General features: G+C 32.5%; 4 protein-coding genes across 10 annotated transcripts; 2 read left to right on the plus strand and 2 right to left on the minus strand.

Moving 5' to 3' along the window:
* Window positions 1–15,321: 15,321 nt before the first annotated feature.
* LOC133692723 (14 kDa proline-rich protein DC2.15-like) lies at window positions 15,322–16,127 on the minus strand. Its single transcript, XM_062113856.1, has one exon. It carries the CDS (start codon window positions 16,021–16,023, stop codon window positions 15,589–15,591), a length of 435 nt encoding a protein of 144 aa, XP_061969840.1. The 5' UTR covers window positions 16,024–16,127; the 3' UTR covers window positions 15,322–15,588.
* A 3,478-nt stretch (window positions 16,128–19,605) lies between these two features.
* On the plus strand, window positions 19,606–20,302 carry LOC133679951 (14 kDa proline-rich protein DC2.15). The gene has a single exon (XM_062102698.1). The coding sequence runs from the start codon at window positions 19,704–19,706 to the stop codon at window positions 20,097–20,099; it is 396 nt and encodes a 131-aa protein (XP_061958682.1). The 5' UTR covers window positions 19,606–19,703; the 3' UTR covers window positions 20,100–20,302.
* A 3,814-nt stretch (window positions 20,303–24,116) lies between these two features.
* On the minus strand, window positions 24,117–32,758 carry LOC133676369 (oxysterol-binding protein-related protein 2A). Of its 7 annotated transcripts, none has more exons than XM_062098040.1 (12): window positions 32,533–32,744; window positions 31,941–32,427; window positions 29,948–30,310; window positions 28,801–28,897; window positions 27,996–28,426; window positions 27,070–27,225; window positions 26,384–26,551; window positions 26,125–26,265; window positions 25,784–26,014; window positions 25,556–25,675; window positions 24,875–25,064; window positions 24,117–24,465 (listed from the first exon to the last, which is right to left on the minus strand). In XM_062098040.1, exons 2-11 carry the CDS (start codon window positions 32,343–32,345, stop codon window positions 24,885–24,887), a joined length of 2,292 nt encoding a protein of 763 aa, XP_061954024.1. In that variant the 5' UTR covers window positions 32,346–32,427; window positions 32,533–32,744; the 3' UTR covers window positions 24,117–24,465; window positions 24,875–24,884. The 7 variants fall into 7 exon arrangements, 6 of the variants coding, with proteins under 6 accessions (XP_061954024.1, XP_061954027.1, XP_061954032.1 ...); XM_062098043.1 differs by having other exon boundaries at window positions 29,948–30,307; window positions 32,533–32,741; XM_062098048.1 differs by having other exon boundaries at window positions 25,556–25,669; window positions 32,533–32,738.
* Window positions 32,759–67,052: 34,294 nt separating this feature from the next.
* On the plus strand, window positions 67,053–68,255 carry LOC133700102 (uncharacterized). Its single transcript, XM_062123666.1, has one exon. The coding sequence runs from the start codon at window positions 67,327–67,329 to the stop codon at window positions 68,158–68,160; it is 834 nt and encodes a 277-aa protein (XP_061979650.1). The 5' UTR covers window positions 67,053–67,326; the 3' UTR covers window positions 68,161–68,255.
* The last annotated feature ends 3,834 nt before the right edge of the window (window positions 68,256–72,089 follow it).

Consider the following 72,089-nt stretch of genomic DNA (forward strand, 5'->3'; position numbering starts at 1 on the left):
TTTACTCCATTTTTAACAGAGTTTGCTGGCAAAAAAACAAGAAAAAGAAGAAGAAAGAGAAGTACACGGTAACTGTAGGTTGCATTGACTTGCAAATTCAAATTTGGTTCAACTTATCAATAAATGCTTTCGAAGTTGTTTGTTGTTGTGTTTATCTTATTATTTTAGTACATTTTAAAAGTATATTTGATAAGAAAGAACATTAAATTAATTATTTTTTAGTATTTTTCAAATCAAAAATGTTTTTTTTTAATTAATAAATCGTGGTCATCTAATCAAAAGAAGTAGAATATTCAAACTTGCAAATATCAGATCCTGACTGATGCGCAGGGGATTCTTTTAATCACCGTTATAGACATGAGAACGAGAAACTTTGACGGGTTAGATATGCGAAAGATTATTGTATGTGGGAGACAACTAATCAATACAGGAAAATGATAGCAACAGTGAAAGATACTTGAATTCCAGGAGGGAGGTCGTCCCAGCACTCTAGTTGCGGTTACTTTTAAATAATTTTTTATGTTAAAATATATCTTAATAAAATTTTTATTTTTTAAAAATTATTTTTAATATCAGCACATCAAAATGATCCAAAACATATTAAATTTTAACAAAAAAAATTTTAATTTTTTAAAAACACAATTTACACCGCGTCCCTAAACGATGTCTGATAAACCAACACTGGAAGACTTTGTTACGTAACTAGCAAGTTAGTTAAAATCAGTTACATATAACAGAAAGTTAGTTATACGGTTATGTTAGTTAAGCCAGTTGTGCTGGCAGTTAACCTCTTCTTGTTATAACCGTTCCTCCTTGTAACAGACTCTCCAAGGATTGTATATATATGTGGTTATCTCTGATCTTAGTAATCAGAGAAACAGAGATTAACATTTTCTCAAATTCTATCTTGGTATCAGAGCTTGAGTTCATTTTTTTTTTTTAGCCATGGCTTCTGCATTTAATCAGTCTTCATCTACCTCTGGTCCGGTTGGTTCTGGACAAAGCACAACAATGGCATCCATTCCCACTCATCAGTTGCTCAATCATACATTATCTGTGAAACTTGATCGATCAAATTACGTCTTGTGAAGGTCTCAGATTGATAATGTTGTCTTTGCCAATGGATTTGAGGACTTCATAAATGGCACAACCATCTGTCCAGAGAAGGAGTTGAGTCCAGAAGTGATTAATCCATCTTTTGTCGCTTGGAGAAGACAAGATCGCACAATCCTCAGCTGGATATACTCATCTCTCAAAGACTCAAATTGGACTCAGGCTATAGATTTAGAGATAGCTGCTCTACATAAAAACCATACTTGGGATCTTGTTGACCAACCTGCTGCTGTTAATATAATCGGTTGTAAGTGGGTCTATAAGTTGAAGCACAAGCCAGATGGGAGCATCGACAGGTATAAAGTCAGGCTTGTGGCTAAAGGGTATCATCAAACTCTTGGCCTTGATTATTTTGAAACATTTAGTCCGGTTGTTAAGGCTGCCACTATTCGAGTCATCTTAACTGTTGCAATCAGTTTTCAGTGGGAAATTCATCAACTTGATGTTCATAACGCATTCCTAAATGGTGAGTTAAAGGAGCAGGTTTATATGACACAACAGGCTACGAGGATCCTAAGTTTCCTAGCAAAGTCGGTAGATTGAAGAAAGCTTTATATGGTTTGAAACAAGCTCCACAAGCTTGGTTCCAACGGCTCAGCTCTGCTATTTTACAATGGGGATTCGGTAACTCTAGGACCGACAGTTTCATGTTCCTTCATTTTGGTGCTTCCACAACCCTGATAGTTCTATGATATTCTTATCACCGGCAACTCATCTCAACAGATTTCTTCACTCATTACCAAACTTGATTCTGTCTTTGCTTTACGCGACTTGGGGCGGCTCTCCTATTTTTTGGGAATAGAAGTTTCTTATCTTGACGGCTGTATGCATTTAAGCCAAACCAAGTATACGTCTGATTTACTGCATAGCACAATAATGTTTAATACCAAAGCTGCCAAAACTCCTGGCACTATTGGGCAAAATTTGTCCAATTTTGATGGTGCCCCTATAGAAGAGGTCACTCAATATCGCAGTATAGTAGGTGCCCTTCAGTACCTTACCATTACCCGACCTGACATTGCTTTTGCTGTTAATAAGGCATGCCAATTCATGCAACAACCAACCACAGCTCACTGGCTTTCTGTCAAAAGGATCCTTCGATATCTCAAAGGCACGTTACATGATGGATTGTTGCTATGTCCTTCACCTCATTTGACAGTTGAAGGTTTCACAGATGCAGACTGGGGGGCTCAACCTGATGATCGACGAAGTGCGAGTGGATATCTAGTTTATTTAGGGGATAACTTAGTCTCCTGGTCCTCAACGAAACAAAAAGTAGTGTCTCGCAGCAGTGCAGAATCAGAGTATCGGGGACTAGTTTTAGCTACTGCTGAAATCATCTGGATGCAGGCTTTACTACAGGAGCTGTGTGTTTCTCCTCCTGCTATTCCTCTTCTCTAGTATGACAATATCAGTGCTTATCATATGGCAAAGAATCCTGTTTTCCATGCCCGAACGAAGCACATATAGATTGATCTCCACTTCATTTGTGACCAAGTTCTCAAAGGAAAATTACAGCTGCAGTTTGTTCCTACTGAAGAGCAGCCAGCTGATTTATTGACCAAGCATCTACCAAGTGCAAGGTTCTTGTTCCTCAAGTCTCAACTGTGCATCGTCCCTAGACCCTTTCACTTGTGGGGGGATGATAAACCAACACTGGAAGACTTTGTTCCATAACTAGCAAGTTAGTTAAAATCAGTTACATATAACAGAAAGTTAGTTATACGATTATGTTAGTTAAGCCAGCTGTGTTGGCAGTTAACCTCTTCTTGTTATAACCGTTCCTCCTTGTAACAGACTCTCCAAGGATTGTATATATATATATATGTGGTTATCTCTGATCTTAGTAATCAGAGAAACAGAGATTAGCATTTTCTCAAATTCTATCTGTGTCTCCTCCATTTTTCCCGGCTTCATGGTTCACGGTGAGGATTTTAAAAGCCAACTTGTGCCCTTCTCCTCCCCTTGAATCTCCTCCTCTTCACTTCGGTGAGATCTACCCATACCTATAATTGCCTTAAGGATGGCCTAGAGTTGAAAGCATGTGCAAATGTGCTGGGTTCGGTTAGGCTTGGAATTTGATCTCCACGAACATATCCTTCCTGTAGCCTAGTTGAAAACTTGTCAATCTTGAAGCTGCTGCTTGTCTCTGCACTGTCATCAAAGCTAGCGTCTTGGACTTTATAAACTAAACATTCCCGTTTCTATGCGTTTACTCCTCTGCGACTGCCACAAGAAACCTCCAGATAGATTCTCGTGAAGAAGAGCGGAAGATAACAAGTTTATTATAAATTAAAATCTTTAAAAATCAATTTCATCATAACTTAACTACAGGAAAACACTCAAAATATTTAATTTTATTCAAGCTAAAATACAAGCTTTGTATTTATATTAGTGCTAGTCTTTATTGAAATACAAGCTACACAACGCTATTTATATTAATATTTGATCTAAACTCAATAAAAATATAAAATTTCTAAATTGAATTAAAAAAATAAAATTTATAAACAAAATAAAGAAATAAAAAAAACTCTGGACGGTTTCCCCAAGTTAGACAGAACTCATTTTCGAGTTTACATTGTTCTTACCTCATTCTTCTGGATATCTAATCAAGGCTCTTCAATCTTTTTTCTTTCTTCATTTCAGGTGTATTATAGTTCTATATTTCAACTCTAGTCTGTTTATATTAAATTTTAGATTAGAAACATCATTATTTCTCTCTTGTTACCTTCTAAAATAATTAATTGCAAACCTTAAACATGTTTCATCAACATGTATTGCATCCATACTTTCGCGGGGTGCGCGCAACGCGACGTCGTTTGGCGACGGTAGAGGCTTTTATCGTGCCTCTTATGTGAGATGTGGTGTTGGAAAGGTTTTTGGATTCAATCATAAAATTATGATTAATATTCACGAGTCGCCACCTAATATTATGGTGAATAGGAATCTATGGTTTGTAAAAGTCTAGGTAGGGGACTGGTCGTGCAAATGGGAGACGCATCACCCTTATTACACCCTATCTAAAGTAAGCTGCATTGTTATTTGATTGTTTTCTAGATCGGGTTTCTATTCGTTGGTCTTTTCTAACATTCAAGATAAATCTCTCTTCATGAGGGAGTCTCTACCTTATCGGGTTAAATCCTAACCGTTCTAAAGTCTAAATTTTAGCATCACATTTATTTACACCTTATATCTTTAGTATTTGAGGGTGTACTTTATCGTATAATTTTACACCCAATAAATATTAAAGTCTACATTTGGACCCTACAAAAAGATTGGAAAAAGATTTTTGATATTTTGGCTAAACCCTAATGGATGATCATAAACTGGTTATGACATACATTTTTTTTTTATTTTCAAAACATGAGAAAGATGCATTTTTTAATGAAAATATGCATTGAAAAATTTTAGGATTTTACCACATGCATGAAAACAATTTTGTTTTTGTTTTTGAAAAGGGAAATTAATTTAAAAGTTTTTTAGATTTTTTTAAAAAATGTTTTGAATTTTTTTGAATATTTCAGAGAAAATTGGATATTTTAATACCGAATTTGTATTTTATAGTGTAAATATACAACTCGATATTATTCAAAATTGGTAGAAAAATATTTGAGAAAATCTCAATTTTTTGAAATGATTTTTGAATTTTTTTATATTATAATATATATTATTATAAATAAATATATATACCAAATATACATGGACTGGGTCGGCCAAACTAACTAGGCCGAGCCCAGGAACTTTGGGTTGGGCCGATCTCGGCCCAACAAATCCTATTCTTTTTGGGGTCGGACCGGACCCAAATGGTTCTTCCTATGCCCGCATGGTTGCTGGCCCGACCCAGCAACCATGCTAATTAATTATGTTGCATGCAGAACGAGAATTCGTTCTGTATGCAGCAACTTGGTTGCAACAAAGGAGGGGTGGCGCTACCTGACACCGGAGTGCCTAAATGGAGGCTTGGCTGGTTGAGACGGGGAGGGGCAGACATGAGGGCGGTGGTTGAGGTTTAGGTTGTGGTAGATGGTGGCCAGTGGCAGAGCAGGATGAAAAAAGGAGAAGAAAATCTACAGCAGGAGAGGGACCGGCGGTTGCGGTGGCTGTTTTGCCACTAGTAAGGATTTGGGTTTACAGGGAAGTTGCGTTGCCATCTATCGATGAAGGATAAAAGTGTTTGTGGGGTCTTCAGGGGCTGAAGACACGGTGGAGAGAGAAGGAAGGGAGGAAAATATTGGCTGTGAACCGAGGAATGACTGGTTTTTGGCAAACTTTGTACCCGATTTTCTCCTTGTCCAGGCAATGAAATGCACCCCTATTTATAGAAGGTGGAAGATGGATATTTTATCTTTAATGGTGCCAAATCGTGGCCTTTGGTTTGGCCAGGAAGAATCTCAACCATTGGTTTAAAGTATGCATTGTGAGTTATCAAATTTATAGGAAAAGGCTGCCTGAGTTGGCCTTTTTAGGCCAGGGCCAGTGTCATGTTAATAGACCTGAATGAACCACACTCGAGAATAGAGGGATGATAGGTGACCATTATGGTGCATGTGTTGTTAATTTTGGTAGACATATGAGACATTAAATGCACCTTAAAAGTAGCTGTTTAACTGTTATTTCGGGTTGAAAAATGAAGAAGATAATGAATAGTGAGTAGACGACGCGTTGTCTAGTCCTTTTTTTTTTAAAATGAAAAAACGATGTCGTTTTGGTTTAAATAAAGGAATTTTGTCAAACTTCAATTGAGTCCTTCCTCTTTCACATCCGTTCAATTGCACCCCTAATTAACCCTAAACCTTTGATTTAGTGCAATTTAGCCCTGGCTGAATGTCAATTGGAACCCAAAATTTACGCGCCTTTTGCGTTTTGGTCCTTGGCCTCGGTTTTATGTTTTAACCCATAATTGACTCTAAAACTTCAATTTTCTTATAATTTAGCCCATGATTTCAATCAATTAACTTGGTAAAAATTAAATTTGGTCTCTTAAAATTCCAATCTTCTCAGTTAGGCTTCCAAACTTATTTTTTTTACCAATTAAGCCCCAAATAAAATTAATTTGACCCATTTAAAGTATAATTAAGTCCTTGCACTTAATTAAATCCTTCATTGTACACAAATTAATTCTTAAATATAATTAAAATTCAATTTGGCGCATGATTAAATCAAATTGACCTATTAAAAATTTGATTATGTCCTTGGACTTAATTTTTATGCAAATGATCATTTAATTTGACCTTAATTATGCATTTTTTTCTTCATTTTTGGGCATAATAGAGTACAATTAGGCCTTGAATTTCTTTCAAAATTACAACTTGGTTTTTATGTATTTTTTGGAATCCTCCCTTGTCTACTTTCTTCACGTTGCCAGCATTTATTTTATTATTTTATTTTATCTTAATTTTTATTTTGAAAAAAAATGAATTTTGAAGAATGACCCAGAATTGGGTTATGAAACATACAATCCTTGAATAATATACCTTTGTAGTAAAAGTAAAATTGTAGTTAAAATGATCAACACCAACTAAATCAATAACTTTTTTTTGTTGAACACTTTTCATGTTTCATTTGCACTTAACCTCTAGCTTGTTAATAATAAAACCAGTAATGACATCATTACTTCCTTCCAGTCATTATTTATGTCAAATTAACATCATGATCATATCAAAATAAATATCATAAATTGGTTCAAAATCTCTTCTTATTTGTTTTCTTAATTTTCTTTCCAAAATTAATTAATTCTGACCCTTAACTTCTAGCCTTGTTTCCTCAAGTAAATTGAGTTATTTTGAGAAAGTTATAAAATAATTATCAAAAGATGTTTGGGATTTGAAATAGACCTTTTAAAATGACCGAGATGGACTAGAAGAGGCTGAAACAGTTACAACAATACTGGAAAGGTTGATACTAACAGCTCGAATTATGTCATGTCATTTGGAATAATAACAAAAAAAGGAGGCACGTGGATATGTCTTCCAAAAACAATCTCCTTGTATTCTTTATCTTGGTGGTGGCAATGCTGGTCATGCCTTCTGATAAGGGAGACCTGGTCATTCAAAGTTTGGCCAATTCTTTCTCCTTTTATTGTTTTTTATATTCAACCTTTCAATGTGTTGTTGGGCTTGATGATATGGGGAGGGTGGGGTAGGCGATGGACCACCCTTCAGGTTGTGCCACCTCCTACTAGTGGCGACATTGTTAGTCATCATCGCTATTTAAAGAAGCATATTCAGCACTTGAAAGTTTTGGTAGTATATTGTTTCACTATTCTCTTCCTTTTTTAATTGATTTTTTTAATGAGAAGAGGATGGGGTAATTGGCTAGATAGTGAGGAGAGATGAGAGAGGTTAGGGTTGTTATTGGAGAGAGAGAAGGATGAGAGAGAGGTTTTTTTATGGGTTGGTTTGTGATATGGTGGCTAGGGTTTTTTTTTCTTATTTCTCTTTTCTCTTTTTTTTTTCCTCTTTCATTATCTCTTCCTATTATGGCTAGGGTGTCTTTTATGGTTAGAGTTTCTCCTTCTTCTTTTTTAACATCTCCCCCACCCTCCTTATTTTTCTCAAGAATTCACTCATCTATTTATGGCTGATAAATTGTCATTTTCTTTTTAATTACTTGGTCCCTAAGCAATTTCATTTTATTTCGATCCTTCATTTTCCTGTTTTGCACTTTACCACTTGTTCATTTTGCTCTTTATTTTGATTATTTTGCTTTTCTTATTTTTTATATTTTATTTTAAAAAAAAACAACATCAACGTCAATTCGATAAAAAAAAGAGTCAAGAATTACAAAATAGACACGTTAATTAAATGCATCAAAAACATATTTTTTTTTATAGAAGGTTTGATTGTTTTGAGTAGAAATCAACAAGATAAAAATAGTAAAAAAATCATAAAATAGGTGTGTGAATGGATGAAAACATGTTTTTTTTTTTTTTTTATATGTTTTTGGAAATTCTTTTGAAAAGATGGTTAAAATTGGGTTATAACATGTAAAATTTGTTTTTCTTATTGAACATTGATAGATTCTTTCCCCATTGCTAAGAATGGTCAGCCAATAATAAAGAAGACTTCACAATGCTTCTCCATGTCAAGAACAATAAAGTTTTTTTGGGAAAATAAATTTATCGATCTTTACGAACACATCTTATACAATTCTTTATAGATATTTGATCGACTTATCTACCAACTATAAGGATATTGTAGTGGTCTATGACTTATCAAGACTAAAATTCTTAAAAAAATTAAAAAAGCATCAAATTTACATTTACACCTAAGTCACACAAAGATTTTTCAAAATAAGAATTTCTAATTGTGTATGGAATAGTAAAACTCTTTTGATCTTTAAACTTTGGTGGTTTGTTTTGTAAAATAGCAATGCATTTCTTAGTTATGATCATGGTCTTATACTCATATAATTTACTTTTGTTAGACAATATTTTCTTAATGAGCCTCACATAATTTGACATTCGTTATAAGACTTTTTATAAAAAAGAATGTTAATGTGTAATTTCTTAAAAACATAAAGTAATTTTAAGAATTGCTTATCTAACTCATTCTTTCACAAACATCATAGTAAGGAATCGATGGAACATATAGTGGTGGGTTGGTGATTTTAGGTTGAGAATTAGCCTTCTTTTCTGAACCAAAAAGTTTTTAAATACCCGTTCTTCTTTATAGAAAGGGCTAGTTGTCATGAACATTTACCTCTCCCTTTTTCTTGGCATCGGTATCCATTCTTTCTCGTAATTGCGATATGTTATTATAATTGAAATCTCTTCTCCTCTCCTTTTGTTCTCTTCGTATTTTGGTAATTCTCTAGGATTTATGTTTAACCTTGAATGTTATTAATAAATTCTACAACAATATTTCCTTGGACTCAAAAAGTAATAACAAAAATGGCTAACCCAATAACAGATTCCGCTCAATCTTTTACACTGATGTATTGTACTCTCTCGAGTAGGTCATCATAAGAAAGGCCTTTCTATAGATGCTTCGATTTTTTCCTAAATGATTTGATAATCATTATCCATAGAGTCTTGTGGCTATGTTATTTTCTTTTCGCTCTTTAACATGATTGGCTTCATTTGCTTTTTTGGATTATTCTTCTTGTTGCTTTGAAGTAATCCCTAGGTCTTTCAAACATAATGTTGGCTATTGTCCTTGTATTTCAAGATTATGGATATAAGTTTCTTGATTTTACAGCCTAATTTTAAATTTATTGATATACTGCAAATATGAATTATCTAAGCATTGGAAGTTGGATACAAAGCTAGCTTGTATGAATACATTTAGGGTGAAGGGATTCTTTATTTGACACTCAACACTCATATGACTTTGAGGATGTGTCATAAGGAGCATCTCAAATAATCTATGATTTGTATTGGTAGGCAAAATTAAAAAATAGAATTCACTACTTAATTTTATAATAATTAGGAACTCAAATCGGTCTTCAGAGTTTTAGGTAATGAGATAGTTATATAATAAATAAGATTATAATCACCTTGTAAATATTATTTAAAACAAACTACTTTGTTGCTTGTTTTTAATGATAAGAGAGACAATAAAATCCATGATCCATAAAAAATAATAAAAATATCTTCACCAAATATTTTTCTCTTAGTTATATTTCTTTATTTTTTAAAAAATGAGACCTAAAAAGTAACTAATAGGATATTATTAGTTACTCTCTAAGCACTATAATTTTTTTTTAATCTTAAAAATCGATATTAAAAATTTTAAATTTCATTACAATTACTTGTTAAGCATAATATTAGAATTAAAAACCTATATATAGAATGCGAATGGCAGCTCAGTCATTTATAAAAGGAATGAATAGCCTTGGAGAAATGTTTGATAAGGGGGAGTCAGTCAACTCCTTAGTCCTTACATATTTTAGGAGTTGGATTCGAAATCCATGGGCTAATCAACGTCTAAAAAGGCCGTTGTGATTAATTAGCAGCAAAAGCATAACCAAACAGACAAAATATGAACACCATGTACCTTTCTTTTCTTGTGTGCCCAGGGGGATCCATAGGTAAGCTTTTGTGACTAAATGAACCTTTTTAGAGTTGCACTGTAATTTTTACTGTATGGAATGTGTTTTTTATTTATTATTATTTATTTTGTTTTGAATTTTAATTTAGATTTATTTTTAATTTTATTTATTGACATTTGATTTTATTTATTTATTATATCAAATTTGATCCTTATTTTTTTAATTTCTTTAATCTTTTTTATTATTAATTTTTTAATTTTCTCCCTTGGCATTTGATTTCATTTAAATTTTATATTAACTTTGGTCCTCATTCTTTTGATTGTTATTTTTTTATCCTTTCTTAATTAAATTTATTTTTCAATTGCATCCTTCAATATTTAACTTAATATTTATATCAAATTTGATTCTTATTCTTTATAATGATATTTTTTTTCTGGATAAAGTTTTTTTAAATTTTACCCCTTATTATTTGATTGATTAGGAATTCGGCTCATTGAATCATATTATTAAATTATAAAACAATTTAAAAATTATATTATTGAATTAATTAAGTTTATTGGTTCTAGTCAAGTCAATACTTAGATGTCAAATTTTTCTTATTGTTTTTAAAAAAATTAGTGTCGTTGAACATTTTTTTTTTTCATAAGAAAAAACTTCACTTGATCCACAACGGGCACCTATAACAATTTTTGATAATTTTAATGTTATAGCTTGTGAGCCAGAGGCTTTTGCAGATGAACAAGGCATGCATCGGTTCAGTTCAATGCATTATAACGTGAAGAATAATCTGTCCTTGTCTACCACAAGTGAACAAACAAGTAATCCTGGAAAATCAATCGACATGAAAATTAAGCTGCAACTATCAAATCACCGATTCGAACAATACTAGATTAGTCTTCAATATGCCTTCATGAAGAAGATGAAGAAGAAGAGAAGGTATTATCTTCGCTTTGAAGAAATAGTTTGGAGCATTAATGAGATTGTTTTGCATGTGTGAGAGAGAGTTCAAGAATGTTAAAGATTGTAATAGCGGTAGTGTTTTTTTTATTTAAAAATATATTAAAATAATTTTTTTATATTTTTAAATAATTTTTGATATTTGAATATTAAAACAATCTAAAAATATAAAAAAATATAATTTACATCGCATTCTCGAATAATTACATTGATAATTACAGAAAACTCTAAACTGATCGACAATCACCAAGATCCTTATCCTCCATGTTGCAACGCTGGATGCGTCTAATTTATAACTTGTCCAGTGTGCCGACAAGACATGCATGTCTGGATGGGTCACAAATATAGATTTTTTTGAGAGCCAAGCCAACGAGCCCATGACCTTCACCGATCTGTAAAACCCTCGACCCTCTACACCATCCCTTGCAGTATCGTTTCTTAGATATTATCAACCTATATTACTTCCTATCACAATTTATTTGAACATAAAAAAGTTTTAAGAGAATATTTTTAATTGTTGAGACAACATTATATTAAAATAATATATTAATTTAGAAATTAACTTGTTAAATATAGAATATAACTAATAGATTCCACTGAGTTCAATAATATTTTTTTTAATTTAGTTAAATGTTAAAAAATACAAAGACTAATTAAAAATAAAACAAATATTAAAAAATAAAATTAAATAAAAACTCAATATTAAAGGTTAAAAAAAAAAGAGAGAGGCAAAGTTAGACACGCTTATGAAAACAAAATGAAATTAATTATTCATTAAATATCATAATATGTTATACAAATAGCAATTGAGTATAATTTTGTTTTAAAAAATAATTCTTTAGCTCATGCATTTCATGCGGTGAATATATTGATTACTATATTTTACATTTACTTTAAAACATAATTATTTTTAACAATTTAAATATATCTTTAATTATTAACCTGGTTGCATATATATATATTAGTTTTTTTTTCTTATATTTTTTTTGGAAAACCAAAAATAAATCTTAATTAACAATTCAAATATCTAATGAAAAAAAAATTATTAACTTCTTGGTCGTAATATAATCACATTTTCTCTTTTATGTTTTATTGTTTTATGAAAATTTCCCTCATATCACCAAAAGAAGAATTAATTAAAAAAAAAGAAAATTAAAGAAAATTAAAAACTCTATATAAAAATGAAAAAAAAAAATCAGGCATGTATGCCTAGCCCGAGTAACACAACACACCTCGACCTTTAAAAAAAGTTCAAGTGCATGGACCTTCCAACTCAAGCTCGCATGTTTGAGACCTTTTCCTTATATTTTATAAGGGTCGTTTATCACTCCTACTTTTTTTATATATAAAAGAAAACAACTTGTCGATTGTTAGAATATCCAATAACCACTATGATGGTTAAAAATTTAGGGGAAGGATTCTTTTTGTCACAATTTCAATTTTTCATGCCATTTTCACCTAAAAACATCTCAAAAACAATATAAAGCCTTTATAAACCACCTTAGTGACCCTAAAATCATTAAAACAAAATCAAAATCAATTGAGTAAAAAAAACCTAAATTGAACTTGATCTTCATTTACAAGAGTGCTTAGAGAAAAAAAAATATCACCATCAAACTCCCCTGCTGAATGAAAATTATTAATAAAAAAAACAATAATTTTTATCACAAAAAAGTAGTTAAACCAATAACTTTATCTTTTCTTATTATTTTTATAAGATTTTATCTCTCATCTTTCCAACTCAGCAATGAAAATATAAAGAAAATAAATTTTCATATCAAAATTGAAACAATAAAAAATATGGGGACTCTAGAGAAAGAAGAAATGGTATGAGGGAGAAAAAAAAATCATACCAAATAAATTGGTAAAGGGCTTTCTCCTTATTTTACACTTTGACCCCTTATTTTTATAATTTCTTTTTTCTTAACAAATTTGAACAAATTAATCATTAATTTGTCCACTAAAAGTTATATATTTTTTATTTTTTACATTAATACATTAAAATTATAAAAAAAATTAAAAAAATATCAATTTAATATTTCTCAGGCAACATAACAAATTAAAAACCATATTAAACCAAAAAAATTAAACACAGCCTTAATAACCTATCACATATATCAAACTGTGATCGCTAGTGTGCACGTCACGTGTAGGCAAGTTTAACAAATTGATGGTAGGATATTGACATTTCAAACAAGATAAGGGACCAAAATCAGATTAAAATAAAAAGTAGAGACTGAAGTTCCATTGTACTGAAAATCCAGGCTATTTTTTTTTTTCCAACTGAAATATAATTAACTAACGCGTAACTATCCATCGTTGTTCGTTTACAGAATGAAAAGCTGGAAAGCACAGAGGATTGTTCACGGGATTGAAACTTGTGTGCTTAATACTCATCAAGGACACAAAATTTATTGATTTCTTAGTTGGGTTTATTTTATAACGAACAAACAAACATTTGATATGAGGTCAAATGACATGTCGTTTTCGCATCATTAGGTCTCAAAAACATACAGAAACAAGTATATATATTCAACACGTTTAGGACGGCCATATATCATCATTAACTGCTTGAAAACTAAGCGTTTTAATTGGTAAGTTTGAATGAAACAAAATATGGAATCTTTGCCTTTTCGAGCAGCGGGGAAGTGAAACGGAAGGGAATGTTGACTGTTTTTCTTTTTGCATGTGACCATGAAACGCGTTTACCTTAAGCAAAGTTCTCAGTCACGGGCTGAAGTTGCAATCGACTTTATGGAAATGTGTTGGTGCTCTTGATCAATGAACTAATTAAAGAGAGCAGTGCTGTCTTTTAACAGCTACTTCTATGATCAGTAGAAGTGCTCCAAGGAATAATTAGCAACAGTTCTGGAAAATAAAGACATGCTTGTTGTCTCCACTTAGTGCGATCCAAGCTCGATTATTGTGGTGGCTTTGAATTAGTCTTAATTTTCTTCTGAATATATTTTCGTGGTACAGTCCAGTGAAAAGTCCATTTACACCAGGAAAATAAAAACCCCAAAACTTTGCATATATATATATATATATATATATATATATAATGCTTTGGACCGAACGATTTTGGGAAATTGTCCGCTTTGGAACTGCATTAGCTTTCATTTGACAGAAAATTGTACAACTGTTATGGAATTTTGCTTAGATCGACGCAAAAATAATGTTCAAAGGCATCGATCTAAGAAAGCTCTTGTTAATATTAACTGCAAGCGAAGGAAATTACTGGCATGATCACCAATATTTTTCGACTTGGCTTAAACTAGCTCGTTCGTATTTGCTGTCTTCTTCTTCTTCTTCTTTGGTTGATAAGAGATGACATGTGTAAATCTTGAATTAAGGACCGCATTTCTTTTTGGAAAAGAAGCAGTCCATTGGTAGAAGGGTATTTCTATGATTACCTTAAAATGTTGTATATATATAACTTATAAAATAATAAAATAAATTTCATGATGCCTTACTTATTAATTCCTAATAATTTCAAAATTACCAGATTAATTATACCTTTGTTTTTACTAAGATAACATTTTAGAGAGAGAATTATACTTAATTATTTATAAGTATTAAGATTATGAATTGATAAAATAAATTTGTTCGGTGTAAATGTCTTTAACATTTTCTAATATTATTGTCAAAAAATAATATAAAATCATTTTTGAAACCTCATCTAAATTAAAATTTAAAAGCTAAGATGGTTTCTAAAAATAATATAAACTTTGATGATCAAACAATACCATCTTCACTCTATCTTTAATTAAAATTAAATAATTAAACACAAGATAATGACAAGAATGAATAAGTCTGAAACCCAAGAGGATTTTTAAGTTAACAATGGTTGTTTGAAAATATTATCAATTAAATTAAATGGTATTCTCTTCTTCTTTTTTCTTGGATAAATTATCCCACATGTAATAATTATAAAAATACTTGATAATATAAAAATTAGGAATGGATTGCCAATCACAAGATTTAAGTATTTTTAATGGAACCCAAACTTAACTATTAGTTTATATATATATATATATATATAAAAGCCTTAAATAGCTTCAACGAACGCGTCAAAAACCCTAAATTTCAAACCAATTGATAACATCAAAAGGCTGCTAGAATATAAATGCATGGTATAAAAGATCGAAATACTTAAATTTTTTGAACCATCCAGTGTAAGCATACATATTTTATTGCAAATTGTAGACATATATGGGACATGATTTTACCACGCAAAGATTTTAAACAGGAATGGACAAATTTTAACAGAAGATTGGACAACATTGGATTTCAATCACGACCATCAACTACTAACAGAAACATTCATTTGGTATAAAAATTAATACATTGGAAATCATCAAGGAAAACTAAACTTATTCGTGGAAACTGAATAAAAGAGAAAAGCACGTAACAAGCGAAAACAAGCAGCTGTTTTCCTTACATCACACAATTCTTAATAGAAAATCATACTTCAGAACATGCAAAATGACACTGTAATAAAACCATGATGGAGAGATATAAATATATTTAAGGACATTGGAAGTCTTTGGGAACCTTCTTTCCACAGACATTGATAAGCAAGCTTAGGGAAATTGGGATGTTAAGGTTGATGCCCAAGATGTTAGCTTTGATGGCAGTGCAAAGACAAATAGCAGCCTCGAGATCAAGAAGGCCTTGAATGACACTGCAGCAAGGTTTTACTGGGGGTGAGCCAATGGTGACGTTAAGTAATGAACCGAGCAAGTCAGCGCACACACCTAATTTAAGTGCATCCTTAGGGCACTTTCCACTGGAAGGGCTTGGTGTTGGGTTCGGGTTCGGGTTCGGGTTCGGGTTCGGGTTTGGGCGCTTTGGTTTAGGATTAGGAGAGGGGCAACCACCTCCACAAGCAGTGGCTAGGGAAAAGAAGAGAAGGTTGAATGCAAGAAAGAGAGCAAGAGATGTGGTTCTTTTGGGAGCCATTTCTCTCAAACGCTAATGGCTTTCTTTGAATTTAGTAGTTACAGTGCCTTCTAGCTTGCTAATAGAAGCTATAGAAGAGAGCACTTGTAGTGATGAAGGGATGTGCAATGAGGAGTAGGTTTTTATAGAGGTCAAGGAGGTCCAGTCCGTTAATTTGATGTTGAGACAAAATAACAAGAGAAATGGAAGAAGCCCATCCACCCATGTGTGATCCTGGGAATTTAATTAGCTGGCAGCGGACAGGCAGAATTTTAGGCAAACTCTTGGATGCATGTGTTGCAGCTAGGGATTTGCAAATTGCCATGTTCCTTGGCCCTAGCATTATTACAGTGGATCTATCTAGTTAGCCAAAATCTCGGTCATTCTGGTTTCATTAATCCTGTGCATCCACAGAATAAAGATGTTCTGGTTGTTTGAGTGTCTCGTGATGGAACAAAGTTGAGTCGCCATATGTCCCATATCAGAGTTGGTGGAGGGTTGGATTTTCCAAAAAAGAAAATTATTCATTTTCACTTCCTTTTTCAAAGACTGCTATTCTTTTCTACTTTCATTCTCATCATGAAGGGTGTTACATATCTCTTACGTAACCCCCCTTCTATATTAGGCCAGATCCTGCGCTGTCAGCTGCCAAGGACAAATCGGTTTTCATGATCTTAAGCTTTCCCCAATGGTCACCCTTCAAAACGCTCCCTCTTCACGATTGACTTTGTAATCTGATCCCTTACCGTTTTTCTTCTACAAGCCGTACGGAATCACTATGAAAACAACGAGGGTGCAAAATATAGCTCACAAGGTGAAGAGCAGACTTGAGAAAAATAAAATAAGCATGCAAGGAAACTAAAATGACACTGACAATGCTAATCACAACTCATCTTTCACCGCGGAAGTACTACCACTGATCCATATCAGGAGATCCATTGCAATCAAGCCATGCATAAATTTGCAGAGATAAACCTAGCAGTACCTCAAGAAAATTATTTTTAGTGGTTTTTGTTAAACACGCCAAATAATGGATAGCCATAATTTCAATCACAGCTGGATTTTTCTATGGGTTTTTCCCCCTTTTAATTAGTGTTCCAAATGTACTATTTATGAAAATAAAACTTGGATCTTGTCGATTTATATAAATTGTGTAGTAAGGAAACACACTTCCATCTTGGCTTATTTGATTCGTGTGGAAGTTGCTTGCTGGATGGAGTGTCACGGGCAACCCTAAAACCTACCATCTGGGGTCCACTGCAGATTTTGATGAAATTATGTCTGCTACAGCCGAAGAAAATATCAACTTCAGCCATTTTTACGATTTCTTAATCTTCCCACCATTCATACCCTGTGGAGCCAGTTTTAGCTTTAGATCCACTAGCCTGTGTTAATTTGATTGCGATTTCTTAACCAAGTCAGCATCGATCCAATCTTGCAACCGATCCATGATCTTATTTTAATTATTGGTTTAATCACTAATCAAAGATCGGTATATGATTCTAATTGGTTTTATCATTGTCTAGAATGCTTACGCGTTAATGATGTACATTTGGAATTTCGAGCTAAAACAAGAATACTACGAATTTATACCTGTGCATTAATTTCCTCTGTTAGCGCGCAGGTCGACGGCCATTTGTCAATATTATGTATGTGAACTCACTAGCCAACAGAAAATTAGGGCCTGATCCGTAAGACAATTCTAACTTCTTCGATAGATTCCTGACAAGGGCGAGTGCAGAAGACTAAATACAAAACAAAACGATATTTGTTATTTGATTGAATCTACAACATCGTGGGTACGTTATAACTCTGATCAGAAATTTGAAAAAGAAAAAACAAGAAGAATTTTTCAATGATTTCATTTTTCAATGTTTCCCTAGCTAGTAGAGAAGCTTAAAAGGTTACTGCTTTGAAAGTCGTTGGCATTGGATCTCGTTCTTTGTCTGATCTCTTGCTTGGTCTTAGATAGCCTGGATATCATTGATTAGAGAATCCTTTGTGAAACATGCACGTAGCAATTTTTGACTTAATTGAGTCTCTTCAATTAAAAAAAAAAATTGTTTGACCAACAATTACCTTTCCTTTCATTATGGTAACTATACACATAGAATTTCACATATTAAAAATATCCTAAGAGTCATATCAAAATTACAATAATAACTTTGATTACAAGAAAAAATATTGAGGTGTTCTTCACGTATAAAAATCCTTTGATTAATAGTCAGATTTAAATTTTATTTTGAATGAAAAAATATTTACGAGAATTAAAAAGCTTTAACCGTATGAGATATTAACTTGATTTGATTTGATAAAAAGTATTCACACGAAGTTGAAAGCTTTTTTATGTGATGTATGATTATAGCTTGACTTAATTTGAAGAAGATGAAGAGTATTCACACCAGCTCGGAAGCTTCAATTATACAAGATCTTAACTTGATTTAATGAATAAAGGGATTTTGTTTCTTTACTTTCTTGATAGATTTGAATTTCTTTGAATTTCCTAAGTATTTACACTTGTTTTTCAATTTATACTTTTTTCTTCTCTTTTGTCTTTTATGCTCGTCTTTTATATTATATGCTTTTTTTTTATTTTGTGGCCTTGTTGTCTATTTATATATAAGTTAGGTGCAATTTAATTCAAATATCATTTATCTAAATGGTGTTTTAGAAAAATTAGTTTGGAAATTATTTAAAATACCCTTAACTAGAGGGACACTAAAGTAAGATTCATTAAATATATTTAAACTAAGTTTTTTTAATTTATTTTGATCCCAAATCCAATAAATTTACATTTTTTCTTGTTATAAAAAGCGTGGGTCATGATGGACATGTAGAAATTTTAGTGTCTAGGAGGCTAATGCTATGCTAGGAAATTAAAGATCTAAATCCAAGATCCAACCCCTCACTCAACCCAAGATTGCCCTTCTATATTGGTTTTGTGTTTTTCCTTATATTTTATGTATCAATATTTCATAAGAAGTGGGATGGGATCAGAGAAGCAAGAGAAAATTTAATAAGTACCTATTAAAATTGAATTTTCTTCTTGAGCCACTCTCCTCAGTGATTGCGGGCTAGTGTTGTTGTCTAGCCATTTTTTCTATCGTCATGGACCCACATATACTGGGTCTACTTGTCAGAGCCTTCTAGTCTTTTCCTGGGTCAGATGCCAGTGGTCTGGTTCTCGGCTTCATGTGCTCTCCTAACTCCCTTTGTGTGGGCTTCTGAACTGCATCTTTTGTATCTCTCTCTGGCCCATTTATAAAAATGGAAAATCCAGTTTTCTGTACAATTAAAACGATCTACCTGTTGAGTCGCAAACCCTAGCACGAGGCCGCAGGATTATGTTCACGGGGTGCCTAAGCAAGCCACTCATCAATCTTGTGATCCGGAGAATGAAAAAATAAATACCTAAAAAACTAATTATGACAAAAACCCACCTGTATTTATCTTAGAATCTCTTACGTTGCCAGCTAAATTCACAGCCAGCCTTGCTCAATTCACATGCTCTCCTCGCTGGTTGTCGACATTTTGTTTTATGCGTACTGTTTTGTCTTATCAGTTGTAGCAACACATTCCAAGGAGTCCATTCCACTCTATAAAACGCTCATGCACTTTGTTATTTCCACAATACTATAAGCAAATTACTACTCCTACGGCATTTCGTCTCTACTAATTTCCATACAGTGAAGTCTGAGGAGATGGGTTCCAAGGGTTCATCGGCTGTTCTCTTCCTCTTTCTCAACCTTCTCTTCTTTGCCCTAGCAAGTGGGTGCAACACTTGTGTTCAGCCTAAGCCTATCCCAAACCCCAATCCAAACCCTATTATTTCAAGAAATAGCTGCCCTAGAGATGCCCTAAAGCTGGGTGTCTGTGCCAAGTTGCTTAATGGCGCTGTTGGTGGGGTTGTTGGGAGCCCACCAGACACACCTTGTTGCACAGTACTTCAAGGACTTGTTGATCTTGAAGCAGCCGTTTGCCTCTGCACTGCTATCAAAGCTAACATCCTTGGCATTAACATTGATATCCCAATCTCCTTAAGCTTGCTTATCAACACTTGCGGGAAGAAGCTACCCTCTGACTTCATTTGTGCCTGATCATGCACTGTATTGCCTTGCCTTTCCTTGCCTCTGATGCAGCGTGTGCTCCTATTCCAGGAATTATTTCTTAGTTATTTGTGTTTTCGTTGTGTGACAAGTACTGTTCGATAACCTTTCATTGGAATCATTTTCTCATTGTAACCCAAATTAGAATGGCCATCGTGCAGAGCATAAATTCAACTTCTTATTAATTTTTTCAATTGGATGAGATGATCAATGATTAGTTTCATTTAGTTAACTACAATATAATGCAATTACAGCATAAAAATTACACCAAAGAATCATTTTAATCAAATAATTTAATTTATTAGACGAGTTCTCAAAAATTACTTTATAACATAAATGTTTTTGTATTCGTCAATTGATTTTTATATTATTCTCTGTACATATTTAATCTGATAGGTTTAAGTCTATGATAATTAATGTGTTATTTGTATTTGAGTTTTTAGCATTTTTTAACTGTAAAAACTTAAATCTTTTTTCTCATTGTTTATAAACTTTGGACTAATTATTAGTCTCTGTATTGTATATAGGCAACCTGCCATGTAATTACATTTGATTAATTTAATCCATAATGCAATTCACATTTTTTATAAATAAAACAAAATTCTATATATGCGCCGGAGTTGAAGTTATTACACTGCAAGTGTTACGCCCATTTGTGCGTGCATGTGTGTGAAAGGCAATCGTACAGAACTCGTTGGTTCCTTTTCTTTGGTTAAAATAGTGAAATTTCTTTGGTTATAAGCAGCACTTTGAGGCCAAATCACTTGAGTAATTTTACCAACTACGCAAGCTCGTTTGTAGTTAATTTCAAACAATTAATCTACCTAGACTTTATCTATTTCAATACCCGTGTGTGGAATGTTATAACTTATAAGGCTTCCGGTAATTTTGTTCAACTGGCCATTCATTATATATATATATATATATATATATATATATATATATATATATATATATATGGTAGTTATGATTATTGAAGCATTTTAATAGAGAATGTTTTAAAATCAAAGAAGTATTAACAAATTGTTTCAAATAATTGAACTACCATTCAAATCAACAATACAGATACCCAAAGAAAAGAGATCGAAGCATAACAATTAAAAGATTTTAAAGTAAATAATTATTTTTTTCTAATTAATTGACTCAAGAAACCATTCTTTGTAAGGGAATCTCCAAGTATATTTGGGATTTAATGAGAAAGAAGCACCAAAAAACAACTAGAACAAAGATAAAACAACTTCAAGTACTTTGAATAGAATTTGAATTGCTTAGGATGAATATAAAAGAGTCATTCATAGACTATTTTTCATGAACACTAGCAATTGTTAACAAGTTACAAATCCATGGCAATAAAATGAAGGATATAACCTTCATTGAGAAAATCCCTCAATCATTGACACCAAAATTCAATTTTATTGTGTGTTCAACAGAGAAAGGTCAGGATATTGATTAATTGCAAAGTTCATTGTTGATTAATGAGCAAAAACTTAATAAACAAGATAAGGAGGAGCAAGTTTTACAAGTTTCATCTAATAATAATTTTTCTACCTCAAAAAGAGTCATAAGATGAAGAGGAAGGAACACAAACAACAATAATGGTAGATTTTTACCATGTCATAAATATAAAGATAATCAGTCTTTTAATTCTCAAAAATAAGAAAAATGATATGATTATTATCATTCAACATTTTATATGCGAAAGTTAATGGACAAATCAAAGGTTAAATGCTTCTGGTGTCTTAGATATGGACATTACAAATATGAATATAAAACTAATTTGAATAAGAATGGTGGTAGAAAATCTAATTTTATAGAGAATGAAGATGAAATGTCTTTATTGATGGCTTGTAATATAAATGAGAAAAATCACTAAAATTTATGATATTTAAACACTTAGTGTAGCAATCACATGAGTGGAGATAAATCAGTATTCTCTGATTTATATGAATCTTATCAAGATTTTGCGAAGTTTAGTGATATTAATGCTAATAAGAAAAGAAGTCTATTTCTTGATTGAGATGAATATGATATTGAAATTGTGTAGAAGTTGATTAATAATGAGAAAGAAGAGCTAAGAAAAGAAGTCGAATATATAGTTGAGGATATAAAAGTTGTTCTTAGGTTGCTCAAAGATGAGTGTGATAGCTTTAAACTAGAGAAGAAAGAAATACAAGATCAACATAAGTAAGATGTTAAGTCACTTAATCATAAGCGTGAAGATTTCGTGAGTAAAATGGACCAAGAGCGCTCTAAATGGTTCAAAATGATTAAAAAAACATGTAGACTTCTTATTGGGCATAAAAATGCATAATATTGGAGGTAGTTTTTATAAGAAGCATGAAGAGATTTAAAACTACTCTAGTGATAAAGAGAAAGCCTTTAAGATATATATATATATATATATATATATATATAGAGAGAGAGAGAGAGAGAGAGAGAGGCGAGCTTTAACATATTGCTTCTCTTAGGGAAAAAAATAGAAAAAAAGTTGGAACAAGTTTCCCTAGGTATTAAAAAAAAACTTAATGATGAGAAAATGGCAAGCCTATAAAAAATACATCACAACTAGTAAATGATTAAAGTTCACTTGTAATGTCAGCAAATAATGATCAACGATCACAACATGTTAGACAAAAACCTATATGGATACGTGATTATAAGGCAATTGTGATGGATCAATTTGATGATCCACTTACTCATTTTGTTATATTATCATTTTGTTATATTATCTTATTATGATTATATAACTTTTGAAGATGCTATAAAAGAAATAAAGTGTCAAAAGGTTATGGGTAATAAAATTAATGTCAATAAGAAAAACAATACTCGAGAATTGACAATCATTGGTGTAAAATAGATATTCAATACAAGATTAAAAAAACATTATTGATAAAATGAGTGTTAAGAACATCAATTTAAGAGAGGAAATATTAGATACTAGTTATAATCCTAATATATGTAGGAATCCTTAATAAAAAATAACTAAAATTGTTAGATTATTTTATTTTTGATAATCAAATTGTTAGATTAATTGATTAGAATCCTTGTTTAATTAGATTCCTAGTTAGATTAGAATAGTGAAAGGTATAATCTCCACATAAATATAAGGATAAATATATTCAGTGTAATTAAGTTTAATTTAATTAATAAAGCTTGGAAGGTTAATCCAAATACTTGTGTGTTTTATTTTCAATTAAGTCACTTAATCATAATCGTGAAGATTTCATGAGTAAAATGGATCAAGAGCGCTCTAAATGGTTCAAAATGATAAAAAAAAAAAACATGTAGACTTTTTATTGGGCATGGAGATACATAATAGGATATTGGAGGTAGTTTTTATAAGAGGTATAAAGAGATTTAAAACTACTCTAGTGATAAAGAATATATATATATATATATATATATATATATATATATATATATATATAGAGAGAGAGAGAGAGAGAGAGAGAGAGAGAGAGAGAGAGAGAGAGAGAGAGAGAGAGAGAGAGAAGCGGTTGGAACAAGTTTCCTTAGATATAAAAAAAAATTAATAATGAGAAAAATAAGAAGCATGTTAAAATTGCATCGCAACTAGTAAATGATTAAAGCTCACTTATAATGTCAATAAATAATGATTCATAATCACAACATATTAGACAAAAGCCTACATGGATGCATGATTATAAGGTAATTGGAATGGGTCAATTTGATGATCCACTTACTCATTTTGTTATATTATCTTATTATGATCATATAACTTTTGAAGATACTATAAAAGAAATAAAGTGTCAAAAGGCTATGGGTGATAAAATTGATGTTAATAAGAAAAACAATACTCGGGAATTGACAAAACTTTCAAAAAACCAAAAGATCATTGGTGTAAAATAGATATTCAAGACAAGATTAAAAGAAAATTCTTCATCGATAAACTAAGTGTTAAGAACATCAATTTAAGAGAGGAAATATTAGATACTAGTTATACTCCTACCTGTGTGTTTTATTTTTAATTAAGTTGGTGTGGAATGATGGCAATAATACATTTCCTTTTTCTTTTATTTCTGACAGAAATATAAATAAATATCAAAATAAGATTTCCAGCCAATGGCTGGTGTAGTTCAAAGAACTGTAACAAATAGAGAGAGAGAGAGAGAGACTACATTACACAAATAGCACCTTATAGCAGAAAATTACGAATGCTACAAGTAAATGGCTCTATCCTGTCCATCCTCTGTAAACTGAAAAATTAAGGCGCTCGCTCACTAAGTGTCCACAGGAAAAACTTTGTCAACCTTGGACTACAACCTTTGAAAGTGGCTGGAATCTGGAACAACCCAAACCAAATTGATGTCCACAGCTTGCTCTGTGACAACCCTTTCTGCATCATCAATAAGCGCAGATCAGTTCTAATAGAAGGGCTATTGTCTGTGGTTACTTTTGATTTCCACTTTTTTGCTGCTTGGAAATTTCGTTTTCAACACAAGGAATTTTCTATGAATGGTAAACACAATTTTAGAGGGACCTCGTTTTACTGTATCACAATGCATGTCTACTCCTTCATCGTTTAACCCTTTCACCAGCTAGCATGGCATGGGCAGAGCACATGCCGGGTCCAAAAAAACAAAAATTGGTGAAAGAATTTCTAGACTAGGATATATAGTCTCCGTATTGATTCATGCTTTAGGTTCTCGTTTCACCACAAACAATGGTGCAGCAGCACAAAAAGTTTTCAAAGAAGTTGCACTTTTAAGAAAGCGTAAGAATGCAGTTTTTAGAATAGTATACACCTCCATCAAGTCAAGGCCCTTCAGAAGATTCCACAAGTTCTTCATTGAACTCGCCAAATATATTTGGACATCCATCCCAGTTTCCCCGCTCTCGGGCTTCCCAGTAGCCACCAACATAGCGGAAAGATCCATTTTCACCTTCCTTTTGGAACCATCTTGGCTTCCATCCATGCTCTTGTAATTTCCTTGACTGCATAGAATGAACGAAAGTATAATGACCTCCAATAAGGAATGATGACGGGTCTTTGTGAGTGCACATATAAGGTTTATGACTCATTCCAGCTCTTAATATTCAAATCTAGCCATGCAAAGAATTCTTAAATATCATTTCTTCCAGATTTATAATCTGATATTTAGGGGTCTAAATGATGTTGATCGAAGTAACAGAATCAATCAACATCTAGGCATCAGTAAACTAAAAAAAACTACATAACAGCCTAATTGTCCGCATCTCATTAGTTCATATGTAGCACAAGCAACAGCATAATCACACCAGTGATATCTAATCTCAAGTTACTAATAGTGATTAAGTTCAAATCTTAGCTGAGGCAAAAAAGAAATCTTCTTCCATCACCAATAGAAAGTCCAACTCCACACACCATGTTCTTATAATTATTCCAACATATCTGCACTAACATTAAGTATAATTAAGTAAAGAAAGATCAAGAGCTCTGAATATACCATTCTTTGCCTCTTCTCCAGCCGCTGTTTCTCTCCATTTGCTTTTTCATATTCCCCATTCTCCAAATGCCGCTGGTCTGGTCTAAGCCTGGAATCCGTGGGCGGGAGCTTCTCCTTAATCCGTTATCAAATACCCGGGATCAGACATGGCTATAAAAAACAATTAGAGATGCAAACGTGGAAAAGGGAAATGGTTACTAGAAAATCTATATGATAAATCATCACTACCTGGAGTCCCGGCGTTAATTCATTTAGAGTTATAGCAAATGATGACAAGTTGTACCGAGTCAGATTAGGAGGTGGCTTATTACTTTTCCAAAGCAAGGTGGCATTAGATGAGGTAATGCGATCCTTTGACTTGCCAGTGCCATCGCCAGTAGTATAATGCATGCTGTCGTCCCACTTCCCAAATAATGAAGCTACTTTATTACCTGAAACATCTTCAACGAACCCTTGGACCTATAAATACAGGACACTGAATGAATTGGAAAATAACTAGAACTAGGACCAACCATGTTGTATTCTAATGAGGAAACCATATGAAGACAGAAGACCTAACATCTTCTAACCTGGTGAGGATTTCTGTCAAGAATAGATTGTTCTTTGAATTTGAGTTTGCATGAATACTGTCGATTTCCTTGTATATGCATCATCCCATGGTGATCACAATACACTTTTCCAAGGATAAGATTATAAATCGTTGTTGTGACCTGACAGAAGCAAATATTGTGTCAAATCAAATGCACCATACTGATAGAAATGGAAGCTAGAAGATCAAAAGAATTCACTGGTCTTATCCTGCACAGACAGTCACACAGAAGTGTATACCTTGCTCCACTGGAATATTTCACCATCATCAAACTCGACGGTCAGAACTCCAACAGGGTCGAGCTGAATTGACCGCCCCCAAAATTTTGTGCGGAGGTTGCTGTCACCCCAGAATTTCCACCCTCTACCTTCGCAGTGGCAGGCAATGAGAGTTGGGTGGTGACTAACCTGTTTCAACTCAAAATATCATTGAAATGTACTTCATCTGAAGAGAAAAGCATTCATGACCAGACAGTTCCTTTATCTTCCCAAAGAACATTTTGTTTGGCTCGTTTCACCTATTTGACAAACTAAATGAGCAGTTCTATTTTGTTTAAATAATTTCAAATAGAATTTTACTCCCAAACCCTGGACAGTGATTTGACCAGCATCTAGTTTTCTTCCCAAGTGTTGCGATTTATAAAAAAATTTAATTCCCCTTTTCAAAAAATGTGTGGTGCAGGCAGGCCCTTCCGCATTTATTAGGAACTAAACAGTCATGTTTTTCCTAAAAAATTTCCTATGCAATAAATTGAAACTCTGCCAAAGTATATGTCATAATCTTTCATTCAGTATAGAAAAGAAAACAGTATATCTCAATAAAAGCTCAGTCAGCAGCTGGCGATCAATTTGAGTTCAATATAAGTATTAAATACAGCTTAGGTTAAGTCACCCTGTTCTGTTGTAAATCGGAGAAGATTACTGACCTTTTCAGAGAAGAAACGAACTCCTTTATCAGGAAAGTCAGCTTCATAAGTTTCTCCTAGCAAAGGATTAAAGGGTTTACAGTGCCGGCCTTCAGAGGAAGCATATCCAGAGATGGCAAAAGCAGCAACATTTAGGATCCTTAGGACACTGTTCCCCTGAAAAATAAAACACATCGGAACAGTGAGGACCAAACAGCAATCCAATAAGATTTTCCTTTTTCATGAAATATTTGATGCTGAAAACATGCCAATAAGTCCATGAAATGAAAGAAACTGAGACTTAACAACGCATGCATTTTACTGCATGCCTAAGATTTTTTATACTAGCAATTATAGAATTTAAATGCTATCTGAAATCCATCAACGTCTACTGGTCAAAATATGTGAAGGTTTAGCCGAATTCCATGCATGGAATTCAAGAGATATTGTTTAATGGAGTCAATTATATTTACTTGGGGGGGCACTGGTTTTCCCATAGATGTTAGATCGGCTATTGTTATTTCACATGGCACCTTAACGTACAAGTCAGTATCACAGCAAGGAAACATCATCAACAGAGAGGAGATCAGTTACTGAAGTCCTCAGGTTTCCTAATTACTCATAGATATTTAAAATGCTTATAAATACAATGATGTTTGTTACAAAGACCATAATCTGTGAGAAATGTCCAGATATAAAGAAGAATAAAATCTATCACTTTCCATAGAGAATCCGTGTTGTTTACCATCTCATTGTTGACAATAGATAATTTATGAATCTCACATGCAAGTGTAAAAAACATTGGACTGCCATGTAAAGAAACACAATAAAGAATTTGCAATACTCAAGACACTTAGATATGTGCATTGTGTAATAATGAAAAGGTTGTTCAATGTGAATCAAGACATGAGGAGCATCTAATAGACTAAAAAGTATGTAACTCTTACTGCTTTTCCACACTCATAGGCTCTGTCCAAAAGATAGGAGTACTCCAAGTCCTCAAAGCACTTCTGAAGAGAGGATATTGGTTCATTAAAGTAAACAGGGAGACAAACTCGTGTGAGATCCTTCCCCACATTGTCTTTGATCATAGACCACAGACTGACCCCTTTCTCTTTCTCAACCGGGTCAGGAAGCTTTTTTCGCCTTTCAATATGTGGATATCCAGAACTACAAACTTGCTTATCAGCACGCATTTTCTCTTCACTATCAAGTTGATTAAATCTCCTGTGCTTCTCTGAGTACTTTGCAGCTTCTGTCATTGATGTCGGTTCAGTAAAATATTCTTTTGTGTCATAAAAGGAGGTTCCATCTTCATCTGACACTTCCTCAAGCTCTTGTTTCTCAATATCATCAGATGATTCAGTTGTGCTATATTCTGAAATTCACAATAGGACACCAGGGATAAGGCTACATGGGAAAAAGCCTTGTGAAATATCGTTATTGATGCAAATTGGTTGAGCAGGAAACCTTTTAAAAATAAAAAAGATAAATAAATAAAGCATAGCAGAATATTAATGAACTATTGCTCCATAAATATGAGACAACCAATTAACATCACTAAAATCAAGAAAGAAGTTGTATAACATTCTGTATTTAAAATATTTCAACTCCATGAAAATACACCAGATCCCCTCAAATTTTTGCTGTGTAAGCAGTAGTTAACTTCAGTGATCAGAAGAAAGACAAAATTCTAGTAATTTGCACGAGTAATGTGTTTAAAATAGGAAGATGAAGTGCCAGGTACCATACCACTATATTTTCCACGTCCTAAACTTGAAAATTCATGCTTTGTCAATTGATATTCACCATCTGGAATTCCTGCGGTTTCAGCCTCGATATTAGCTGCCTGCATAAAAAAATTAAGAAAAAAAATTATCACTGGGGTTATGCAATGCAAGCTTATTTCAAAGCATACATACTTCACAAAATAATACCTGCAACCATCCACCTTATAAGGAAAACAAATAGTTATATCAAGAAATATAAGATCTAAAGCAAACATTAGAGAAGCCATGGTACTGGACATAATATTACAATTCAAATAGTTTTGGGATCAACTTTGTCAATTGTCACAGACTGTTCATCACTTGCAATGCAAAGACAAAAGTATCATGTCAGTCATTACTCAACACTAATACTAAGAAAACAAACGTGAACCTCTATGTTCGAAATTAATATTATATTGGTCTATGTTTGGCAGAATATATTAGTGATTCTTTATTCCATAAATTGAAATATATAGCAACTTATTTTGTCCAGGCACTCCCATCAATTACAAAGCATTCACACTTTTCCAATATGCTGTAATAGTCTCAGATTTTACAAATGAACAATAGAAATTGCATTAACTACCTGCAAATTATATTTTTTTTCAATTCAAAACCCTATCGGCATCATCATGTGTCGTTCTATTAACTCTCTGCTCTTGCTCGTGCACTATAATAGTAAGTTTTCAAACAAATTTCAAAAAGAGATTAGAAAGCATAGTACATGTTAGAAGCACGTAGGACATGTTTTTACTACTCAGGAAATGCTAAGCTGCTACCTGATCCATGAAGATATTGGAGATGCACAAAACCAAGGATTTTCTCGAGAAATACGCTTGTCAATAACATTTAATCTACATAAGCTAGGGTCATGTTTGTATTGTTAAAAAGATGAAGATTTGTTTGGCCACCCTTAGTATTTTTTTTCACTTGAAGACGAACAAATACTTGAATCCATCCTCTCATTAAATAATTTGTGTTCAAGAAAAGGATCGATCACAACAATTTTAAAATTGACATGATAATGCAATGAACAAAAAAGAACAATTCATTCAGATGTGTAAAAGAGCATAAATATACAGAAGATCACTACCAATATCTCCAATAGAAAGTTAGTGGTTATTAGTTACCTCCAATTGCCTTAATGTGTCTAGCAAATTGGACCGTTCTTCACAAAGAACTTTAACTTGTCCTTGTACTTCAGAAAACTCGGATAGCATGATCTGCTCGCAATCCTTTACAAGGTTCTCATTGATACCCTCTTCAAGTAAACGTTTTTTAAGCCTGTCAGTTGAGATAGACAAATCATGTGATACAAGGGAGAGACTATCATTTAGCGATCTTGATGGAAAGAGGCTCCGGGTTGAGACCAAGGCTTGTATCCAAGCTACTCTATCTCTCTTTGAATCAGTCCTCAGATGAAGTGTCTTTGTAGCTGTAAATATATAAAACCGCCTATCATCGGACTTGCTCTCACGAAATGATGAGATCTGCTACACCAATTCAGACAACATCCCGATAAACATTCCCGACAATTGCATATCATCACATTGTTCAATATAAACATACTAAAAATGCTATCTTTATTCTTCACAACTAAGATTGTAGCATGATTGTCTAACTAAATCAACAACAAAAACAAAAATTAGGAATAAGCTCGAATAATGAATGTGTTCTTAATTTCAAATGGGGATAACATTTGAAAGATTCATTTAGATAAGGAGAAGCTATAATGTTAAAGGACAAGGCTCCCCATGATAAGTAACAAATCACTGTAACAAAAAAAAAAGGACACGCCCAAGGAGAAACCGCTAAGACTCTTGAACCGGGTCCTGCCCACCTTTCATCTAACCAAGAAATAACCCAAGTAGGAGCAAAAGCCTTTAACTAATGTAGGGCCAAATGGCGCCTCAAAACCACCAGTAACGGTAACAACACGGACTAATGTTTGGCCACGAGAATATAAATCAGGTGTAAGAACTCAAAAGCGAAGAACCACCGCTCAGATTCCAAAATGTTTTGGTCAAAAAAAAAAAATGAGACCCCAAATATGCTAAAGCTTGTCACTGCTAAGAAAGAGGCATAAAATTGGAGTCTGCTGGATCTACTGATTATAAAAGAATATGCTTAAAATGCTTGCAAAAAAGCTTCATTTTTTTCTCTAGGTTATAAACACTCGCAGTAGAATTAAAATCAATAAACTCGGAGACTTTCAAAATAAGTGAAGCCCGCACCTCCCTGTCTCAAAATTGTTCAGTGACTGCTTCAATATCAAAACCATCAACTCAAGTAAAAAAAAAATCCAGTAGCTTATTATATAAAATAATAATAAGAGAATTACCCACGTAGCCACTCAAATCCCAAAAAACAAACACCTAAATCCAGTAACAAACAAAACCCACCTCATCATTTCGGAGAGACACGCCATCCCTACCATTTGATCAATGCCATCTTCATTATTTTAAAGACAAAAAGAAAAGGAAAGAAGAAGAAGTAAACCTAGGTGTGAAAAAAACAGTGCAGTAAAGAAGCTAATGGATTTGGCATTGGATGGGATGTGTGTGAAAACAAAACTCAAGTCAATGATAAAAAGCAAGAAATGAAAGATCATTTGATAGTTGCTAATATCCATCCATTCATTCAACACCGTTGGTGTGACCGAAGCTTTAAATACCTAACCTACACCGTACCTTATTCTAGCTACACCACCCACCCACCCCCACAACACACCAAAACCCCCCCTGCTGATGTGACCCACTATGCATTAACAACCAGTTGAAACTGTAAAAACACAAACCAAAACAGAGTACTCCATCCCATACATTAAAATCAACAACAAAAGCAAATTAAAAAGGAAAGGGAAACATCTCCTTCTTTTGCTCACTCAAGTATGAATCCAAAACCAATTTGGCAAGATAAATAAATTGATAGAATTGGTAAAGAAAAATAAATCCAATGTAAATTTTATTTTTTTTTCCAAAAACTTTCCGATATCAGCAACAGTTCCTCCAATACCGCCCAAAAAAATAAAGAAAAATGGACGAATGAACAACCAAACACTTTCACTTCATTGATCCATAAATATTAATTTCCCGTTCCTGGTTTTCAATTTACTCATGATACCTTTAGATGGACAGTGCCAACAGTTTTTTGCGGTTTCTGTCTCCCACTGCCACGACTATCCCATCTCAATAATCGATTCGTCGATATTTCTCCAATCAATCTAACATCATCACACAGATTAATACTCTCCGGCGGCCGACGAATCTTCGAGTAAGAAAGCACACCATTTTTCAACAAGAACCACCGCGATCTCCACCCTTTCCCATAATTCGTCCACTTATACAGCACCCCAGCCACCGTCGCCTCCGATCCCGCCGCTTTCCCCCCTACATTGCCGCTAGATCCGCCGGAAAATGTCGCCGGCAACGATCTTGCTCGAGTCAACGTTGCATCCGGTGATTGGCTCCCGATATCTGGACTCTCAAGTGAGATGCAGCATAATGGATGCATTTCTCTGACCCTCATCTTTAGAGCCAAGAACAAACTTAATGCTAATTCGCTACAGGTAATAAAAAGAAAGGCAATCCCCACATCAAGCTAGCACTTGCTGCATTGACACGCACAAAAAGAGAGACGATAATGAAAACAAAACAACAGCATTAATAATCAGAAGAGAAATAGTGAGAGAATGAACAGGGTGTTTGGGCAGTACCTGTGAGAGAGAGAAATGGTGAAAGAGATGATTCTGGTTTCTGGGTTGTTTATAAAAGGGGTCCTTGAGGTATAAAATATTTATACTGGTACAGAAGAGTTGCAGTTTTTGTGTTATATTTATGTATAGTATGTGTATGTGTGCGCGCAATGCGTTGAAGGAGGAGAGTGAAACTGAGGGAGGAGGGGTAATTATGGAAGAGAGGATGATGGCAGAATGGTAATTCAAGTGTCAGTTTGAGCTTCCTCTTCTTCTCTCTTTTTTTTTTTTTTTTTTTTTTGTTTTCTTTTCTTTCAAGAGAACAGTAATGAGTATATTAATTTATTTGATTTCTGAGAGTGCAAGCAAAGACGAGGACGGAGGTAGTTGATGATTTTTATCGTACTCGTTGCATGGTTTGGATTATTAAACTATTGAATCGATGACGTCTTATATTAAAAGTAATTTAAATCTCCATTTTAATATAATTCTTAACTTTAATTTAAGAAAAAAATTATAAATTAAAAAAACTTAAATTAAGAACCATAATTCAAATATCAAAATTATAAACCAAATTTAAAATCTTAAATATCTAAATAACAAAAACCACAATCTATAGTAAAATATATATTTGCCTTTAACCGGAAGTGGAGCGGTTGATTTAGTCTAACATAAAGTGCAAGTTTGGTTTAACTGGATAAGCAAAAGGAGGGACCACATGTTATTTTACCATGAGGAAATTAATTTATTATTATAAACAAGGAATTGTTTGTAAGAAAAAAAAAATACTTGCGTCAAAATTAATTGATTGTAATTCACGTCGAGTAAATCTTGAAAACATGAATGGCTCTACTGACGTGCAGATTTAAAAATGTAGTTATAGTGGTTTTTTTAAAGTATTTTATATTTAAAAATATATTAAAATAATATTTATTTTATTTTTAAAAAATTATTTTTCACATTAACATATCAAAATAATTTGAAATATCAAAAAATTATTAATTTAAAGTAAAATAAATAATAAAAAAATATTTTTAAAAAAAAACATTTTTAAAATATAAAATACAAACAAGATAAATATTTTAAAATAAAAAAGGATGAAAAATGTTCGTAGTGAGCTATCTGTTGCATATAAATGCAGGCAATATAAACGATGAGAGATGAGTATAAGATGAATTGCAATTTTTCTACAAATAGCAATTTCAATAAATTACTATATCTATTTATTAGTTGAGGTGTTGTTATAAATTAATTTATAAATCAGTATAATATTCTTTATATAACGAAAGAATCTGTTTGATTGTTTTTTCAATGAATATATTTTTAAAAAATTTAAAAAATTTTATTTTTTTAATTTAAATTATTTTTTATATTTTGATTATTTTAATAATCTATATCAAAAATAAATTTTAAAAAATAAATAATTTTATCTATTTTTTATTTTTTGCTTTTTAGGCTGGAATGCAATAACATTTTTTCTCCAACTTTTAAAGTCAAAATAAAAAATTTGATGAAAAGACTAAAATGTCCTTAGATTTTTTTCCTTCTCTTTTCGATACCTTCCTTCTCTCTTTCTATCTCCATCAGCCACCACAGTCATCTCCCCCCTCTCCTCTACTTTCTCGTTTGTTTCCCCATGCCATCATCATAGTGAGCCATCACTGTTTCTAAATTGAAAAATTCATCCTTGATCCTAAAACGATCTAAAGCTTGCTGCACATTTACCCACAACGAAAACCAATGGAAAAACAACGACAACAACCCTTATTTATTAATAGCAATAACAATTGTGAATGAATGGCAACCTCATTGTCGAGATTCTCCATGACAACTAGTGAGTGACACAACAACCAACATCATCACCTCCAATAATAGCTCCCATCAAACATGACAATAACAACATTTGTCATATTAGAGGCTATGATCTCCCTTCTCCAAGCAATCGTGAGCTTCACAGCCACTAAAATCAAGATGAGAGAAGTAGGGTGGTTGGAATCATTTGAGGTTGAGGTTGTTTTCTGGCGAGGGAGAGAGGGGATGTTGCTAGTTTAGCTGGTGTGGTGCACAGGCCAGATCTGGTAGTTGCTGGTTCAATCAGAGCTGGTGACTGTTGGGCTGTGGTGGCTAATTCCAATGAAGTGCTAGGCAGGTGTGGTGGTGCTATTTCTGGCGTTCGTGTGGTTCGGTTGTGGTCGTGTTGGGTTCACTACGGTGGTGGAAGAGAGAAAAGGGCTGCTAGGTTACGAAGAGGCTAGCATGGTGGAGAAGCCTGCAATGGTGGTTGATGGGGGGGAGAGGTGGTTTGAAGTGACGGGGCTGCTCAGAGATGGGTGAGTAGTATGTGGTTGCTGATATTAATTAGGCTTAATTTAGGTGGTTTTAGTCGGTGATGGTGAGTGGAGAGAGTGAAGGGGAGTTTGTTAGTGACACGGTTGGTGGGGGAGAGAAGAGGAAGACAGGTGATCAGTGGTGAAGGGAGGCTATTGGTGAAGAGAGACGTGTAGATCGATGATTTTTTTTAACAACACTTATAAGACTTTTTTAAACATTAAATCAATTATAATTATAATTAGGGGTATTCAAAAAATTTACTACATCAATTATAGTTAAATCAAGTATAATTAAGGGTGCAATCATCTAGGTGGTGGCCTAGTGGTAAAAACTTAGAATCAAGAGATTTACTTTCTATGTGGTCTCAGATTCGAGCCATGTGGTTGCTCATATGATAGCCACTGGAGGTTTACATGGTCGTTAACTTCAGGGCCAGTGAAATTAGTCAAGGTATACGCAAGCTAACCCGAACATCCACATTAAATTAAACTAAAAAAGTATAATCAAGGGTGTTAAAAAATCTACTAATTATCTGACCTCTTATCTTGTGAAAGTTAGATAATATAGGCATCATAAACGATAGTGGATAATAAATATCATGGGCAGAGACTTTTAAAATTCAATCGAACTTGAATATTCTAAATTTTTTTTATTTATATATTTAATAGTTTGTGAATTAAAAATTTATTTTTATTTTATTTAGAAATATTTTCACTTCAAAATATTTATTATTGGGCATCATATTATATTTTTTTAATGTAATAAAAAAATTATCTTTTTACTGGAGGGGATAGTGTAATTAGGATTTAATGGTGATGTAATGTATAAAAATTAGATCTAATATTGAGGGTGTCATCACACCTATAGTCCATATTATAGGTTTGTCATTAAATACAAAGCTATGAAAATTAACAATATAAACTTAAATTGTAGATATCTATAATATTTATAAAAAAAAAATTAGTTAAATCCAATACATTTATAATATTATAATAACAAGTTTATAATATTTTTTTAATTATTTTATTAATTGAGTTCGCGTGTTTATGACTTAGCACATAAAGTGTTTTTTTTTTTATTAACGTGGGTGTTCGGGTCAGCTTGCGTGTACCTCGACTAATCTCACAAACCCTGAAATTAACGACCATGTAAGCCTCCAGTGACCGACCATTTTATTAGCAATCATATAGCTCAAACTTGAGATCACATGTAAGCAAACCCCTTCCACATGAAGTGTTATTAACTATACACGTGGTGGCAATGTAAAGTATAACTTCTTAAATGCAGAGTGGAAAATGTTAACATGTTAGAACCTTATGAGGTTTTAGGTAATTTGTATCTAATTTCAAGATACATGAAAATTGAACTTACTAGTTGTTACAAAACTGTGAATCATCGAACTAACGGCATGATTGATTGATAAGTATAAAAAGAAAAACGGAGCTTATCCATCTAAATGTTTTTAAGCTAATATTTTATAAAGTTGTTTTTTAAAATATTTTTTTTATAATAAAATGTATTAAAATAAATATTTTTTTATTTTTTAAAAATTATTTTTAATATTACCGCATCAAAACAATCCAACATATAAAAAAATTTTAATTTAAAAAAATATTTATTTTTTAAAAACACGAATTAACCTCCTTTTTCATTCTTATTCATTCTCATTTTGAAATTATACCTCGCTATTGTTTTCTTCTAAAGTTTCACACTACCACGCTTCACCAGCAAACAATGTTATCTGTTGATGTTTGCAAGGATTTGTTCTACTTCTACAGGATACGCGCGTGTAAGTAGAATTAAAATATTTTTAAAAAATATATATTGAAGTAATATTTTTTTTATTTTTAAAATTTATTTTTATTATTATATGATAACGATTTAAAAATATCAAGAAAAAAAATTGAATTTTTTTTAAAATAAAAAAACAAACAAACTTTTAAATTTGAAAAGCAATTTACTTTTATCATTTGCATTCACTGTGTTTAGCTTTGGATCATTTTCTTACTGTAGCTTCAGTGGACAATTTGAATGGAAGTGATCGATCGTTTGAAATTCAAATTTATATCGAGGCGGCGCAAAATTGTAGCGAAAATGGGTAAAGGGAGGAGAAGATACTTTTCTAATTAGTTAATTAAAAGGTAAAGAAAAGGAAAAATAAAAACAATTTAACACAACGAGACAAACTCAAATATCACAACATTCATTAATCATATTGGTATGTGATTTTCAGGGTGATTGAAAACGTGATAATATTTTATTTTTAAAATATATTTTGGTTAAAAATTTATAAAAAAAATATTTTTGATATCAACATATCAAAATAATTTAAAAAAATAAAAATAATTAAATTTTTTTTAAAAAAAAACACACAATTTAAACAGCATTTTCAAACACAGCTCTACTCAGTACTCGCCATTAATGCTTTTCTCAGCTCTCCGGAGTTTTACAGGCGTACCATGATAAATTAACTGTTTACGTGGATAACATCAAATTGGAAATCACCACTTGAGATCATTCACGGCTGAGATTGAAGATTCACGTTCCCCTACAAGTAACAGGGTCATGTTTGGATTCATTTACCATGTTCTGTGCGTGGAGTACAGAGCCACCTCCACTATCTCAAAACTCATGGGCATGGAGACACCACCTCGCGGGGAGTGGCTAAAAAACAAGAAAGTATTTGAACGCAAACAGAGGAGGAATTGACGGTGGTTTCAAATCTCGCTCGCAGCTGCAGTAACCACAGACAGAGCTGAGAGTACTAATTCCATAGCCATGGATAGGACCAGTACTTATTATACTATTCCTACTTCATCCTAGTCTCTCTTAGCCAGCAAGTGTTTTTGACTCAAGACTAAAGCAGCCTGCGAAATGAATTCTTAGGACCATTATTTCCAGTCTGTTTTTCTTTGACCAAGATTTACTTATTTGTTTCGTGAGAGTGACAGATCAATGCGAACGATAAATTCCATTTCTCGAAAATGAGGCTGGAGATCCAAGTAATATGGCAAGGGGATCGTGGACATGTTCCATCCCCTTCCGAGGAAATTTCATGGAAGAGGCAGAGAGGTGGAGCGGAGTGGAGTGCCTGTTGGAACATGTCAACCAGTCAATTGAAAAACAGATTGATATTTTGTTTTTTAGGAAATTATATTTTTTTTAATCCAATATTCTTCATTTAAAGTATTTAAAGACTTTTCTTTTAATTTCTCAAATTTACACTGCGTTTAGAATATATAATTCAGAGATTCTCCACTTTTTATTACAAGTCTTTTACTGTTTCTTCAAAAAGAAAATGACATCGACAGTAGATTTTTTCTTTCTTTATATACAAGTACTTTTTAGAAACGTAAATGATTAAAATTGTTTTTTATATAATTTAGCAGTTAGTGTTCTAAATTTATTTTTTATTATAAATATAATATACATATTTTTTCTAAGTTAAAAATATAATTTTTTCATGATAATTCTTAATTTAAATTAAATAAAATCAATATCTTACAATTAGATCATCACAAATATTAAACATTAAGGTGATTATTATACATTTTTGCATTGGAAAAAATTGTCTTTGTTCTAGATAAATGAATGTATTTTTCATCAATAAACAATGGAAAAGAAAAAAAAACAGAAATGAAAAAGAAAAATATTTTTTTTGGTGAACAGACCCTAAGATTTGTTTTTCAATAATTGTTTTTATTTTAAAAATAATTATTATTATTTTCTTGCTAAAAAATAGAGTTGAATGGTTTTCTTTATTTTACTTGGAAAAACAATTAACGATAAAGGATTGGTACCACATGGAAATAAGAATTGTATAATCTTGAGGGGTATAGTTTAATTGGTCAGACTTTAAATTTGCGTCCTATAGGTTACTAGTTCGAGTCCCACAAATCTTAGAGTCACTGGAGACTTATATAGTTGTTAACTTCAAAACCCGTAAAATTAATTGAAGCGCTCACAAACTAATCCAAATACCTCTGTTAATAATAATAATAAAAAATTATAACTACTCATATTTTTAACTCACTGATCTCATATGTAACGTTATATGAATCCAATCTCTAAATTCTAAACTCAATGATTCTCTTATACCACTAACTAGATAAGTCTCAGGTGATATGCTACAAATCAAGTCAAATTTTTATCAATATAAAAAAATATATCTATATGATATTGATGCTTTTTAAAAAATAAAAAATCAAAAATTTTGATAATCGAAAGAGATCGTACATCATATTAGAAGATTCAGAACAATGATCTAAAAAACAAGTAAAAATAAAAAATCATCAGTCGAGCATCTCATGTTTACTCTCACACAATTAATTTAATTTAATAAAAAAATAAAATTAGTTTTCAAAAAACTATATTCAACAAAGATAAAAAAAAAAAAGATTAATTATAGTGTGCGCTAAAAATGCAAAACAAAAAAAAAACAACCTAACCCCATTCTTTCTTGTAATAACAAACAAGTCCCATGAAAAATACCTCCCTGCCCCTAAAATAAAGCCATCTAATTATGCCATTTAAGTGAAACACGAACTATTATTTAACGCATGCCTTATAAGAACCTGATATGATGACACAGTGAGAAGTCACTGAATGTTTGATCCAACTGATATATTTAATTATTTTTTAAAAAAAAAAAACGAAAGAGTAAAAGGTGAAAATGAAATAATTTAATGGAATTTGAATATTACAGAGGCTTGTGAGCAAGTCACGAATATGTGTATATGTGGACGTCCAAAAAAATAACATCTGTACAGTGAAAGCGATACAACAATGTCAATATCTCACTAGCTGGGTACGGCCGCTACAACAAACAAAAAGTAAAAATTATTAATTTCGGGAGCAAACCTTTAGGTAGAGCCAGCCGGCCCGTGAAAATTCACCACGCTGGCCGTACGGATCTCAAAGTCATAGCATCTGAGAGAGTGGTCCGGCGGGACGTAGAGGGGCCGAGAGTGGTAGACAACCCTATTTCTGACACGTGTCAGCTATCGATGAAACAAGAGGAATAATCACCAGCTCTCACATGTAGTGGCTATTTTTACTTTTGGTACTTAAAAAAAAAAACATTGGCAATTAAAAAAAGTGGTAAAATAACATAAATTATATATTTCTTGATTTGAAAATAAAATATTTATATAACTTGTTGACAACTTCAAAAAACAATTATTAAATGAGCAGGAGAGGTTAAATGAGAGAAAGAAAAAAGAAAAAAAAGGATTTTGAAAATACATTGGAATTCCTATTATAAAATTATTCCACAAATATTTTATTGTGTTATTCCAGTAATATTTTTAATTTTGTGTCCTTTAACTTAAAAAAAAAAAAAACAAAAATCACATGTAACAGCAGTAGCAGTAGTTGCGGTACGTGCATTTGGCTCGCTCTTCCATTCCCCACGCTTCCTCGTTCCTTTCTTTTATCTTATCGATGTCAATAATTCACTTACCCTACGTGCGAAATGCTAGTCTTGCTACATGATAATATTTATATGGAATAAATTTTATTTGTTGTGTCTTTGATATCATAGTGTTAGATAATTTTTAAAAATATTTTTTAATTAAAAATATATTTAAATGAGTTTTTTAAATTTTTTATTTTTAATATTAATATACTAAAATCATCTAAAAATACTATACGTGTGTTATTGATGCTATGTTTGAAATTTAAACATGTAGTGAAACTTAATTTTTGTTTCACAGGTTCTCTCTCTTCTAACAGGTGGTCCAATGATAAAAACTTGAGATTAAGAAATTTGTTCTTTTTGTGATTTTAGATTCAAGTTTTGTGGTTATTACTATTAATAGTCACTGGAGACTTACCTAGTTATTAACTTCAAGACCCATGAAGATTAGTTAAAATACATGTAAGTTAGCTCATTAAAAAAAGGCAATTATTCTACTATTTCTTCAATGTCACTCGTGTGAGCAGTCAAATAAATAGCTTCTGTATATGTATTTAATTTATCGTTTCATATCATTTTATTTGTACTTTTATTTTTTTTATGAGGCAAAAATAGAATTAGTCATTCATTATTCAATGTAATTATTGTTTTCAGCTGTGTATGGTATGAGGCCTATGGGCTATATATGAACTAGCTGCCATTTCATCCTCTACAATTAAATTATAGTAGTATATATTTTCACCAACTAGTCAAGTAGTTCTGTGTGAAGAAGCACTTTTTCAAATTTATTTATATTTCCTTGTATCATAATTAAAATAGATACTCTAAAGTGATGATAAAATTCTGAATGATGGTTGAAGGTGTGTAAATGTAATAAGTGTGAGATTTTATATTATTATACTAGAATATAAAGATTTAAGTTAGCACAACTTAGAGTATGTTAGGATTGATGATCTATATATATATATATATATATATATATATATATATATATATATATATATATTCAAAAGAAATTTGTTGTTTATAATTGTTGGAATGCCTCTAACGGCTAAAGCAATTGACCGATTCAAATGATTATGTCATTTAATTGATTGATTTTTATAAAATTTCAAGATGTTCATTACAGATGAACAATGATCGATCGATTCAACTTAAAAGCCAGTTTTGACAGTTTTAAACCTAGTGAAACTTGAACCAATTAAATGTATATCAATCTTATTTATGCATGCAATGTGATGTGTGTAAGTTCATTTTAGTTTAATATTGAGTAAGATATAAAAATTTGACAATAAACTCTAAAATGAATTCTTAATAACTAAGTTTTCATTTGCTTTGCATCTTAGGCTTGTTGATGAATTTTTTCATTCAATTCCATATATTTTTTGATGTGGTTTTCAGATGAAACTTGTTTAAACTTAATCTCATTCAAGCATATCATTAGTCAAATTTCCATTTAATTGTTATCATGAAAATACAAGATATTATAAATATTAATATGTGACCCATAGGTTAACAACTGGCTAGTTCTTAATGCGTTGTCGCTATAACTCTTTTCTTTTCTCTTTCATCCCTCAAAACATGCACTGCTCAATTAAAATTTCAGTATTTGAGTATTGGTCCTCATTCATTTGATTTATAATTTTTTTCATTAAAGTTTTTTAAGTTTTTTATTTTCCTTCAATTTCATCATTCAATCTAATGATTATTTATTTTTTCAATGTTGGTCCCAATTCTTTTTATTCCTTAATTTTTTCTTGTCCTTTTTGTAAACTTTCAATTGTTTTCATTATTGTCATTTGATAAAAAAAATAATTTGTTATTTTTTTTATTTAATCCTCATTCTTTTTGTGGTCTATTCTTTTAATTATTTTATGAAATTAGTTTTTCTTTTCAGTTTAACCCTTCAATTCAAAATTATTCATCCTCTCATTTTTTTTCTCAAATTAGATCATTATTCTTTTAATTGTTATTTTATCATTTGAATCCTCTTATATAGTTGTTTTTTTTTTAATTTTATCATTTGAGATTTGATTTATTAAAAATTGAACTTTGTAGTTTTTTCAACTTTGATGCTTCTGATTAAATGACCTGGGTTATGGGTTTTATAAGCTAACATAGACTGACATCTTTTTTTTATGGGTTGACTTCTTCATTTTATTTTATTTGTCGATCTCATTACTCGACATTTTTTTTTACAAAATAGATTTTGTGGTTTTTTTTTGTTTTTCTTTCTATGGGATTATCCTAATCTTATGACATAATTAATGATTTTGATGGGTTAACCCGGGTGGCATTGTGCCTATTTTTTCGCTTTTAATTACTTTTTTTTATCCTTTTGTGTGAGTGATTTTTTTAAAAAAATTTCATCATTCAAAATTTTATTTGCTAACAATTGAACTTGATAGTTTTTCCATACTTGGTGTTTCTGGTTCATTAACTCTTGTTACATGCTCATTAGATTAACATGAGTTAACATTATTTTTTTAGATTTTTTTTTCTTTTTAATTTTATCATTTAACATTGATTTTTTTAATTCAACATTAATTTTCTCCTTTTTTTAAAATATGTTTCTTTAAAATATGTTTATATTGACTGGATATTTTTGTTTTTGCTAAAAAAAAAATAAAATTGTATCTAACCTGCGGTTCACTCGCTCAACGAGCCCTTCTTCTATTCAAATAAATGAAAGTATACCTCAATAAAAATGGATACAATTATACCGTAACACGACTCATCGCAGCACAAGATAGGCGTTTGTGCAGCACATTACGTCGTCACTTGCATTATTTTATCACATTTATCGCCTTATTGAATCGACATGGTCCTCCACAATCCATTCTTTTCGTGATGTAATCCTTGCGCAAGTCCCTAAATATGCTTTTGGTTTTCCAAATTTTCTGACGCACGCAAGAGTTCTTCATGTATGTGGGCGTCTGTACTCCCTGTAGTCATGGAAATCCACCCTTGGCAATCATGATAAGTCAGGCAATTAGCATGTAAAATGCAGATATACGGTGAAATGATGCTGAGGATTAAAAAGCTTCCATGGAATACCATACTTTTAGATATCACTACTAGAAACCATGATATCATTATTACAAATCATGGCATCTACTTAAATTTAGATCTAATTAGTGTACTGGTTTATAAGTAAGTAAAATCATAAAATTACTAAAATTATAAAAACCAGAACCCTTAAATTAGATTTTTTATATCTAAAAATTTAACGGTTCCAGCAGTTATTTTAAGAAAAACAGCATTCAAAAACTCCTGTAAAAAACTGAGTTCGATCTAATAATTATATCAAAAGTTATTGTCATTTTAAGCTATCATCTTGGTATGGTGTGATCAAACCTTATTCTAGGCCTAGACTTATCCTATTGGTTCATAAATACATCTGATAAAGCTATTCACGTAATTTATATGAAATAAATTCTTAATTAATTATGACATAACCACACCTAACTACTCAGAATCACTTGTGACTATGTGAAAGATAATTTTTTAAGATTTTAATTAGAGTATATTTTTTTAATCTACAAGTTGGATAAAAATATATATTTTTAGTCATAAAATATATATTTTAAAAATTTTTAGAAAATTATAAATTTTTATGTTAAATAATCGGTCAATTTAATTGATCGATCAATTTACGTTATTGTGCTTTTAAAGCATAATGTTTATTAAATATAGCCAAAGCATGACAAAATAAAAATATACTATTTATACAATTGTTTTTGCAAATAATATTATTCTATTAAATTTTTTAATTTATTAAAAAAAATCCTGGCAATCAAGTGGTGCCTCTCCGATTTCAGTTTCAGGTAGATTTTGTGGTTATAGATATGGTCACTCTCCGTATACTTTACCAGTGGCTTAATCATATACGTGTCAAACTCAGCACTGACAAGAAAAGGAAAGGAAGAAAGAAAAGAAAAATATGATCACTACAAGCTAGTCAGAAAGCAGGCCTGGCGACTTGCTAACACGTCGATTCAATCATGCGGAACCAGAACCCGACCTCATTGAATAACTGGCTTGCTCCAATTATCAAAGAATTAGGGTATGCAAAAACTAGCCTAAAAATACGTATACCATTAAAATAAATAATAAAAATCGAGGGAAAATATTGATCTCATATACATGACATAATATATATATTTTTTTTTAATTTTATGGTTTGTGATATATATTTTCACAAGATTTACTTATCAAAATTAAATTTGTTTATCTAATCTGGTAAAATATATATATATAAAACATGATATTTATATTTTAATACAAAATTTATGAAATAAGATTGGGAAAATTACACTAATATCCTGTAGTTTAATCTATATTCCGATTAGCCACTATAGTTCGAAAAATTACAATTAAGCATGCCGACCGAACTCCATGTTTTTTTTTTTTGTTAATAATTCCATGAATACAACTTAATTTGTAGTCTAGATGTTTCAAGTTTTAGTACATCAGAAATTGAGAATCAACAAAGAAACTCCTTTTAACTTGCACTCCTCCTGGATTTGTCAACATCGATCTACCATTCATGAAAGAAAATTAGAAAGGATCGAGCAGAGGGTTTCGCTGTGCACAAAGGAGGACTTCAGCCATAAGTGAAACTGCTTTCACGAGTTCCCGAGCACAACAAATTCATTAGGTTCAGGGGCTGAAAGGGATGAATTCCACATGTCTTTATGATCAAGAGGAGCTTTGTCGGCCACTTCCTTTGCTATAGACGGCATTTTTTTTTAAAAAAATAAAGTCTAGCTGTCAATAAATTCGGGGTTTCTTAGGGGTGGTGTTGAGATTGGTAATCAGGGTTTTCAGGTAGTATTTTGTAAGAAAGTAATGGGTTTGTGTTGATGGATATTGTGTCTTTTAGGTTTTTGTCTGGGAATGAATTAATTCGCGTTCAAAACTGAGATGGATGTTGGCTCTCAACGAAGAGAAATAAAGGAGGAACAAAACAACCCTTGATTGCATGGCCATGGCTAATTAAGCAGTAAGGTCATACATAATACAGGGAATCTAATCCAAGGAGGAGAGTTAAATGTTCAATGAAAACATGAAAATGGGGGCAAGCAAATCAAATCAAATCACGAACCCCCACAGCCCCATGAAATAATGGTGTCAGGTCTTTGTGAGACCAAGACTCTCTGCGTTATCCCCTAGCCATGTGTCTGTATTAAGGTGCGTTAATACCCCATTACACGTGGCCCCACAATAAGCTCAGGAATTGACATTCCCAATCGCAAGTCGCTTCCAGGCACCTTGTTGAAAAGGCAAAGGCTAGTTATTTTAAGTGTCACGCAAGGAACCCTAAATCTCACTTTATACAAAACCAAAGTAAAGCACCTCTTCTTTTATCCTTTATTTATTTTATCTGTGGACACCTTAACTTTATGTATTAGTCGTTTTCTCATTCTTTTCGAAGGTATTGCTTGCACTGATTGCCATGAGCACAATATAATGTTTGTTGATCTTCTTCTACATTAATATATCTACTGCAACTATGCTCTTGATTATATTTATATATAATATATTATGCTTGAGAATAGTGAAGTTTGTCCTTCGTTGTGTGGCTGTATGTGGGGATCCACATGCTCATGTGTCGAGGGAGAGGAGAACGCCTTGACACAAGGGTTCATAACATATGTAGTCTTAATTAGACCACTACCCTAAATAATGATCTTCAGGCACACCCACCTCGATCTCTCATGATCATTCTACCCTTTGAGTCGATCTCTATACCAACGTTCAACTCTGTATTCTTGACTGATCACAGCTCCCATGCACGACCTCCTCCCATCTCTATTTAGATTCTCAAAGAAGAAAAAACATGAAGTTTTCATTTCAAGTCACCAGCTAGCATCTTCGCATTCCCATTGTAAGCAATAATTTAATCAATCCAATATCTCCGTACATGAATTAAATGGTGGAAATTGCAGCCCCAACTTTGTCAGGACAAATAGTCAAGTTATCCTGATTAATGGTGGTATTTTTATTTTTCTATTATTATTTATAATCTTGAGATTATACAGGTCTCGACGTATTATTTGGTTCGGGTGGTCGATGGTGCTTTTCAAGATTTCTCAAGTGGGTCCAATCGAATACCCTCGTGAGTTTTGAATAGTTGTCCATAGGACACAACTTCGTTTGTCCCGCCTAGCATGGCCATATATAGTATTTCCATTTGATGATTTTGTAGCAAAATGAATTAGACAATAAATCACTACAAAAAATAGCAAAACACCACTATATTCTGTCGGTGTTTAAAGCCACATTCTATTGAAAGTATAATTATAGACAAAATGTTAGATGAAAAAATACCATCAGAAAATATATTATTGATGATTTCTATTTTGATGGTCTTTCTCTCGATAACACAATCATCGATAGATTTACTGAAAGAATTATTACACAAAATAAATTACTGGTAATAATTTTATTGGTAAATCCATAAGTGATTATGACATATCACCAATATAATTAATCCGTCGGGAAATTATATTTATATGTATGTTACTAATGGTAATTTTGTTTGTATTATATGTAATTATTTTAAAAAACTTAAAACAAACAACACAATTAAAAAAATTAAAACATAATTAAATTAAATTAAAAAACCAAATTTGTATTATTATTTTTTAAAATATTATTAAATACAATTTATTTATCTCCTAGCCACATCCTTGTCAACTCCTCTCGATAAAATTTTTTCTTACATGTCAATTTTATAAAATAATTAGTTTATTAAAAATAAAAAATTAACTAAATTAAATATTAAAATAATAATCATTTATGTATATACAAATCTTGAACTTTCTAAAATAAGTATCAATCATAGGCTTCCATTTAGGATTATTAAAAAACTAATTCCATTTAAATAAAGACACTTCCATCGATGATTTCTACGTCGATGTTATCGGGCGAGATACCTCAACATTTGTAAACCTGAATTTCAATTCGTTCAATAAAATTAATTATTCAGGCTTTATCCAGTGTTGTTTAATTTCTTATCATGTAGGAAAGGAAAACAAGCTTGTATATTGTGGTCAGGCTTACACTAAGCAATATAATTCCTAGTGTATACATTTTACTCAAAATAGATACCTGCTTTGTGAGTCTCACTTGCACTCATCGAGCTTGCATTGAGAGAGGGTGCTTGAGATGCCTTGTCATCTAGTGGCATTACTTGCTCATGTTCGTCTTTGTCTTTACTAATCTTCTTTTCCTCGTCTAAATAAATTTGATAAAAAACAAAATAACATTATCACTATATATTATTTTTTAAAAAAATTCAGTAGCGTCTCTCTTAGACTAAAGCCTACCTAAAATTTAAAAACCTGTAAATATGCATCAATAACTTATGCTGCAAACTAGTATATTTTATTTTTTATGTGAAAATGCTGTTGAAAGAAAATCATACACAAAATGTAACATGCTAATAATAAAATCAAGCATATACACAAAATTAACATAATTGTAAATTTGACTGAAGAACTAAGTCCATCAATATAAAATAGTGGCAAATTCCTGTAACTTTTTTCCAACTCTTTAAAACTCTTCGAGAGACTAAGTTCATCGGTAATTCCTTCATATAAAATAGTGGCAAGATTCTGTAATTTTTTTCAACTCTCTGGAACTCTCCAAGGGATTATATCTATCGAATTCTGTTGGTATTTTACATTCTATCAGTATTTTTATCGGTATAGAAATTTTTTTTTTCCTTAATAATTTTATACTCCTTATCTATCCAACCTGCAAATACATATAAACATTGATTTTTACATATAAAGTCACTTCAAATTATTTTTATCCAAAATCATCTTCCTCTTTAATTTTATCATCGTCATGTCCATTATTTTCTTCATTATTAAATTAAAGCTCGTCAATCTTATTATTTTTATCGATTTTTGTATATCCATTGATTTTTAAAATGTTATTTAGCTCTTGAACACCAACAAAAGTATTCCCAACAATATGAAAATTTAATTTTTTTCTACGTTGGCAGACACAATGTCTTAAAATGTTAAAAGACAATGTCTCCCACGATAACTTCAAATTGTTAGTAGTGAATGAACTGACACCTTAATTATTTCCATTATGGACCGTAGCTGTTTGTTTTGGTTTTCCATATTAATTGAAGACAAAGGCAGGAGAAAACAGAAGAAAATTAAATAAAACCTTTTTGTGGTTTATCATATGCATGCGGGCCTTCATAAATTAGGCTTATAAAAGCTTCCCTTTCTTAAAGAAGATAAGGTGTGAGTGTCTTTGCTTGTATCGTGGCATCAGCCTGGTTTTATTCTTTATTACTTCGTGGCCATCAACTAATATATAGTTTTTGTTCGTGTATTTGGAGGCAAACAATGAGGAGCATCACTTCCAAGTTATGTGGGGTGGTGTACTCTAATAATGTAATAAGCAGATTATGCCTAATCACGAGAAGCTTTATGCATGGCATGTTTTGGTATATAATGATGTAATAAACACATATTTTTTTATTTAAATTTTTAAATTTATATATAAATGTATAATTGATCGAGAATCTCGAGTTAACGGGTTTTTATATATATATATATATAATTATATAATTTAGCTTTGAAAATGAGCATAGTCTAGAAATGTATCTATAATATAAAAGAAAAAAATAACGATCGATGAAGCTAGTAAGTGATGATCCAATTACAATAAGGACTCAATAAAATAGTAACTTGATTTTTAAATAAGGATTAGCAGTAGGAGTACTTGGTGTCAATTTAATTAGTGAATTAAATCTTACTAGTTGGCAACTAATTAAAATAAATGTAGCTAACCATGATTAATGATTAATGCGGTTTAATGGAATGTGAGCCGTACAACATCGCCAAGGAATCTTATTGGATCAAGGCCTCCCAAGTCCCACCTCAATATAGGGGTGATACCACTTATAGCTGCATTTAGGTGTCAGTGCATGTGCTCAATAAATAGAGTTGTCACCGCACCCTTTTTTTTTTTTTTTGTTGACTGAGGGGTCTCACCGTGTCACCACCTATATATATATATATATATATATAGTCCAGTTAATATAGCACAGATTCCATTCCATGACAGCCGTAAAGAGTACTTTCTCTATTTGAAGTTTTTAACCACCGGAACTTGTTAATGAATTCTTTGGAATTGCAGCACACCCCTATTTTTAAAATTTATTTTTTTAATTTGAAATTATTTTTTATATATGATTTTATATTATTATGATACACTGATATTAAAAATAAATTTAAATAAATAAAAAACATTTTAAAAAAACAAGATTTTAACATGGCCAAGCTCGTTCTAGCATTCTTTTCATGGCGGTAAAATACTCGTCACAGAAAGGGAGGTCTGGCAAGATCAGACGATACCAAATTATGCGCAATGGAGCTAGCTGTGGTTTGTAGTTCAGATATTAAGCACAGATATTTGTTTTGGGTACTGTGGGGCTTCTTAATTATTCCAATATTCAGTATAAAGTCGTGATGAGGAATTCAGGAGCATCAAGGACAACAATGAAATGGCAAACGCTGGCTAGGTTATTCAAAGGAGAAGGGGGAGGGTCGGGGAGAATTGCAAAGAAACCAACAACCTGCAATCACATCCATGTTTCTCAAGCATTGAACAATATGGATCAGATCGCCACTTCCAGTTGGGAAACAACTCATTGGAGCACTATAAGAACGTCGTCCCCCGCCGGCCCCTCGCATCTCCTTCATGTCATCTGTGCACGGAGCAAGCAACACTTGTACTCTCCCCTATCATTTCAAAATTTATATCGCATCAAAATTGTGCCTCACCAGCACTACATGTGCCTGCCCCTACGTATCATCACCCTTGCGAGGCAAGAATTAGATGTGGGCTTTTATGTTTTTTTGATTTTTTTGCCTTCTGTTATCGATCATGTTATTAGTTAGGTTCTATATATTCTCACCTTAATTTGTCAAAATGGGTCTCTTTAATCCGAAGAAACGAATAATCCTAAGGCTTCCATTCGAAGGAAGACAACCATCGAAGCTGAGTTTCAAAGGAAGAATATTTTTTATTCGGATCAGTTTTTCTTCATTTTCATTAACCACTCACAAATATTTGATAGCATGTCGCTCTCATCTGACGGGGAAAGCCTTGATCTTGAGTGGACTTGGCCCATGGTAATTAATTAAGAGCTTTGTTAGGCCTTCCATGATGTTAATTAAGACCTAGCTCGAGAGACAGTAGCTAGATGGAAGAATTCGTCTTCTTTTTCACTGTAAGAAAACAAAACTAGTAGAATTAAGCATGAAAGATCTGTGATTACATCCTTAAAAAGCAAAACAAAAGACAGAGAGGAGACATCGATTGCTTAGGCACATGACCCACTTGAAATTGTGGTCAGGCTCGATGATGTTATCAACAGAACCATGGTATTATTGATCAGTGGGGGTTTCCGGTGTGAATGGCAAATGATTATTTTGGACTTTCTTTACGAGAAATACATGAAATGCTAATCACATTGACTAAATGAACAATACAAAGACGTTAGAATTATTGCGTCCTTGAATTTGAATGATGTTTCATTTCAAAAAAAATGCAGTTGCAATGTGGAAGCGCTTTCTTAACTGCAATTATGAAGGTGCGTGACCGACTCGTACCGTACGAGAAAGGCATCATCTTTTTTATTTTTACCACTTCCCATTTCTCTCTTTGTAATCAATCCTTGCTTCTGTTTCTAGCCATTCAGAAGCACTTTTGTATTCCAATCGGTGGAAATATTCCGGGGCCCGCCGCAATCAATTTTTACAGTAAAAGATCATGGTAACTCACAATTTTCTCATCTGACTTGATGATGATTGAAGCGAAGATCTTAGTCTTTGTTGATTGGGTAGGTTTGCCTGGTAGAGATTTGTGTTGTTTATGAACTGTTGTCTTGTAGTTGTGTCCAAGTATGTGTATTCTTGAATTTATATTAGTGGACTTACTCACCACCATTTTCTCTAGTCTTTTTTCAATATGTTTTCAATGAATATTGCTTAATGAATACAAATTTCTTCTTTTTCAACATGTTTGTGTACACAAGAACGTTCGCACGCACTAGCGTATTAGTCTATACTATATAGCATGTCAGTAATATTTTTTTTAAATATAAAAAAAAATAAAAAGTATATAGAATATATTAAGTGTATTGAGTCTAACAGCCACACCAAATCCAATGTTATTAAATTTGATTAAAAGTGAAAAAAGTCTTATTAATTTATTTTTTCTTTACTATATGAAAAAAAAATTAAATAAGAGAGAAAAAAATCTAAAAAAGCAAAAAAAATATAATTAGAAATATCTAGCTGTCCAGCCAAACCTAGTACCTTTTGAAAATAATTTGAATTTGGCTTGCAAGTCAGGCCCAACAACTTTTGACACAGGAAAAAGAAAAAATAATACCTTTAATAGTACTTTTTAACTAAAAAATAGCAAAGATAATACTTCAATAACACTATAGTGTCGTCCATAATATAAAAAATTTATATCTATATTGTGATTCACAATGGAATAAATATATATGAAAGGGGATATGATATGAGTAGTAGTATCATTAACATTGTCAAGAATCAAAATCTAAAACTAAGTTTATGTTTAGTAACATTATACATGGTGTTATTGTAAAAATACTTTTTAATTAAAGATAAATTAAAATAATATATTAAAACTATAAAAAAATATTAATTTAATAAAAAGATCGCAGAAAGAAAAACTTCCTTGTTAATAACTCAAGAAAAGTAGCCGTGAACAAAACTTTCTTTGCTCGGTACCATAACCCCCACAACTGGAACTACAGTACTGTAGTAAAATTTGTAATAAATTGAAGACAAATTATAATTAATAACGCTTCGATTTGCCGGGCGTTAAGTATTTGTTGTGCGTTAGCTAAGTATCTGCAAATATGATAATAATTGATTTTTAAAATTTTTTAATATAAAAATATATTAATTTTTTTTAAAAAAAATTTAATTTTAATATCAATACATTAAAATAATATTTATTTAAAATAAATAAAAAAATAAAATAAATATTGTTTTTGAAAAATAGATTTAAACCTACAAAAACAAACAGTACGCGGATTTACAACTTGCAACATCCAAGTTTGTAGAGGGAGAGGCAAGTTAAAAAAAATCCAGTGGGAGCTGGACACCCATCATTAATTCATGTTCTATTATTCTTTCGCTTTTATCATTGAGTAGTAAATTCAATATCCACCGATCCAATATTCTCCTGCATAAAGGAAGAAAGAGACATGATTTCGATCTTGAAGGTTTTTCTCCGAAATTGAAATCAAGGGAACTAGCTAGGTAATGATAGTGATAGGATTAAGTAAGAATAAATGATCTTCCCTTCCCAAGTGGACATAAGTAATGCATCCCATGGAATCCTACTACTGCATTTAGAAACTGCATCCTCGCGCAGCCCAGAAGTCATGAATAACACACTTGATTTCTACAGGAGTAAATTAACCGATCAGATGATCGATGCAGTGGTTATAAGCATGTTTATATATTGATATGTTGTCGTTTAGATGATGTACAGTCCATGTATTAATTGACCCTCTTGATTTCTTCATTAGCAAACCTGTTGGCGTATTATAGCACCAATGATTATCACTGCAATAATAAAACGACGGGTGCATGCATGGTGAAGAAAGCAAAATCTACTTCTGCTAAAAAACATACGCATACATCCGCCCCTACTCTCTCTCTCTCTCTCTCACACACACACACGAAAATGAAAAGAGCCTTGTTCATCATAATTCATAGCAAGTGGGAAAAAGGCAAAAAGTCATTCAAATGATGCAGTACTTTCGACTCCATCCCTCCAAACTCTTACCAGTGTATTTCTCTTCCATTTTGTCAGTCTTTCTCCTCTGACTCTGTCTGCCCAGGTTATCTGACTGTGCCAGTGACGATGACCAAAAGGGTAAATAAAATGGTGAATAGTGGGGGGGGGGGGGGGGAAGAAAGAACCACAGCCGTAAGTAATAATTAATCCAACCCCAAACCTTCACGACTCCAAAACCCAATTTGGTCCGATCCTAAATCTTTTTGGAAAATGGAACATAACCATCATTCAGCTAGTGAGAATATGTCCAAAACTAGTCCGTATCAGCCAATGACCTATGCAATTGCCAGTTGCCAAAGCCAGCCTCCCAAAATAATTTCAAGTGTATATGTACAAACTGCAAAAAACCCAGTTATGCCTCACATGTTTGCATCACTTTCTTGGGCTTCCACTCACAAGCTAGCACGAAGAGAAATATGACAGTTACTGATCAGTGCTATCCATAACAGGCTTTCTCAGCAATAACTTTTGTCTCAAATTTGGTCATAATCATAAATGTTCGATTTGACTGGTCTAACATTTCAGAGGCAATCAGGTGCAAGGTCGGTCCATGAAGCTTGAAGGTACATGGGTGAACAACCACATAGCCTAGGGTGCCGTTCTATAAACCTGCACCAGCCATAAAATGGTCAACAGCAACAAACCCGTGCACCCTGGCACGCTGGCCATGGTTCTTTCTGGCCACTAATTTATTTCAAAACTTGATCTGGGTGACGATGCAAGGAAACTTTAAATAATTGCCTCTCAAGTCTCCAAAGAGCAGTGCAAGAAGAGAGATTGCTTGTAATCTTATCATCTGCAACTCTAATCTTATTGTAAGATAGTGAAATGAAAACTTGGCCACGATAAAGAAAATGACAGGGCTGTTTTTGTGGACTTAAAAAGTCGTAAAACTTGATGTTTCTTGTCGATCGTAGTAGTACTGTAGGTGGGCTTCAATAGCCTATATATGCATAAAATCAAAGTGGTGTGTAAACAAGGGTTTCTTTCTGTGAACTCTTAATTAAAACGCCAATGGAGCGCTTTGGCACATTCAATCTCACTACACTCAATGCGATTGGGGCATTTGTGTTCCTAAAGAGTTTAGGGTGCTTGATTTAATGGGAGAATCAAGAAATGGTAAATGAAGAAAGTGAAGCACATACAAAAGCAGCTGGTATTTTCGCAAATTGACAAGCTCCAACAGCATCTCCACAAAACCAAAACAAAATTACGTAATCATCAGACAGCAAGCTAGCAACCATCATTTTCGGTCAATCGTTAAGCTGGGGACCAGCCACAATGAACGACTCAATATAGACAAACATGAAAACAGGTCACAGATTCAAAGGGCTTAATTTCCATGGTAGGACCCTTCCATTAGCAGGCTAGATAGAGACCATCTTTAGATTCTACAGTAACAAAATGTGATTGCAACTCGAAACGAAGTGCAAACATATACAGAATTCAAAGAACGCATGTGCATATCTTTTTCAACAACAGCAATTAGAAATGGACTTAAGAAACAATAATGACATGGATCATGTTAAAACCACCATCCAGTATTCTACAACTTGGTTTTCTATACAGCAAGCTAACATACAGTACAGTATATCCTTTTGATCCTCGTTGGTGTTACCAGATGTCAGTTTCGCATGTTAGCACCAAGCATTGAAGCTCTTTTTGCTTGGATGTGTTCCCTGTTTCCATCATGACACTCTAACAAAACAGTGATGCAACTAGAGAAGTTTCAACAATCGTTGTCAGCACTAATCTAGCAAGTTTACCATGTCCCTTTTCCCTGATTGACTAAAAGCAACACGAAATACATCAATCAATCAAACAACAAACATTACCTTATCGGATAGTGTTATCTTATCATAGCTAGATCAAAAAACAAAACAAAAGCAAGTCTTGCACTTGCATAAATCATTGAGCCAACTACTTTCTAAACCTTTTCATTATCCTTTGGAAATACAATACTGAATACGTTACAGATCCTGCCAAGAGCCCCCCGCCCCACCCCCGCCCCCACCCACTTTTTTCTTTTTCTTTTTTTCCTCTTCGTTTTTGCTAATGAATGAAATCCCCAATCCCTTCTGCAGCTAGAGGAGCAGTTCCAAGCAAATGCTTCTGCTTCAGGATGTTACAACCAAACGAGAGCCATGCGAGACCTCAACTGCTCCATTGAGAATTACAAGAATTGAAGCAGCACAAGTCCAGCCTCCAGTTCCAGTTCAGTACTCACATCTGGGGTCTGCGTGGCGAGTTGAAAGTCTATTTTCCTCGACTTTGTAGGAAAAGGCATGTCATCACAAATAGTCCACCAACCATTCTGGGCCGTTATATTACCTTAACTGAAGCAAACTATGATTTAAGGGGCTGACCAAATTAAGCAAAGCTGGCAGGGTGCAGCAAGTTAAACCGGCTCACATGGCAGTCAAGGACAGTTGGGACGTTTTTGGGCCATCAATGACATTTAGACAACACGGCCTTTTTTTGAGCCTCCACAAGATGCATGCACAATTGTTTTCAGTTAATGCACTCCTTGGCCTTCGCATCAGCATTATAGTGGGGACGCAAGAAGACTCGAAGAGTGTGTGTGTGTGTGTGTGTGTGTGTATATATATATATATTTTTTTTTTTTTCCTTTGTTGGAACAGAAGCAGATTTGAACATATTTTAATGCCAAGTACCAGTGAACCACTTCCACTAATCACAGTATGATAGTATTGTGGTGAACAACAATTGCATTCAGTCAAATTCAAGAGATTAGAGAATCATGTTTAACGCCAAGTACCAATGAACAGTACAAGTTGAGACAAAACAATGCTACGAATTTGTTTTGCAACATGGGCAAAAGCTAGCAACAGCACCTTCCAGTATTCTATGGTTTCAGTGAGCTCGCACCAATCATCTCAGAATTCTGGAGCTTCGTAGATACCTTGAATATGGATCTTGCATCAAGATAAATCCGGAAAGGTCCATCTTATGCGTGTTAGTGCATTCAATGGACCATTTACTGTTGCATATATAGGGAAATGTAGACATAGAATGCAAAACCCCTCCTACGCAACACGCATAAAAACTACGTCATTGTTCTGCGTCGTCAACCAATTCCTGTACACTGTGGAAGTATATTAAGAGACATCAGTAGAGTTGGTAATTCCTGGAAAGATTTACGAGAGAGAATGAGAATAAACAGAGTGGAAGTCCAAAATCAAAAGTTGAGCACTGATCGGGGTGGCTAAGCCAAAGGCTAGTAGGAAGTCCAAAATCACCTCAAGCATTGATTTGAATAGCAGAGCGAACTGAGGTCTAAACACAAGTGATATTGACAAAATGGATTGTTCTCGCCTTTGCTTTTCAAGCCAGGATGAAACTGCCACTCTTAATCTGGTTTATCAGTCCTGGAGATCTAGTGATGCTAATTCATATACCTTTCTCGAAAAATCTTAATTTACATGGTAACTTTACCAGTTACATTCGTGCACCATTGTCAATCTACAATAATAATGTCTTCCATCCCTAAGACCGCAATTGCACAAGACAAACCCAGGTTCTCTAATGCATAATAAGCTTCGAAGCCAAAATTCAGCAATCCAGCTAGTTTACCACGTTTCAGTTGCAAGCCAGCAAACAAGCATCCATAACTACAATTGTCCGGCATCACAAATCCAATAAAAAAAGCCCTTGGCACTAGAGCTAGCGGAAGAACCAGAGGAAAACGTAATTTTGAATAATTCATTCATTTCAAAAGTTATTTATTTAAAATGTGATTTAAAGTCAAAAATCATTTTTTATAAGTAATGTCAAATGAAATTTTAATTTAGCTCAAATTCTCTTTACAGAACAAGATTTAAAAACATAGCTTTTCCCTTTTTCTAAAAACAAAATAGTTATAAAACCTCGTTTAGCTTTTCCCTTTTTCTAAAAACAAAATAGTTATAAAACCTCGTTTCTTTTCTTTTCTTTTCTTTTTTTAAAAAATACCTATTTAATTATTTGTGGTCGTTTTTACCGCAACAACCTCTCTTTTTTTCTTATTCATAATTTGAGATCATAGAAGTTGTTTTTTTCAATTTGTATTTATAGATATATCTTGTATGTGGATGTATATGATCGTATATATATTGACTATTTATGTTCCTCGCTTGTAAGGATTTTTCTCTTAGTGAACAAATTAAGATCTCATGATTGTTTCTAATTGGATGAAGAAGGTAAATGATGATCAATAGTTTTGAATCTCTCATCAACGAAGAAGTCAGATAATGTCGTTGTCGATTTATAGTGGCTGTCTATATAACATGCAATCAAGTTTATCATGCATGACCTAAATTTGAGAATTTCATAGGGGTTTTTTTAGGCATGTTTGTGTTTTTGTTTAAAAAATACTTTTGAAAAAATTTGAAATTTTGAATTTTTTTTGTTTTAAATTAATATATTTTTTGTGTTTTCAGACTATTTTGATGTGTCGATGTCAAAAATATATTTTAAAAAATAAAAAATATATTATTTTAATATACTTTTAAACAAAAATAAATTTTAAAAAGCAACTAATACTACACTGTCTAACACCCCAAGCCATCCAAATATTGAAATTTGAAAGGATTCATTATTGTATGTAATATTATCTTGATTTATTATTTTTAACATTAAGAAAATGGGCTAGTAGTGTTACTGTTTTTAGGATGGGTTTTAACTTTATCGTGCCGGCTAGTATCCATTACTAATGGGCCCTCTTACCTTTCGGCTCTTTTTAACAATAATATATAATGGGCCTTCTTAGCAATTTTGCCTCTTAAATTCTGGGTTGAGACCCTACTCTCAACTGGAATGAAATCCATTTCTTTACACAGTTTGAAAAACAGGGGGCTCATGGGGAAATCCTTGCATGGATGAATACGAGGGGGACAAAGACATTGCATCATCATCAGATACTACAATATTTGTGCAAGAAACGAACAACGAAATCTTCAATTATGGAAGTTTTGCATGACTGATAATGAGGCAGCAAATGGTGGTGATACGACGGATTATACTAAGATAGTAGTAGTAATTAAACAGGATGCTTGCCTGCATTAGCACCGGTGGATTCAGTCCACCTGCAATGATTTGTTAACAATGGAAGACGACACGTGATTCAATGATTAAATGGGCGGGCTGGTGAAGTGATTCAAAAACACCTATGCTGAGATCGTGCTTAAATATGCTGGTGTTGGGGAGGAAAAACATGTCAGGAATCGAATTTGATCATGTGCTGCTCCATGCAGTATCTGTGCTTAAGCATCACATGATTACGATGACGACCTATCCTACTGTTTTGGAGTGTTTCGAGTGAAAAAAAAGGGGAAGGACAGCTTCTGACGAAATAGTAGAGGTCAATTTTCAGTTCTTAAATCATCCCTCTTGGTGCCGGCACTTGTTTTACAGAACCTCACAATAAAACGGCTATCTTGGCACAATAATACGCAGCTTGTACGTAGGAATCGTTGATCTTTTGCATCAGGATGCGATTGGGATAGCTATTCTCATTGTTTTGTTTTGTTTTTCTTGGAATCTTGGCTCCTGTATTTGCGAAAAAAAGAAAAACTAGCTGATTAACTTCCATATAGAGTAAGAGATTTTGTGTTCAAAACATGCATTCCAGCTGTGTTAGTATATACTACATGAAGAGAAAAGCTCATCAGCGCCGTAAAATGGTAAGAAAGTTTTCAATTTGGTGACCAGCTACCAATTAATTACCAAGCAAAGGTTTCCCAGCAGACATACCAAGTCAGCAAGGGTCCAAATCTGCACGCATTTTTATTTTTTTAAAAAAATCCTCCGTCATTTGTATACTAAAGTGCTACCGTAAGGATAGAAGATCAAAAATGGTGTAGGGCAGATCAAGGGTGACTGTCATGGAAGTTACCGAAGGTCTGAACGGGGACCAACCTCTTGAAATGGGGCCTGCAAATAGCGGTTTTCCATGCCCAGCCAACCTTCCCTTACCAGCCTGCCAAATCCTCATGGCCAAAAAAAATCACATGATGATCAGAGTCCTTTCCTTGTCACGTCTTGTTTCCATTTGGACAGTCAAAACTAAATTGTTCTGATTTATCCGATAATCACTCCTCAACTGATCAAGGATTTTTGTGGCTTCTTGGACTTTCTGACCTTGCCCCACTCTCCTTTTCATTTTCCTTCATACTTTAAGCTACTTAATTGACAGTGTTATTATTTTAAGTACTTTCTTTCTTTTCTATCTCCTCAGTTCTTGTCTGGTTTATTGATATCGGGTTGCTGTTTAGTGCGCAGTGGTTGCTCTCATTCCTTCCATATTTTTCAATATGATTATAATTATAAGAAAAACTGAAACATATCGATGTTTTACTGCTCCATTTCTATAGCTTATCTTAGCGTGTCATTGTCGATTTCACTGTTTTTCTACTGTGCAAATTTTATTTCTTCTAGGTAAAGAAAAAGTGATGTAATTCTTCGGTCTCCTTGTTCTTATGTTGATATTTTAGCCATAAAACTTTTTTTATTTTCCCCCACGTTTCAAGTCCTTAAATGTTGAAAGAGAAGAGAAAAATTATTGTAAAAAAAGAAAGAAAGAAAGATATAAATTAGTCAAATTACAACCACTAAAAAATATTTATCTTAATGCTAATAAATTTATCTTGAAAATAATATTTAAAAACCATCCACTTAAATCTACATTCGAAAAAACCAAGTTGCTAATAAAAAAAGAATTTTTTTTATCAAAATAAAAAAAGTTATGCATGAGTAAAAAAAACATTTTTTAATACATGAATACATTTTTTCTCCAAAATATAAATCGTTTTTTTCTTGCTATAAATTATTTTAATTATCACATAATTCGATTTAAAAAAATCCATAAACTCACTAGTTCTTGCTATACATATAATAGAGCTCATACAGATGTAAGGATAATAAAATTATACGAAGGGGTCACATGTTCCTCAGGAAATGGTAAAAATTGGATGACAACGAGGCATCAAAGGGAAAACTCCAAGCCGGCATTTATGAGGCTTTGAATTAGAAATATAGTAGATCAAGAAATAATATCTCATTTATTGGGCGAAGGAGGGAGATCTAAGTGCATTTAATTCATTTGCATTAGTTCTCCTAAAACTGCTTTGATTGTCTCACGGCTCGAAGCTGGTCAAAATATGCATCAACTCAATAAATTTAAGCCTTTGAATATCTTCTACTTGTCAAACCTTCCTAAGAAACGTTTTTCTTTTAGGGGTGTTCTAGACAATGGTATAGATTGGTTTTTAAGGTATTTTTTCGCTTAAAAATACATTACAATAATATTTTATTGTTATTTTTTAAAATTTATTTTTGATATAAACGTATTAAAACAATCTAAAAATATCATAAAAACTAATTTGAAGTAAAAAAATTAATTTTTTATAAAAACATAGTTGAACCGTACTTCCAAACATCTAATAAGTTATTGTTTATGTTTTCCCCATGGTAGATGATGCAAGTTCATGTATATAAATATGCATCTTTGAACCACCAGGTAAGCATGAAATATTCTTTCTAATATTTAGGTATTTACATACTTAATTAATTTGTATTGTATTTACATACAATACATATGAAAAAGATTATTCTCTTTCTTATTCATCTCACTGACTTAAGCTTTGAAGGGTTTTGTAAGCAGCACAACATACTTAGGGAACGTTTGGTACTGCGTTTGTACCTGCGTTTCGTTAAAATTTGAAATTTTTTTTTTTGCTAAAATTAAGTGCGGTTTGTACTTTTTGGATCGTTTTGATGTGCTGATGTCAAAAATGATTTTTAAAAAATAAAAAAATATCATTGGCATGCATTTCGACACGAAAAGCTATTTGAAAAGCACCCGCAACCACGCTGCCAAACACGCTCTTAATTAATTTGTAGGTTTTCTTGAACTTATAGTGTATCTTTCCTTTTCAACCATACAACCATCATTTCACCTTTTTTTTATATAAGTTTTCTAGTTTTTCTTCGTACCATATAACCCAAAGACTCCAAGACATGGGAGGGTTACTGATCTCCACATTATAAGTGCCTATCAACATCTTTAAATCTCTATCAACTAGCCCAACAAATAAGAATGTGCATACAGAAGCAACTTAGGTTGTTGCTTCTTTTTTAGGAGCCTTAACTCCAACTTCCACTATAGAAAATTGATAAATACAAATAAAAATACTGATGGAATATTTTCATTAGTAAATTATAGTAAATTTTACCGACAGAAATATTTCTTCGGTATTATATACTGATGGAATTACGATGAGAAAAAAAATTAAAATAAAACTAAAAAAATATGATGACATGTTATTTATATCAATAAAATTAATTTCATCAGTAAAATCATTGGTAAATTGTTCACTTCTCCTTAATACTATGCATTATGTTAATTACAAAGGGAATTATCGACGGAACATTTAATCGGTATTTTTCAAAGAGCTCTGTAACTGTTCACTTTCCAATTGCACTATTAATTACTGTTCTTTACAAACAAAATCACCAATGGATTGAAAAGTTGTCGGTGATACTTGGCGGGTTTCTAAAAATTTTTGAGTAAATTGAAAATTTAAATTAAATATTACAGATAGAATCACTGACGGATTAAAAATTCATCGGTGATATTTGGCGGTTTCTGAAAAATATTGATTAAATTAAAAATTTAAATTAAATATTACAGATAAAATCACCGACAGAATGGTTAAAAATATTAATATTTAATTATTCATCGGTAAAACCGCTAGTAAAATGCTTCAATAAATAGAATCCCTCATTTCATAACAGACGAACCTCTTTTTTTACTTCTTCTTTTTCTTCTTCTTCTTCCCCTTATATAAAAAACATCAACATCCATTTCTTTCTTTCTCTTCCCTTCTCTCCTCAACTCCTCTTCTCCTCCATTCCCAAATATGTCTTCTTCTTCTTTTTTTCTTTTCTCTTCTCAGTTTTTTTTAATTAACATACTTTATGAATTTGTTTTTTTTTTCTGTTCTTAGCTTCACTCGCAACTACATTCAAGTAAGATTTTTCTTTTTTCTTTTCTTTTTTGTGTTTTTTTCATTATATTTTTTCATTTAATTTTTAATTTTTTCTGTTCTTAATAATTGTATGAATGTTGTTATAGGATTTTTTTTCATATGAGATCAATGTTGTTGTTTTATTTTTTTTGTTATTTATTTGTTGTAAATTTGTTTGAGTTGGTTTTCTTCTTTTTTTTTCCAAGCAACTTAATTCTGAGTATTATGAAGTGTTGATTTATATTAATTTAATTATTTTCTAGTTTTGTTAAATAGATTTTTTAAAAAATATTTGTAAATAATCACCGACATGATTGCATATGGTATTTGTTTTGGTAATAATATAAGTAAAGAACATTTTATCTAATTATTTTGGTATTCATATCTTCATCTTCTTCATATGCTTTGAGCATACTTAAACCACTAAAAGGAATGACACATATTCTTAAAAAGTCTAGCACGTGTGACACGACTCCCAATTGTTCCAAACTGGCCTAAAAACCCTAGTAACTATATAACAAGATAGTGGTCCCCTTTTAGCCCTAAGTATACATACCTTGATCTCAAATGCATTCATTTTCTTCTAACATACCTACATCACAACTAGACCTATATAAGCTTAGTTGATGTCCCACATGATAAGATCATTTATCCTTAAACAAAACATCATCACTCATTAGGGGTTATTACCTAAATAATTGCTATTTTTCTATGTGTCACGGTCCTCATATCATTATCTCATTTTAGCTTTATCGTTATAAAAATAAATGTGGTTTATGGATATAAACATACATTCATAAACCACCATATAAGCAAAGAACATTAAAAAAACTAATTCCCCTTTGAAAAACATCGTTCATCCATACTTAGTGGTATTGTTTACTAGAATAATGTAATGATAGTTTTATCATTTCTATAAAAAAAATAAACAAAGTGGTTATTGATGGTAGTACGGTCTTTGCATAAGGTTCATGAGTCATTATCAAATTGTAGGGACCAATGGGTCTTTTGCATTTTAGAAACATAGTGAAACAACAAAAATATTGTACGTAGGAATCAAAATTTTAAAGCTAGTGTTTAGGGACACTTTTATCTTTTTCATATTGTTTTTTAAGAGATAATTGAGTTGATTAAAGGTTAATTTGGTATTTTAATAAATATAATTAAAAAAGTGGTTGGTGTGTGTTAGTATATAGAAGGATCTTTAAGGCATCTTCTTCCTGATGAGGTGGTGTATGTGGTTGGTTTTTTTTCTTTTTTTTCTTTTTTCTCTTTGAAATTCATGTTGGACATGCAAAAAATCAAAATTATCCTCTTATTTATTGATATTTCAACTTTGGTCTTTATTCTTTTAATTTCTAATTTTTGTTGGCTGTTTTATATATTTTTTTCAATTTCATCATTCAATCCTGATTTGTGATATGTTATTTTTTTTTCAATTTGGTCCTCATTATTTTGATTTTTTTATCCTGTCATTAAATCGATTTTTGTTTTCAATTTCACCCTTAAATAAAAAAAAATAGCTTTTCTGTAATTTATTTTTTATTTCAATATTGATCCTTATTCTTTTAATTGCTATTTTGAAGATTTTTTTGTATAATTTATTTTTTTTTTCAATTTCATCCCTTGGTATTTGATTGGTATGGGATAGAACTTCATGGTTTTTCCAGGGGGAGTGTTTTTTGTCTAATGACCTAGATCACAGATTTGGAACGTTAATGCGGGTTAACATATTTTTTTTAGACTTATTTTGTTTTTCAATATCATCATTTGACATTGGTTTTCTTTAAAAAAAAATACGTTTTGTGATTTTTTTTTTCAAGTTATCCTATTCTCATGACCTGAACCAAAACATGAGAGTACATAGGTACTAGGGGTGTTCAGGAAACTCGGCTCATCTGTAATATTTGCACTATCCAACCCGTCAAAGTTGGATAATGTGAATATTATAGATGATAGTGTGTCAAAAAAACTAAGAATTGAATATGATGAATCGAGTGGCAGGACGAGATTTATAAAACTCGATCAACCCATATATCCTATATTTCTATTGTCTTTATATTTGATAATTCATGGAGTGGGCATTTATTTTGATTTTTTTTTTTATAAATGTTTCAGTTTCAAAGCTCATGTTAGTGAGTTTCTTATTATATTTATTTAACGTAATAAAAAAGAGCTTGTCTCTTTGTTGGAAGGAAAGGGGGTAACTAAAATATAATGGTGATGCAAGGTATGAAAATTAAATCTAATATTAAAAGTGTCATCTGTATCTAAATACGAACCCATAAAATTAGCAATATAAGTTTAATTCATGAATATCTATAATATTCATAAAAAATAGATTAATATCTAACCAGTCTGTATCTAAAACAAATTGAATGAGTTGGTTTATTAATAGTAAAATATCACATATTATGTTAGATACGGATTCAAATCCACAATAACTATATTCATAAACATCGCTAATGATAACATAGAATACTTTACCTAGTACTGAGGTAAAAGCAAAACACACGAGTCCCCACTACGGGCACAAAAGTTAAGAGGTAAAATCATTTAGGTCTCGTAAAGATTATGAAGGAGACCTAGAAGTTTAGAAGTAAAGCGAGAAGGACTTATGGTTAGACAAGCTTCTCCAAGAAAACTAAAACATGCATACCATTTTCGAAACAAAAGTGGTGAAGACTGAAGAGGCTAAAAAGTAGAAATTCTGGGGGCTTGTTAAAAACCAAGCACGCCACATTCAACGCAGTTCCCGGAGTTCAAATAGATTCTACAGGCGTGAGAGCTAAGGCTGGCGACCCAACCCCAACCCCACCCCCGCCTTCACCCACCAATATTTAGCTTTTATGCCCTAACCATTTCCATGCCAAACCTCTTGCACTTCTTTTAATCAAATGACCGTATGGAATCTCATTATTACCATATAATCAAGACTTGCTTGATTCAAATTTTCCTGCTACGATAGCTAAATGGGCGTCCATATCAGTCACCGGTTCTAAGGACTTGAGCCATGTAAGTACTGCTTGCCATGGAAAAGATGGATATAAAATTATTGTTAGGGTTACACAAATCAATGCTGTCGCCTCCTAGCATAACCGCTAGCCATTATCCCAATGAGCACCAAACATTTTGAATAGCGACCTGCTACCTATCTTGAGTGTAGCTCATGATGCTGGTTGATATCAGGAATATTAAAATCCAAAAAGAAAAATAAATGTGGAAGACAAATTGTCGTTTTATATATTAGTTTAAATTTCAGTGCTTTTTTAGATATTGCGTTCTCTGCAGTTTCCATTCTCTTTCTATTCTTCTATTCTCTCACCTGTACCATTTCAAACTCCAATAAAAGATTCCACCTCTTCGGTCCTCCATACTTTTCTTTTTTTAATGCAAGGAATTAATTTCTACACGCAAAATAGAAAATTGCCACTGGAAAAATTCTTGAATTCCGTCGCGAACACAACGGGGATTACTTATAATGCATGGAGGCACAACTCTTAAGTATATCACTCAAACAAGTCTCTGTAACTAATTATTTCGTTCTTTGATATTGAAAGCGCTAATGCTGATCATAGAGAAACTTGTCAAGACTGCCTATATATGTGCAGGTGAGTCAATATATATATAATGCATAAAGAACAAAACAAAAAAACCTGGAGGGGTCCCATAGGGTTTCCTATTGCATTGAAACTTCAGCCCCACCAAGAAAACTGTTTATAGTTAATGTTCCTTTGATTTGAAGGAGAAACAAAGCTAGACGCGAAGCATTCAAAACCAGGTGGCAGATCATGAGCTGGCCTTTAATGGAAAATGACTTGACTGGATTGAGTGCTAACTAATTTATACTATGTTGATGCAGAATAATTAAGTTTTTTTTATGTTTAGGGCAGATGGATGGTACGCCCGAAATGAGAACTGATCATGAACTTTAAGCTACTCAGCATTTTCTAATAAAAATGTCCACAACAAGGTTAAAATGAGAAAGGGACGTCAGAATGATATTGTGGGATTTACCAAATAAGAGAATTTTCCTTTGTTGACCGGTGATCTGTGATCATATAGCTCGAAGACAAGCAGCTTTACCGATCGATATAGGGTGATTAACTATTATTAACAGACCAACAACTACTAAACAAAAAAAAAAAACAATATTGAAGGATCATTATAATTTTCTTTCTCGTTGAGCACAGATCAATTAATTTGCAAAATGCTATTAATTATCTCGGACTAAAGAAATCTTCGAATACCTCACTGCTTTTTTCTTTTTTCAAAATTATTCTTTATAAAAATAACAATAATTCAACCCCACAATGTAGTGCGGGGTGTCTAGTACTTTTCTAGTCCATTAAAAAATATTTTACACGATATAAACGAAATTGTACTGGAAAAGGCATTAAAGATGGAATTAAAAGGTATTGATACGATGAGATCCTTTCCAAAGCAACCAAATTTCTTTACTTTATACGGATACATACGTACGTACGTACGTACGTACATGGAGAGAGAGGGGGGGGGGGGGGATACTTAACTCGAAAAGATATGGCAATTTCATTCTCCCTCTCAGCAGTATTAAATTAAAAACCGGCAAATGAGGCCAATAAAAAGTTTAAACCTTTACCTTCCACCATTCAAAACCCAAAATATTTACCTGTGGTAAAAAGAAAATTCACCTGAACCACATCTCTTTTTTTTTTTTTTTAACCGGAAGAAACCACATAAAGCAGCGTTCGTTCTCCTGTTCCTTTTCTATCTATCACGTCGGGAAAACCAAATTAAACAAACAAAACGCGCGCGCACGTGGGCAATCAGAGGTGAACCCTATCTAGGTCATTATCGTCATTTCAAAAAATACCCCGTGAGCGTGAGAAAGGGGCAGGGGCAGGGGCAGTCCATTTATTATCGCGCCATGTCCCTTCCATGCCATTCTTTACATTACACAACACAAACTCCTCACCTCTGCTGCCATGAAAAAGAAAACCAAACACCAAACACAACCCCAAAAACTCTAACCCAGGAAACTCAAGATAGAAGGAGAAAGACGAGCATTCAAGAAACTCCCTCTCCCTCCCGTTCTTGTTCTCTTTTCGAGTCCTTTAACTTTACAGCAAGTATTTGTTTTGCTGGAAGTAACCATTAATCTGCAGGTTGGTCCGTTCAATGGCGAGCGGGTGGGTTAAGTCATTGCAATGTAAGTCAAGAGCATTTGATGATGTTTTTAACCCGAACCCCAAACACTTACTGCCCAGTTCCAGTTGCAGGAAAACCTCTTCAAAAATCATTAAAGATGTCATTATTGAAACCAAAACCAAGAAACCAAAACCTAAACACCATCCTATCAATCAGAACCAACAAAAGCCCAAACCTGAACACGTTTCTACACCCCCGACGCTTTCTCGGTCAGCCCGCAACCCTGACCCGGTTTTCCCTGTCCTCGCCGAGCTGCCCGAGGGACACCCTTCGAGAAATGTGGTAGAGATTATCTTTCACACGAGTTGGAGCAATAAATCATTTCCGGGTCGGATCGAGATGATTTTCAAAGTGCAAAACGGGCCCAGAACGGTGACCCGATTTGAAGAATACCGAGACATTGTTAAAACCCGGGCCGGGTTGTCGGGTGGGACCACGTGGGAGGAGAATGCAAGGTGCGTCGCCGATGGAAACGAGATGATGCGGTTTTATTGCCTGGGTCCCGCTGGAGGTGTACATGACGCGCGTGGTGTTGCGTGGGTTTTCCCAGGGGGGAAAGGGGCAGTGGTTTGCACGTTCTCCGGCAGTGGAGGAGCTCATGAGAGCGCTGGTGCTGGTAGGGGAAGGAGAGCAATGCTTGTTTGTCGGGTCGTAGCGGGTCGGGTTACAAAGCAAATCGGTTTTGATTCGTTGATAGATGACTGTCGGGTCGGGTTTGACTCGGTGAGTGGGGACAATGGCGAGTTGCTGGTATTTGATAGTCGTGCGGTGTTGCCTTGTTTTCTTATTATCTATAGATTGTAAAAATACGTGGAAATTATTTTCTCTCTTTTCTTTTATCTCCAGGGAAGTTCCTTTTTCTTATATATATTAAAAAAAGGGTGCATTTTTCAACACAATTTTTCTTTGCTTCTTGATTTTTAAATGCTGAGCTGTGGATAATCTTTGTTTTTATTTTTATTTTTATTTTTAATGGTGTGGTTATTGTGGGAGAAATTGGGTTGATAAATGCTAATTAATCTACCTGCCTGTTCTTGTTTAAATGCAGTAATAATTGCTATGATTGCTCATTAACCAGCCCACCAGCTCTTGTTCTTTTGTAACTCTTTTTGTGATTAAAGAAGAGAGTTTGGTCAAGAAAGTGTTTGTGTGTGTCATTAGTCGGATTGATGCTGATTTGTTAAGCTATCAACTCATTCTTTGTTGGAGCTCCAGTGCTGACAACAAGAGATCATCTCCAATGCAAGATATAAAATAAAAGTCAAAACTAAAAAAAATATTAATTTAATTATTATCCATTTTTTTTTTGTAGCTCTAATGGGATAACTATTTCAATAGGCAAAATCCATTCTCTCTCATTGAAATGTTATTCCTACGTATCACTTAATAAAACGAAAGGCATGGAGAAGTTATCGATAGATACCGCCGTTGACCAACAATACTATCATTTATAGTTGCCTCTTGCTTCCCTCTTCAAAAACATAACAAGAAGAACAAGAAGCCCACAAACCTTTCCCTTCATACCGTGAGCACCAGCCTTCAATCCATTCCCAACCATTTCGATAACTCAGACGCAGGTAAGTTTCTCTTCCAGCCTTCACGTTAAAGAGTTATGTCCAGCAAATGTTTCATTCTTGCTATAGTAATGGGTTGGTGAAGATAGGATTATTTTTAAACAAATAATCAACATTCTTCCTTAGAGGCTATAGCCTTGCTTAGGTCCCTAGATCGATCGATCTGGTTGAGCGAAATTAGGCTGATACATTGGTGGATATGCCTTCCTTGAATCATCAATGAAGAATGTTGATTATTTGTTTAAAAAAGACATAAATCTTCTATTATTGAACTTGATTTTATTTTGTTTTTCTTATGCATGAATCAACAGGTGCATTTTTGTAGTTAATGGCGACAAATTTAGGAAATAGTGAAGTACATTACGAATTTAGGACAAATTAAGCTTTCTATAATCTTAAAGAAACTGGAGTCTGAACTATGGAATAATGTTGTCATAAAGAATCCAAGTTTGGAGGCAAACCTTAATCCGTTATAAGGGATTAAGCTTTCCAATGAAACAAATGCATTATTTTCTAGGTTGATGCTTTATATATTGACATGATTAGTTTAGTTTACATGTTTAGTTTTATGGTGCTAAGTCTAACAACGTTTATAATTGGTCATGATAGGAGTAGTTGAAGAAAAAGGATTGAGTTATTAAGAAATATGGTGCGATCAGTGCCAAAGGGATCAGAAGACATTTAGTGTTGACAGGTAAAAAAAACACAGCCATTTTTTGCAACTTAATGTCGTTCTAGATTGAGTGTTGGTGAGGGAGATACATAACTTTTACAGCAAAACATGTTAGCTATTGTTTTCAGGAAGAACACTAGATATTATATAAGAGACCACCATGCCAAAGGTTAGTTATGAGTTCAAGTTAGTCGGGTTCTAATATTAGTTTATTGTAAGCATAGTTTTGGTTGGTCCATAACATGATTACACCACTTTAGTTTATGAGTTTTTATACATCTTACAAATTTGCGTAATAAATATCCAACAGTTGATGATGTTGTATATATAGAGTATTAGAGCTACATTAAGTGCAGAGATCCAAAATAACAAAGTTTGATTTTTTTTAAATAGTTTTATGCATTAACTTATGACTTTGAACACTTTTAATTTGATATTTATTAGTGGGCTGCAAGATAATGCAGTAGCTTGGTTGGTGATTGGGTGTGGTTTCTTAAGATAGAGCTATAAAGGGTGTTTTGTGGTGGTGTTGTGTTGAGTCGTTGTGGTTTGGAATTTTCACACTTGCAAAGCAACATTTTTTTGTTGCCTCTTATATTGTAATGCTATGATTAATATTTCTTTGGGTGCTCCAACAATGGACTTGCCGTCCACCATTTTTAACCAAAAAAAAATTGTCTTTGTTATCCAAGAATTTCACTTGCTTGTTATAGATAGTAAGTCTATTCATACAACATGTATATAAGCAGTTGTATCCATTCTAGCTGCAAGGGTTATTATTATTGAACAAGAAAAAAATAGAATTATATACTAAAAAAATCACATATAAATATAGCTGTTCAAAGAAAATTCTATATGAATAACATTTTGGATTTAGGTGATAGATATTGTGGCGAACAAATTCGTACAAAACCACATATATTTTATCATTTGTGTGACTTCTTTACAAGTCATGACCTGTTATGATAAACTAAAATTGTGTTTATTAGAGAGCATGTGATTGTGTTCTTACAAGTTATGGGATGAGACCCAAGATCTCATTTTGTTAGTGGTATTTACTATAGGTATATTGAAATTATTCATCGTTATTTTAAAATTATTTTAAAGGTTGTTTTTAAGTTGTGCAAACACCTTATTAAACACCCAAATGATATGGTTCTTGTAGAAATAATGAATAATCAAAGATTTTATCTTTATTTTAAGGTATGAGAATAATACTAATATTTTTATACATTAATTAATTACGTCAAGAAGAAAAAGTTTATCATTATTGTTTCATATTTATATAGAATTGTGTGAGAGTAATTAATGATAACCATGTTCTTTTAAATATTCCTATTGAAATTCATAAGAAGTTTCAAGGTAGAAAGGAAGGAACAACCGGAAATGTTTTAGTAGCTATAAATTTTAATTTGAGGTTTATAGCTCGTTGGGAAGGAAGTGTACATGATTCACGTGTTTTAGGTGATGTACTATTAAAATAAAGTGGTCTAAAAATTCAAAAAGTATAAAATAAAATATTTCAAACTTTGAACAAGTTGATTGAGCAATCACTTTGACCAAATGTCTAAATTAGAAAAAACATAGTAATATATTTGATTCTTATTTATAGATAAATATTATCATGGTGATGTCAGTTACGACATTTAAAGAGAAATCATTTCTTCTTTACATGGAGTTCGATATCACTTGAATGAGTTTACGAACCATTCATTAAAAAAAAAAAAAGGAGTTATTTAATCCTTAATGTTGTTCATATAGAACACTATTGAGCAAGAGTTTGGCATTTTGAAGAGTTATTTAATCCTCAATGTTGGATTTTCTTTTATAATTAATAAACTTCAATTTTATTTTGTAATATCAAGCTTTAATTTAATGTCATGATAATTTTTTAATAGCATGTGAACCGAAATAAATTATTAAACTTAAAACAGTGTAAACACAACATGAAGACGAAAACAAAAAAGTTCAATAATTAAAATAAAATAATTGTTCAAAGGCTAATAAAAAAGAATAGCGGATGTTCTGTAAAATAAACAGTGTAAACATATACATTTCACATATGAATTATTTAATAATATTTTATCTAATATTTAAATTATTTATAAATAAAGAAGTTTGAGTAGTTATTATATTAAAATGTCTGATTTTCTAACATAAAATCAACATGTCAAACTTTGAACAAATTGATTGAGCAATCGCTTCCCTTGGTTGAAAATGAAAGGCAGATAGATGGTTCGTGGTCACCATCTTTGATGAACACTTCTCATCCTATTGTTTCATTAATCTAATTCCGAACCTATGACCCCCTACCATACACTTACCTGCCTATATGTTTTGGTAGTTTAAGTAAAGATTGTAACTCCATAGCTGACGCAAACTCCATGACATAGTTGCTTGGCTATCCAATACAACAACAAAAACAGAAGTTCAAAGACTTCCGATCTAGACTATCGAGGTTCAAGGAGTACATGTCCAATCCAGTT

This window comes from Populus nigra, chromosome 1, assembly GCF_951802175.1.
Source record: "Populus nigra chromosome 1, ddPopNigr1.1, whole genome shotgun sequence".
Taxonomy (NCBI): domain Eukaryota; kingdom Viridiplantae; phylum Streptophyta; class Magnoliopsida; order Malpighiales; family Salicaceae; genus Populus; species Populus nigra.

Coding starts and splice junctions, on each gene's coding strand:
- LOC133679951 (XM_062102698.1), top strand. CDS start 19,704: ATGGGTTCCAAGGGTTCATCGGCTGTTCTCTTCCTCTTTCTCAACCTT.
- LOC133700102 (XM_062123666.1), top strand. CDS start 67,327: ATGGCGAGCGGGTGGGTTAAGTCATTGCAATGTAAGTCAAGAGCATTT.
- LOC133692723 (XM_062113856.1), bottom strand. CDS start 16,023: ATGGCTCCCAAAAGAACCACATCTCTTGCTCTCTTTCTTGCATTCAAC.
- LOC133676369 (XM_062098042.1), bottom strand. CDS start 32,345: ATGAGGGTCAGAGAAATGCATCCATTATGCTGCATCTCACTTGAGAGT. Junction 28,898..29,947: donor ACACATTAAGGCAATTGGAG/GTAACTAATAAC, acceptor TTTTTTATGCAG/GCAGCTAATATCGAGGCTGA. Junction 26,266..26,383: donor AAATATTCCAGTGGAGCAAG/GTATACACTTCT, acceptor TGCTTCTGTCAG/GTCACAACAACGATTTATAA.